This window comes from Ambystoma mexicanum, chromosome 13 (genome assembly GCF_040938575.1).
Source record: "Ambystoma mexicanum isolate Mex_15411 chromosome 13, UKY_AmexF1_1, whole genome shotgun sequence".
Lineage (NCBI taxonomy): Eukaryota > Metazoa > Chordata > Amphibia > Caudata > Ambystomatidae > Ambystoma > Ambystoma mexicanum.
In genome coordinates this window covers 693,983,020-694,055,108 of record NC_090938.1, presented here as the reverse complement: position 1 = coordinate 694,055,108, position 72,089 = coordinate 693,983,020, and positions in this window count along the sequence as shown.

Sequence of the window (72,089 nt, the reverse complement as noted above, 5' to 3'; positions counted from 1 at the left end):
ACCTTGTTTGCTGAATCAGCTCATCTCTTCTTCTAAGTAACTGTTAGTCAACTTTTACTTTTGTTTTCTGTAGCATCACCATTCTCTGCTAGGCTTCTTTCTATTGCTTTATACTCAATGTAAACCCTATTCCCATTTTATTTTATTCTAAAAAGTCTACATCATTATCAACCGTCATACGCATTTTTATCTCTGTAATTGGCACATAGCATTACAAAGTATTGTTTCCAAATGTAATCTCTTGTAATGCATGTTTTCAATACATGTTTGCTTTAGGTGCCATTTTTTATAAAGTCCATTTTTTTATTATTATCAAAGGAATGTGAAGTTTGGTTTAATCACTGTCATACTTTTTTAATAGTAATATTCATTTAACAGATCCTAAGGACAATCCAACAATGCCTTCTTGTATCGTTTTGGGGTTGCACTAATAACAGCCATGCTAAAAGTCAGAGTACAGTCCTGCATGTTTTTCCATAGGATTTAAATTTAATAAGAAAATGGCTTTTGAGCTGTGGATTTCCAGTGTCCGAAATTGAAACAGAGCCAAGGTTGTCTTGGATGATGTGAGGGGCAATCGATTCCGCGTCTGCAGCATGCACTTCTCAGAAGATAGGCACGTACAATCACAGTACACTGAAAAATGTCTTCCAGACTCTTAAGCAAATTACTTCCCAATGCAGTTCCAACTGAATTTCAGCACGCGCTGATCCGGGTGAGTAGTGGACGCAGAATTTTTTTAATGTATTTTACCATTTTCTAAATGGGCCTGTATAATGTGTCTCATAAATGATCACTCAATATATTGGAATAATCTGTGAACAGGTAACATAATGAATGGTTTTCAGTTTTTGGGGAATATTTCCATTGATCTTTTACTACACAAGTTTCATTCATTACACAATGTACTGTAGTTTGTACATTGTGAACTTTAGATTACTTTGTGTATCCCACCTTGAAAGATACTCAAATAGTTCAGTGCAATGGGAGCCTTTTCAAACACACACTTACAATGTGTCCTTTAAAAATAGGTAATAATAAAAAAATACCATGTCTGTCTTTACGTAGACCGTAGTTATGAAATTACAGATCATTACCATGGGGGAAACCACAGACACGTCCAACATCTCACAATTCACAGTCCCTAAAAAATGACATCCAAGAAACAGACAATGTTCCCTGTTTCTATAATACATGTGGACAAATCGGAAATATCACACACAGAAATAACCGAAGCATCCTCGCTACTGATTGACGATTGTGCTTGTGATGTGGACTTCACTCTTCCTAGTGTTGAGGACTTATCCACCACCATGGAATTGCAAACCACTATACTTCTGGACGATTGGCTATTAAAGGAACCAAAATACATTGTATTCGACTGCTGCCTGATTGAGATCATGAAAATGATTAAATGTGATCATAAATTGCATAGGGGGATTTGTGGGGAGCCATTAGTGAAGTTTACTTGTGTAGTCAAAGAAAACAACTTAAAGATCAAGGGTAGCGGTGTACACCACCATAACTGATTTTCATGGTCTGCTCAACCTATACTTGGCAAAGTGCCTGCTGGAAATGTACTTTGTTCATCTGCTTTGTTGTTTAGCGGATCAACGTACAGTACAATTTCAAGTTTTTCTATCTTTGTAGAACTTCAGTTCCTTTAAAAAAAAAAACAGTACTACAAATATCAGAAGGATTTCTTGTTCCCCGCTATTAGCCAGGCATGGACAGTCAAACAGATGTCAATGGACGATTCTCTCTTTGGCAAAAAGGCTCTGGGTTGCTGGTGATGGACAGTGTGACCGTTCAGGTTTCTCTGCTAAATACTTACCACTTCCAAGATATGAAAACCCAAAATATAGTGTGTTCAGTCATCATGCAAGTATCTGAATGTACATCATCTGTTGCCATGAAAAAATATAGTTTCATTAAATCCATTCAAATTCTGAAATCCTGAGCAATGCAAATAGACCTGATAGCCACTGACAGGCAAGTTTCAATAGCCAAGGCCATGCGAGAGCAGTTCCCAGACATTAAGCATCAATATGATGTATGGCACGTTGCAAAATCAATTAAAAATAAAATTACAGCTGCTTGAAAAAAAAGGCTACCGAAAAAAATTTAAATTGGTCACAGTCTATCAGCGCCTAGTAACATAAGGGATTCCCTTAATGCAGGGTACATAGGGAAATACAACATAATTACACAATTGTACCTGACATGTATTTTATCTTTGTCTTACTTGTTTCTATTCTTATATAAATAGTGCATTGAATGCTTGAAGCAAAAGATCTTGTGACTAATTTATAATAATGTATTGCTCTCCTCTGAAAAGCGCACAGAACTACCATAAATCACCAATGCAATTATAGAGCAAATACTTCAACCCAAAAACAGACAGACACAATAACTCACAGCCACGCACCCTTTAGAAGATAATCAGCTCTTTACAGCTATTTATTCAAAGATTACAGGTACATAGAAATAACTCATAAAACTAACATGGCCATAAGTAAAGAAAGCAAAAGAAATACATCACTGTGAGCGTAAGTTTTGTCCTCATCTCGTCCAGAAGCGGCTGGAAGACTCCGGGGGGACAGCCAGGAAGAGAGTGCTACAGCTCACAGGAAGGCCAGACGGAGCGTCCTTCTCTGGCTGAAGTCTCACCTGACCCCTCCAGGTTTCCGCCTAAATAGGCACTACAAAAAAAGGAGTTAATTCTCAAACCTTCTGGAAATTGCACCTGCGCAGTTGAGGGACAGCCGTCGGTTGTCAGCTGGGTCAATCGAGAGCTCCCCCCAAGGAATGCAGGGCCTCCCTGCTCTAAAAACATGCTCCACGGAGAACAGTAGCAAGTCATAACAACGTTAGCTTTTCCCAGCAGAAATGGCCTTGACTGCATACCAAGTTTGAAAAAAGCATTTTTGTCTCAGCACTGTAAATGTAACACTTCAGCAAAATGTGTGCAGCCTTTCACTGCGGAGTGAAGTAAATATCCAACATGGCTCCGAGCACTCCCAGAATGCATTGTGCTCCCGCGCCATTTTGAACTAAGCATAAATTGAGCAGAACATCTCCACCCTTCGGATATTTATCTTCCGTAGCCAGGTGGCACTGGAACTGGTCTCTGAAACCTACGAAATGTTAAAACTAAATTGGGAACACATTGAAGGCAACAACAACAAGCAATTATAATAGACAATATAATAAAAATGCAAGCAAAAATATAACGTAGTGTACCCCCAATATCAGGTATCCATGAAAATAACCAATGCCACCATTTTCCTTTTTGATTTTGAGATACTTGAGAAATGAGATCCCTCAAAACTCTAATATGACTTTCAATGGATCGTGAGTGGTCACCCAAATTGAAGCAACACATACCTTCAAAGGCATTACACCCTAAATTATGTTTCAGCAATAAGTAATCAACAGCAGCTCTGTTCTGCATAGTAGCTTTTCTAATAACTTGACTATCAAGGAGCAACTCTTCTAAAGCTTGCGAAGTATGATTAAGACTCTTAACTACTAAACACGCTAATTTCATCAAAGATTTGTAACCTCCAGCAGCTAAACCCCAAACACCTACTAATGAAAGGGTTCATGCTAAAACCTCAGCTTCTGATAGCAAATGTACATGTGAATCACAGTCAGGAGATAATCCCATAGATTCAAAGGTTGACCTTTTACCTCGAGTTATCGCTGAGTGTAAAGGAAACATCATTAGTCCTAATCGAGTCAAAGCACATGGACCTCCAGAAATGTTAGCTGGAATATAAGTATATGTAATGTTACCACATGAAAAGAGCCATCCTGTTGGAAGTTTCACATGATTCAAATGACTAGCAGTTATCACTGTATGATTGCAAGACAGTGTTATTTACACTGGTACATTTGCGTGACATTCGTGAACACAGTCTCCTCTCGAATGTGGTGTGGTTGTATTGATCAGTCAACTCTATTTGTCTACATTTACCAATTTCTTGTGCCTTGCACGTCATAATATAACATACATCACTTTGGGTTACATTGTACGTGATCACACGTGTCAAATTTCTCCACTTCTTGTCGGTTTCTTGGCAGAAGCGGCAATATTCGTAGACTGAAAAAGATTGTCTAATGTCTGAGTCTTGAACTAAAGAATCATTATGTGTGACGCCGAAAACATGCTTTAAAACCGGAACAGGCGTCGGCACTGCTACTAAACATGTAGTCAATAAAGCTTCAGCATTGGGTACATCAGATAAATAGAAATGTGATATGTTTAGCACTTGCTGTGCTAAGTAGACCCACATATTTTCTTCTTGAGTGATCATAGGAGAGTGTTTCCTCCGTCCTACAAAGGGCTCCTGTACAACGGGCATCAAGGTTGTTTTCACTTGCTCCTGATGTGTTTGTCGCAATTCACCGATCCATGTCTTCGGTCTGGCGGGCTTGTCGGCACTGGCATAGGGTTGCTTGGGGACAACATTATTCATCACCATCAGTATCCCCTAGATCACTGGCACAGATGTAACATTGTTCACTGGTGACAGAAGACTTTTTAATCCGTCCAAATGGAGTCCATTTAGTGCCACAGTCACACCAACCAGACCCAGGATCTACAAAGCAAACCCAGAAAAGAGATATCAGTGTTGCACATCACTCTCTTAGGTAACATTTGTCGGCGGGGACATATTGCCATTTCCTTCTACCAGGCTCCATGACTAAAACCACTTGATCTTTGCCTGATGCAATGACATCTGCTGGCACTGGTGGACCACTTGGCTGTTCCACCCACACCTTTGCACCCGGTATCATGCTGTCTGAAGAGCCAAAACCGCGATCCCCACGGGTAGTTAACACTGTAGGAGGCTCCCCTTTTTTAATCACAGACAACTTAATAGGAATGACTATCAATTGGGCCACTCAATCACCCTTGTGGATTGATAACAATTGATCCCCACTATTCATTAGGATGACTTTAATCTCTCCTTCAGCATCAATTACCCCTCCCAATACTTGAACTCCCTTCAATGCTAGGCCAGATCTAGGGGCAATCCATCCCATATGCTCTGGGGGAATCTGTACTCCAATCCCTGTTTCAATTACAACTATTCCTCTTGGATTTCTAATCTGATTTCTTCATTAGAATGCAAGTCTACCCCTGCTGACTCCGGGGTTGCTCGATAGGGAGCTAAAGAACCTGGTGTAATTTCCCAGTACAATAGTGTTTCTCTGACTGAATTGGGTTGAACCTGCAAAGTAGGAGTCATTAATCGCATCAAAGGAGTTTCATGTTCATACACAGGTCTATTGTTCAACACCTGCACTGCATCAAACACACGATCACGCCAGCCTGCTAGACTACCGCCTCCAGATTTGCGCAACTGTTCTTTCAGTAACCCATGCATTCGTTCAATTAGCCCTGCTGCAGCTGAGTGGTAGGGTATATGGCATATCCACTCAATGCTTTTTTCCTGACAAAATTCCTGGACTAATCTGCCTTTGAAATGTGACCCATTGTCATTTTGAATCTGTAAGGGCACTCCATAATGTAATATGATCTGGTCTAACAGTCTGATGGTGTTCAACTGGGTTGCACGTTTGCACGGCAAAACCATCAAATATCCTGAGTATGTATCTACAATAGTGCATGCATAGTGACAACCTCTGCTGATTGGCATAGGACCAATATAATCAATCTGCCAAATTTGACCTGGTAATTTTCCTCTTCTCAATGTGCCTCGAACAATTTGAGGTATAGGTCTATGCAATTGGTGTTGGCACACGGGACACTGCAAAATAATGGTTTTCACTAGTTCTAAAGGAAGACTGATGCCTCGAGCTTGTGCCCACCTGATAGTTGCCTTTTCTCCAAGGTGCCCACATTTCTGATGGGCCCATTTGGCCAAACCCTCCATATCGTCTCCCCGAGCCTCTGCATCCACTGAGGCAATCTTGGTGTGTTCATCTGCAACAGAATTAAACCAACGTTCTAATGAATCTGTGGCACAATGCGCGTCCACATGATATACAGTGACTTCACTTTGTAACAACATCTCTGCAATATCTTGCCACAGTTCTTTTCCCCACAACTCTTTTAAATGAATTTTCCATCCATTCTTTTGCCAAGTTGGCAACCACACTGCCAATCCATTTGCCACTGACCATGAATCTGTGTACACATAACATTGACCAGGGGTCTCTTGTTTCAATGCTTGGTAAACTGCGTAATGTTCTGCAAACTGACTGCCCTTTCCTTTCCCTGTCGTTGTCAACATCTTTTTGGTTTTGGGATTGTACGACACTGCTTTCCAGTACCGCTCAGTTCCCACGTATCGGGCTGAACCATCCGTGAACCAAGCATGCTCTGTTTGTTCCACGGTCAAATCGCTGTAAGGTACTCCCCATTTCACAGGAGACTCACGTTTTTCAGGCACTTCCGGTGGTATGTAATCTGAGGGCGGTATGTTGGCTACTTGTTCATGTAATCTTGCCACTCCACCCTTTCCTGATTTGGCTCTGTCTTGAATGTACCATTTCCATTTAATTATGCTGGCTTCTTGAGCATGTCCTATTCTATGAGTTTTAGGAGAGCTCAGTACCCATTGCATGATTGGTATTTCTGGCCTCATCAATACATCATGGCCCACCGTCATTTGCTCAGTATCAACAAGAGCCCAATAGCATGCCAGAAATTGTTTCTCAAACGGAGTATATGAGTTACCGGCATCGGGCAACTTACGACTCCTAAACCCTAATGGCACACGTTTCCTGTCTTGTTTCTGCCACACACTCCAGTTAGCATAATTGTCCTGCACAGACACATTTAATTCCACTTCACCTTCCTTTAAGGGCCATAAATCAAGCACCTGCTGCACGGTGTCTTTCGCCATCTCAAAGGCTCTGCTGCTCTTCCCCCCACTGAAACTCATATTTCTTTCGTGTCACCTTGTAGAGGGGGGCCAATATCTGCCCTAAATGAGGAATGTGTTGTCTCCAAAACCCAAACAGTCCTATAAACTGCTGAGCTTGCTTGTTGTTCGTTGGAGTGGTGAATTCAAGTATTTTCTGTCGAGCTTTTGCCACCATTTCTCGATGCTCATGATGCCACTGGATCCCTAGAAATATCACTGTTTCAGCTGGACCTTGAATTTTACTCTGATTAATCTCCCACCCTTCCTTTGTCAATCCTTCCATAAGGAGATCTAACTGACTTTGTACACTGTGCTCATCCTTGCCCTGAATCAAAATGTCATCAATGTAGTGAGAGATTTGTATGTCAGGTTTACACGGTATCTTGTCTAAGTGCTCTGCCACCAGCCGGTGACAGATAGTCGGACTGTGCATGTACCCCATGGGTAGTCTCGTGAAAGTGTACTGACATCCACCCCACGTAAATGCAAACTGTCCTTGACACTCATCAGCAATTGGCACGGAGAAAAATGCGTTGGCTAAATCAATCACTGCATACCAAGTCCCCTCGAACTTTTGGACATTTTCAATCAAAGTAATAGCATCTGGGACTGCGGGCACCAAGGGAGGAGTATGTTTATTCAATGCCCTGTAATCCACCGTCACCCTCCACGACCCATCCCCTTTTTTAATGGGCCAGAGCGGATTGTTCCATGATGTGGTAATAGGGCGTAATACACCCACCTCCACGTACTCTTTGATGGTGTCTGAAATTTCCTTGTGCCCCCCAGGAATGCGATATTGTTTCATTGCTACCCGCTTGGTTGCTATTGGCACTTGCACTGGGGGCATCTTCAATTTGCCTACAGTAATGGGTGTACAAATCAATGCACTCACCCCAAACTGGTACGTTTTACCACCATGTCCCAAGGTTAGCCCTTCTAAAATGTCGAAACCAGGAATCGGGACAATTAACACTTGGTATTTCTGCCTCTTTAAATTGCCTATTTTCATCTCTACTCGCGTTTGCACTGCAGGGGTCTCCTTTCCCCCTAAACCTGTGATTGTGAACTGTTTGCCTTTAAATCGTGTCAGATTACCATGAATCAAAGAGGCCTCCGCTCCGGTGTCTATCAATGCTCGCACCCCTTGTGTATTTCCTGGCCCCCAAAAAATCTTATCATCAACATGAGGCCGCCTATCCACTTTTATGCGGGCAGACGCTGCCGGAGCTTGGCCGAAGCCCTAGTCAAACTTCGAATGAGTGTGACTTGACTCTGCCTCTTGCATTGCACTCACCACCTTTCTCAAATCAGCGTATGTCGGTTGGTACGGGGAAGGTGTTCCCATAGACCCTTCATCTTGTTCTTCTGCAGGGGGAGCGGAAGGTGAAGCATCCCCCTTTGGTGTGGCGACTACTTGTTTCTTAACCTGTTTATAGCGCTCTTTTGCTGCAAGTCCTCGTTTTTTGTATAATTCATACATTACTCTGGTTTCAATGCCATCAATTTCTTCATGTGGCACACCATCTTTTAACAAAGCCAGAAGCATGTCTTTTCGGGACACTCGGGAGTCTCTGCTATCTTGCCGCCTGCCTTCAGTTCTTCTCTGACTATGCCCCTCTCTCTCCCGTGGCTGGTTATCGCTCTTGTCCCACTCTCCCAAATCTGCAAGTTGCCTAATGGCATCTGCTACCTCATCAGTAGCCTTGCCCGTCATGCCTACGAGCAAAGTCAAAATGATACTTTTGTATGCGGGTGGCGCAGTTCTAATCACCATGTTTCGAGTTGAAACTGAGAGCGGCACGGCTCCCTTGGGATCAGGAGCATCTATGTGAATCGCCTCTTTCATAGCATGCTCTCTGACTTTTTGAATTGCTTCTCTCAATGTATACCACTTCGTTTCTTCACTAGGCCAGTCTGTGGTAATGGGGTATTTACGGTTACATGCTTGGGCTATCAGGTGCAGCAAAGACACCTGCGTTGTCTTGACCATTTGCATCAGGGGACGGTCCTGCTCTTAAGACCTCCTGTACATTGGTGTCAATTGACAGGGGTAAAAAACGCGGTGAATCAGTAGAATCTACCAACAACCCTGCAGCACCCCCATCTAGCAGTCTCACCATCTATGTCAATAAAGCTTCTTCTGATTTTTGCCTCAAATGGGTAATAATTTCCCCAACCTCCTGTTGTGTGTAATCCTCCAACGTGGTTAAATCCACCATTCCACCACCAGGATTCTGCGGGTGCGGTCCGGCTCGCCGCCTTCTAACAGGCTTCGCCGCCACTGTTTTCTGTTTTACCTCTGGTTTGGGGTCAGACTCTTCTGCAGAACTACTTTCTAGACTGGTTGAATCAAAAATATCCCCATCCCATTTGTCTGGATCCCAGTCGGCGCCAGCGGTAGCGATTACAGTTGCCACCTTTCTTTTGTTGACCCCTCCCCCTCTTTTCCTATATTTGTAGCGAGCTACTCTAACTGCTGCCCTCTCGGCCACCACCTGATATGTGTCGGCCTTATCTTTAAACAGTTTCATTTGAATCTGCTGCATTAACACTGTTTGCCTTTCTGCAGCTAACTCTCTCTCTAATCTCAAAATCTCGTTTTTCATATCCATCTGCCTCTGATGTATTTTCCTACAAGCATGCAAAAGAACCCAACCTCGCCTACCTAATGCCGCACATTCTTCACCCCAATCTACTGAAACTTCTTGCAAGCATGCAATTACATCAGCCGGATCGGCATCCCCCAATCCTTGATCCCAAGTTTCCCTTAGCCCAGGTCCACAAGCCCATGCCTGAGCCAATTTATCATATGGGCTCTTAGCCCAGCCTGGAATGACAATATCAGAGCATTCACCGCCAGCGGTAACACTCTTTTTCCTGAACAAACTATTAATTACTGCAAAATGGTACAAAACCTCTTTATATCTATATTTTTTTTTCTGCAATCACTCCCACAAGCACACACACACCATCAAGAAAAAAAACTAGCTTAACACAGTTCAACACTCACTGCCAACTTACTTTCGCTTGCAAGATAACCGAAGCCTATCTACGTTCAAACAGATTATTTGGAACACTTCATCACAAATAACCCTGCTCACAGCGCCATAATGTATTGCTCTCCTCTGAAAAGCACACAGAACTACCATAAATCACCAATGCAATTATAGAGCAAATACTTCAACCCAAAAACAGACAGACACAATAACACACAGCCAAGGACCCTTTAGAAGATAATCAACTTTTTACGGCTATTTATTCAAAGATTACAGGTACATAGAAATAACTCATAAAACTAACATGGCCATAAGTAAAGAAAGCAAAAGAAATACATCACCGTGAGCGTAAGTTTTGTCCTCATCTCGTCCAGAAGCGGCTGGAAGACTCCGGGGGGACAGCCAGGAAGAGAGTGCTACAGCTCACAGGAAGACCGGACGGAGCGTCCTTCTCTGGCTGGAGTCTCACCTGACCCCTCCAGGTTGCTGCCTATATAGGCACTCCAAAAAAGGAGTTAATTCTCGAACCTTCTGGAAATTGCACCTGCGCAGTTGAGGGACAGCCGTCGGTTGCCAGCTGGGTCAATCGAGAGCTCCTCCCCCAAGGAATGCAGGGCCTCCCTGCTCTAAAAACATGCTCCAGGGAGAACATTAGCAAGTCATAACGTTAGCTTTTCCCAGCAGAAATGCCTTGACTGCATACCAAGTTAGAAAAAAGCATGTTTGTCTCAGCACTGTAAATCTAACACTTCAGCAAAATGTGTGCAGCCTTTCACTGCAGAGTGAAGTAAATATCCAACATGGCTCCGAGCAGAATGCATTGTGCTCCAGCGCCATTTTGAACTAAGCATAAATTGAGCAGAACAAATAGCCAAACATAATCAATTATTTTATTTTATTTATTTTTTATTGAACTTAGCTGAGTGAACGCAACTTTTTCAAAAAATTTAAGACAATTCAAATACATTTCCAAATTTGCAGCTTAACAAAGACATTTTTACAACGATAATTATAGAGCACCCAAGACAAGGACAATGGCAAGAAAAGAAAGTAAGATAAAATAGAATGGGATAAAGTAAAATGCAGTGTGTTACCATGAGATAAAACATAACATAGAAGTAATCCGAAACAAATTAAGCATATGGACGTGCACTACATAGAATTAAAATCATAATTGACAACCATTTCATATAAAAACATACACACTATACGAGAACCTGCAGATATTCAAAGGTGCTCTTAGTAGGGACTATCAAGATGGTAAAATTAAAAAATTAAATAGAGGTTATTCAAGCAATCCACAATGTTTGTGATGAGAATGTTAATTAATTAATTTACTTTTTCCTCTTTCTTTTGATGTCTGCATTTATTATTCATAGCAAGTTCACATATTATTCACATTTAATTAAAGCCACATATTGGTTTTTACTTTTTTTTCTTCTTTTAATAGACCTCTGGTATTTCATTGCTTTCACATCAGCAGAACTGCAAATGACATTACAAAATTCACATAACCACTTTTAAAACCTGAATACCACAGCCATATTTTTCTAAATCACCCTGTTATTGTTTTTGTTCACCCCCCCCCCCTTTTTGTCTTGCGGTACCATGAAACACCATTTTTTGTACAGGCGCTTTACAAATAACCAATGAATAAATACAATAAATTAAGTATAACCTCACTGGAAAGTAGGAATCATGATAAGTGGTTGCCGATTTCAATGGGAGAAAGGTTTATGTGCCATAGTGTTAGCCAACATTGAAATAATGAGCAAAGGAATATGTCTCGCCAATGTGCACTAATGACACGCGGCTGTGGCGTTTGCACATTTACATCTTACTGTGGAGGCCCACATGTGGAGAACAACCTATAGCGCCTGCATCAATGCAGGAATCAGTATGATTGCTGGAATAGATCTACACAGAAGCTAGCAAGCCTTTCAAAACTGCACTCTTCAAAGCATGATGGAATTCTAGTGATGTAAACATTTTTTTCTTTTTATTGTTGCTCATTGCACATGTTGCCCTTGGTGCAACAGTCCACCCAGCCTGGTGTGAAGTCGCCCCCCCCACCCGTTCCAGGTCCTTCCGTGCTGTCTTTATATATTAAGCACCATTTTTCATTCATCTATGTCCATGAATCTGTATTTCATGCTGTAACCATATAGGTCAAGTATGATTACTGAAATGAGTTTGTATGTTTTTAATCCGCACCGATGGTGGGTAGCGAATAGCTACTTAACTAACAGCAATATATACTTATCAGGTGTTGGGTACTAGGTGAATAGAGTACTGTTGAAATAGGTTGCATAGTCCAAACAGTGAAATTATTTAACCAATTGACAGAATTGCTGAAGTCGTATTGGGCTCAAGATGCAAAAGCCTGTTTTCCGGATGTGTATTCGAATTCTGTTTATTTCAGAAAAGAAGTGACCCACTTTGGCCAAAAAAACCTCCCCCACACTATTCATTTGGCTTTTTTTTGGGCATTACCCTATTGAAGTATATGGAATCCAAGCCTGTCTGCACCTCCTCTAGGCTAATCTTTGAAAGAATATGTAAATGTTGTAGGACCAGGTGCGTTGATACCGTTCAAATGGAAGTATATATTTTCATATGTGGGATACTTCAGTAATGCTGTTGTTTTTCACTGCACAGATTGACATTAATATTGTTCATATTTTTGGCATGTCTTCACAAAAACAAAACGCACTCCGGCATGCTGTGAAAGCTGGATGAAGTGTCCCATTGTTATTTATCCTTGAATCCACCAGCCTAAAAATTTGAAGGACAACATGTATCAAATATCCACAAAAAATTGATAAGATTCACTATATTGAAAGCTTACTTTGCAAAGTTAAGTTTCTATTACTTAGATCTGACTTTCAAAGTGGTTGGTCATCCATCACATAGGGAGAATGGACACCCAATACGCAATGTAATCAAAGTTTGCAATAATATTTATGCAAGTGAGGATGGAAAGTGTGCTGTATGCTACATTATTAACATTGCGACTGATGCATGTCCAATTTGACGCAAAGAAAAGACATTCTACATTTTAATTGTAACTTAAATTAATATGCAACATAAATATGTACTGTGTATATATTCAATTATAATGATGTTACTAAAATATATCTTTGAATTATCGAATTTACATAGTTATATTATACCAATGTGCGCCTGTCATTGGTACAGTCTACCGGTCCACAGCTTCTTCAACCGTAATTGGACAATAATCATCAACAACGCATCTGTGAAAACCATTATCTGGAATCCTTTCATAGTTGCAGTGATAAGGAGAAACATGGCAGACTTTAGGTTCTGAAAACATGCAGATGTGACAGTGTTGCAACGCCATGTGCATTGATCAAAACTCGGCGATGAAAGATAATAACTTTCTGTGCAGAATGCAAAGACTGAGATTAATCGATCAATGAATGGAATCCGCATTATAAGATCACTGTTCACAGTAAACAAAAGATGAGAACCATGCAATGTTCGCTAGCTATAACCTCTATTGGAAAATGTTACCCATGTTTTTGTGGACTTAATTAACTCTTTTCATCATTACGTCAAAATGAAAAGTACTTGCTGTACCCCCAACTATTTCTATTTTCTTCAACTGCTTTGATCATTTCTGTGAAAACAAAAGTTTTTTGTTTTTTGTGGATGTGTGTGCTTATTTTCCTGGTTCTGCGTTAGATAACGTTATGACGTTGCTGATGACAGGGTACATTTGGCTACGCTGCCCACTAACGTCTTTAAAATAGGTGGAGCTCATCGTGAGTATCTAGTGATGTCAGCGTTAGGGGCGGGTGATCTGAATTAGTTCTGCGAGGGTACTTGAACTTAGGCTGTTGGATCAACAGATAAGATTAGCACAAGATGGCAGTACCGACCCATTGTTTTCACATATGTTAAAGTGTGAAAACCTCGGTAAATTGCATTGGAAGTTTTTTTTTTAAACAATAGATATATGATCGTAAATACATGCACGATAGATTGGGCCAGTAACATTTCTGACTGAACTACCCCTTTAAGGTCCTGTAGATTTTTATGATCGGTTAAGACTCTAATTGGATGAAGTTCACCAAAGAATCATGGCACCATTCTGTGAGGGTTCCTTTAATGGCCAGTAACTCTTTATTAGCCATGGAATTGTATAGCTGGCCGGGACTCTCTAGCAGTCATTCCAATTATCAGCAGAGAACACTCATGCCCATCAATGACTCCGAGCCACAAGAACGGGAGACTCAGCCATAGGGCAAATTTACTGTCCTTTATTAGCTAAAAAGAAATTACAGGGATCACACTGGATATACAAGTATCTCTTGGAGTTCTAATCTTCTAAGCAGGTGTCACCCGGTTTTATCCCATTGTGACATCACAAATTCAAGTTACAACCCAAAAAACTATCAGCCTATTACATTGGTCAGTTTGGGTAAGCTATATATAGAGAATATACAGGTTAGTTCTACAATTGGATAGCCATATCTGGTTGCTTTTCCTATGACCACTTCTGCTAGCATTAGTCTACAATGTTGCAGGGACGCAGGAAGACCATCAGCCCTTGCAACAAATTATATCCCCATGTGAACGGTTAATCTGGATTGGGCAAACTTGTACCCTAGACGATTCTCAGACTGAGTGTACATTTTCAAGGCAATAACATGGAGGTGCAAAGCATTCCCTAATGTTGCCATTCTCTGATCACCTAAGCCTGTGAGAGTGCATTCAGTTAGTCGTCCAGATGCTACACTAGTAGCTTTTTCTCCCCTGGTCTGATGGGAACGGCTATCTCCGTCTACCTTGGTTAAATGGGCATTGTCCTGTTCAGCTGGGTCATGTGTGCTGAGATCCCAAACTCCTCCCTGTTCTCCGGTGATGTCCCTTGTGCCCCCGACCCCTCCCTGTTTCTCCATGATGTCCCTTGTTCCCCGCATGAAATCACTGCAACATATACTTGTGGAATTGCTCAACACATTTCTTTATGTACTATTAATACTTTTTGTCCTTTTGTTAGACACTATCATGTAGATTCTCTAATTGCACTTCTGATTAATCTCTCTAGGAGCGCGGAATTTCCATTGCTCGATTTTTAAAGCCCAATAAAAAAAGAATTGTTACAGAATAACAGCTTATTTCAAGCCTTAATGCAGTTTTTTTTGCATTTAGCAGGATGGTCAGTGCTTTATTTGCGGGGGTGTTTGCCAGGACGCAGTACTGGCACTTATTTTTGAGCTCCTGCACTTATTGTCTCAGATTGACTTCAATTATGAAGTGGTGATAGTCCGTGCATCCATCAACCACAATGAGCAGGTGCGAGCTATAGTGTAACCCCAAATATGTCGACACCTTTAGGTGGTGGCAGCAGTGATGGAGTGCTAGAAAATATTTGGGTCCTGGCACCTATTTTATTTATAAATTAAGCACTAAACAGGGTCCATGCAAATTTAAGCACCACACGCAGACGGCCTCTGCTACTAATTTCTGCGGTGGTGGGACCACAGTGGCCACATCCTGTCTGAAGCTATGGTCCTTCTGGTGTCCCCAAGAGGGGGTTGAGGCAGGGCTAGGCATGGGTCAGGGGGAGGAGGGTCATGCAGACATTGCTCTGGTTCTTAATGTCGAGCCCCGGCATGCAAATAATCTATTGGCTGTAGTCACTGTAATTAAATAAATCTTTTAAGGTATTTTTAGGCACCAACGATGACTTAGTATCGCGCATTATTTTAGAACATCTTTACTGCATGTGGGTTTGGAGAGTGAATTTGCCCATGTGCCCTTACAGGTTGCCCCAAGCATGGTCTCACCAGGGCATTGTCTGTTCTAAGGGTCCTTTTAGATGTTCTGGCTTCCCTGCGGGGGAACTGTGCCCCAGATGTAGTTCAATGAGTGTGACTGATATTGTTCCTTGCACATGATGTATAGGGAGCATATCGTGGGGCCTCGATGCATTGGATGATCTAGGGAGTCTCCCTGGCCAGCCCTGACACAGGCTGCCAACAGCTTGCTAGGTATGCAGCCCTTCACCAGCCAATTCAGTTATTCTCCAGGGCAGCCTGATTGGCTGCTCACCAAAAATGGAATGCTAATTTTGACTCGATGACCAGGAAAGCACAATCACAATCGGCCCAGATAGGTACAGTGAGCATGCATTTACCTGCGGTCAATTATTCAAGTGTGCTTTACAAATAGAACTTGATTCTAGAGAACAATAGTGCCACCAACAGGCCTTACCTCTGCGGTCTTGGGTCTTCTGGAGGTTGCGAGGAGTGGTCTGTCTCTTCCAGAAGCCACCCTGTCAATACTGATAACAGAAAAACTCAAAGGAAAAACGTTCGGCTTCAGAATGTTTGTAGAAATTCCAACAATGAGCAAACATAGGCAGGGATGCAGCAGAGGAATGCAACGAGAAGCAGGAGAACAAACTGAAAAGAATCAGAAACCACGAAACAGGAAGCAGGATGAGGGAATCAGGCAACAAGCAACAGGAGACACAGGGGCGGTAAGACTCACAAGTGGAATCACAGAGGGAACACAGTATGAACTGCAGACAAATGCAACAGAGCCAAGCATTGTGACTTGCAGTTCGCAGCCTTCCGGCTCCAGACATGGGGAATTGCTGGTGCTGTTCATCTTGATCCAGAAGCAGGTTGGTGGAAAGAAGCCCAGAACTTCCCTGCATATTATTCGCCAGGAGCCATCTTTAAAAGGAGCAGAGAAGTTTCCTCTTTATGTTGAATAAAGCTGAGTAGTGTGAGGTTGGCATGGTATCACAAGTAGACACTGACACAAGAGCTGCAAGTTTCAAAACCTGTATTGGTGGTTTAAAAGGGGTTAGAAAACTCCTATCTTGCCCTATAACTAAGATGGGAGTATTCTTGACCATCAAACAAAAAGAAAATACAGTCCTAGTCAGTCCTTAGTCAAAATAAAATGATCTATACTAATAAACCTAATGCCTGCCCTCTTTCTAATACAAATGCAAAAAGGAAAATCAGTGTTCAAAAGAAATGTCAGTATGGCTGAGTAAACTCCCTTCCCCACGTTCTGTAGCATGGGGTAAGGTGGCACACTTGGACCTTGCAACGCACTCTGGCTTCGGACACAAGGTTGCAGTTTGTTTCATGGACCATAGCCCACTTGGCCTTCCATGAAAAGTCACTAGTTTATCCGCTGGAGCGCTCAGCTTTCTCTCACTCAGGCCCACGTCACCCTTTAGCTTGTAATACGGTTCAACAAAAGTGTATTTCCTTCTGGTTACCACAATTCAGTACAGGTTTCCCTCCACCGGGCTCAAACGTTTCAATCACAATGTGTGTGTGGGGGGGAGGGTGGTCTCCCTTCCCCAAGCTTCAATCACACCTTCATAGGTTTCCCTCCATCTGGCTCAAGCCTCCTTTCACTTTCATTCTACTATCCAAGACTTTCAAAACTGCAAGGCTTTTGCTCTTACCTCGGCATGACTACTTTGACCTTCTTTCCTCAAATGTCACTTTTTCTCTCCTACACCAAGGCCTCTTGGTAAATGTAGTTTCGAGCACAGTACTTATTTCAAAGTTCAAAGATATCTCTCACATCCAGGTTTCCATCTGCCGGTATTAAACCTAACAGCTAAAAGACATCTCTCACATCCAGGTTTCCCTCTGCTGGGATCAAGCCTAACAGTACAAATCTTGCATCTGAGTTTCTTTCTCTTCCCATGCTTCTTTGTCATCAGACATTTCACCGAGACTTTTGATTGGGAAATCTTCTTTCTTTACAATGTGTTTTTTTCTCACGTCTTATCGGCACACACACAACTTAATTTATCAGATACTGTTACCATCAAGTTTCATTTATAACACAGACTGGACTTTCATTGATTTCATCAAATCACCGGCTGTGTTAATTCATTTTCGTCTTTCGCAACATTGATACTGTAGTCAAGGCTGATACCACAACTGCTGCTGCATCTCCCCAACTTTGCCGGTCATCTGGGAGGGTGGCTGGTATCCTTGAGACACAAAAGAGGTTTTTCTCTTGTCTCTAGCTGGGCTTCCTTGTGCAGCCTTCAAGGCCCTTCAAAGGTAATGATCTCTCGCCGGAGGAGGGGGGGGGGGTCAAGGTTCCTCGGTTCTGTCCCTCGGCCTGTCACTTTGCCCCGCCTAGTTTGCCGTCGCCCTGGAAGAACTGTTGCTTCTTGTGCCTCGCCTTGCTCAGAATGTGTCTCAGTGTTCCACCTTTTATCCATGTGGGGAGAGCTAATAGGTACCAGGTGTATGTAATTAGGATCAAGGGCCTGACCTGGCCTGATCTTATTAGTGGAACATGTGATTGCATGGGTGGTACTCCTTTCAGCCTCAGACCTCCTCTTCCTCGGCTCAGTGTTTGTGTAGGAAAGGTGGGGGGGGGGTCTGGGCAGTTGGAATATCCTATAAAATAGGATCGGACAGGGGTATTTGGAAAGGGGGATACCATGTCTCGCCATCGAGCGTTCCTCCCCCAGCCCCCGAGGCCCCCTCACACAGGTGATCCTGCTACATTTGTCTACCCCGAGGGTCTGGATCCAAAGGCGATGGCTGTGCCCTGGCAAACTAAGTAAGGGATCCCCGGGGTCTAGGCAGTGAAACACCCTCTGGTTTTGCACAGAGAGACATACACAATGTGTGCATTGGAAACATGGGCTCAATCTTCATCTATTCCAAAGTCTTCTTTAATTGAAGAAAAATAGTTCATTCATCATTGAAATCTCTTTTCCATTTAGCATTCCCCAGTATTTCATTGAATAATTAATGTATATGACATCATTCTAGAACTATACAGTAATGTCCCCTGATCCTGTACAAGGAATGTTGGGACTTTCCAGTATATCCAGGCTGTTGGTCAATCCAACACCAAAAATGTAGTGGATTTTTTTTTCACTTAACTTTTTATTATAGTCCTAACAACAGATAATGACTGTTTCCAATTCCATTAAATGTTTACATTTCTACAGTTAATGTAAATCACCACAAAAGTAATACTCTAATAGTGGATTACACATGAAAATAAAATCTCCCATTTACAATTGACCAAATACAAGACTTGCAAACTCCTCACTTTGCTCGCATTCCCTGTTTACAATTCTCACCTCCTCGCCTCACCTTCTATAAAAGGAAGAATAAGCGACTACAGATTGATGTCCTCCAATCACAGATGGAGTGGCCACACACCGCATATTCCCACATTAATAGTGGACTCCCAGGATAGTCATAATTTTAAGCAGCATGATGGAGCTAAGAAATGACAACTAGAAAAGAACAAGCAACCCTAGCCGGCAGGCAACACACGGATACATTTATAATGCTGATTGTGTTCTCATCCGCACATAAATTTGACTCCAATGAGCGGCGAGAGTTAGAGAGGTTACAGTTCAATATAGATACAAGTCTAACACAATCCCGATCAAGAGTCACCAAGTCCAACACATCCCCATTAGGAGCCTCTAAGTTTAACAAACTCCATCAAGAGGAGTCAAATCTGATAAATCCTCATCAAGAGGTACTAAGTATAACAAATCACCATTAGGTGCTGCTAATTACAACAACGCCCACACACCACACAAAAGAGGTACGGTTGAGGAATCTACATCAGAAACAGCCAAGTATAACAAACTGGCGACAAGGAGGTAAGGTGTGCAATACCAACCAGAGAGTGGGTCATGTCTAACAAATCCTCAAAAGGATGAGGGAAGACAAACAAATCCACAATATGTGGTTTTCTCTAATAACTCCCCATCAGCAGCATATAACTCTAACTAAACCCCACCAGGAGCAGCATGCAGATCTAACAACTCCACAAAAGACAGAGCAACTCTAACAAATCCAAAGCAGAAGGGGTCAATTCTATCAAATCTCCATCAGAAGCAATCAAATCCAACACATTCCCATCTTAAGCCTCCAACTCTAACAAACCACCATCACGAGGAGCCATGTTTAACAAAAACCCATCAAGACATGTAACCCTAACCACTCCCCACCATAAAGAAGCAACTCTAACAAATAACTGTAGAAAAGAGGTCAGTTCTAATGAATCTGGATCAGGAGCAGGGCTTTGAGTGGGCGCTATGCCCCTAGTTGGGGCATAGCTTTGGCAGTCTTCAGAAACTGTCCTTGAGCATGGGGGCTGCCAGGGCTCCCTCAGCCCCCCACAAGTAGCATTGGTCATGATTTTAGTTACAGGCTTGTGAGGGCAGTAGGGAGGGAGAAAATACAGTGCTCTGAAAGAAATAAGATGCAATCATTCTTTGCTTGGTTCCATGTTGGATGTGCGCTATACAAATACAATAATTCAGTCATTCTTTCAAGTGCAGAGAATCTGTCTGCCTGCCAGCCCAAGTAGGACAGCTAGCACCTGACTAACAAAGAATAAATCACTCCAAATATTTAAATCTGACTCGTAATTTAACATCACTTTACTGTTAGGTTGTTCTCATAAATGCCATAAGCAGAAAGGCCAGTGTGCATTATGTGCTCAGAAGGGTTGCAGGCTGCAATCACTGTCAAGATATTTCATATATAAAAATGTGAGGCTGTTCTTGTGTTCTGAAAAAGATCTTTGATTTTATGCAAAACAGCAAGGGCCTCATCAGGAGTTGGGCGGTATCCAGGCTGTAATACCGCTCAACTGTAATAGCGTTAGCGCCCACTGGTCTGGCGGTATTACTGCCAGATAACGGGTTGGGCATTAACGGTAAATCCCCATTCCCCATTTGGTCCATTGGATCCAAAGGGGCATTTCTTTTTTTTTTTAAATTTCAATTTTATTGGTTTTGCAGAAAAATGTTTTACAGTTTTTCATGTGAGCAAAAATGAAAGATTATAACATGTAACATTGAGAGAGCGACTTAGGAGTGCGACATACAACGTATTGGTTAGAAAAACATTATAAGAGCCGCCCTATCCCCCCTCCCGTTCAGTTCGTGCCCACGATGAGAGCAGAGACAGCTTTCTTGGTTCTTGTGACTTTACTTTACCAGATTTATATGGCAGGATTAGGCACGATTGTTCGAGAACTCTTGAGACCTTTTGACAATGGCACAGGCGGCAAATAGATTGTTGTGTTTGCATTACGGCATTATGCACATATTTTTCTCATGTGGCGTATTTTGCACGAAAGTCCACCCATTCCATTTCGGTGGAGGCACCTTTTCCGTGTAGAGCAGCGGTCAGAGCCTCCATTCTGAAGATGGTTCGCGCGACGTTCACCCATTTCTCCTTGGAGGGGAGGGATGGCCTCTTCCAGGTCGTTGCAAGGCAGGCTCTTGCGGCCATCAGGAGGCCCAAAGTCATCTTGGGAGCTTTTAGGATCGTGTCTTCTTCCTGCAAAAGGCTGAAGAGGACCAGTAGGGGGCATGTCTCCCTTTCTTCTTGGTCAAGGTCCTTGATCCAGCTGAGAACCTCGTCCCAATAAGCCTGGACTTTATTGCAGCCCCACCACATGTGCCAGTAGTTTGCTTCTTGACCACAGCCCCTCCAGCATTGCGGGTTTGCTCCTTGGTACATTTTCGCCAGTCTAAGCAGGTCGTACTGCCACCTGTAGAGGAGTTTGATTGCGTGGAGTTTATATTGGCATGATATTGATGCTTTGGCCGTCTGTCTACATATGCGCAGCCACATCACTTCCTGGAGAGGTCCACCTAAGTCGGCTTCCCATCTGTTCTTCAATTTGGTAGGAGCTAGGTTCGTCGTTATCAGAGCGTTATACATAGAGCTTATCAGGGCTCTAGAGCCCACAAAGGTGTCCAGTATTTTTTCAAAGGGTGTAAGGTCCCTCTGTAGTTGAACTTTCCATTTCTCCCGTGACATGACGCCCTTCAGCTTTAAATACTGGAAGATAGACAGCGGGCCTATGTTGAGTGCATCTTCAAGTTCTTGTATGGTTAAAAAGGTCTTGTTTCTCCATAAATGCCCAGCTCGTTCCAGGCCCGCTTCATACCAAGACTGGTAGCTTAATGGTTCAGATATGTCATCACGTATCCCTGGGACCCAGATGTGTCCCAGGGGGGAAGGCCAGGTCGTGATTCCTTTCATGGTGCTATCGGGTTTCCAAATTGCCCAAATGGTTCCAAGTATGGGATGGTTTCGGATGCTATTCCGTAGTTGGGGTTCGGGGACCCATATCCATTCTCCAACGGTGTACGGCCGAAGGTGGAAGTTGTCGAGGGCTATCCAGTGTAAATTTGTTTGCTGTCTCACGTGTGGGATTATTATACGCAATTGGGCTGCTTTGTAAATGCTTCCAGGTTGGGGAGACCCACTCCTGCGTCGTCTTTCTTGAGGTAAAGAAGGGATTTTGGGACTCTTGGTTTTTTGCCTTGCCATAGGAAAGCCATCATGGACTTCGTTATTTCAGAAAATAATTCTTTGGGTATCTTTGTGGGGAGCATCTGAAACAGGTACAACATTTTTGGAAGAATCACCATTTTGATGGCATTTAGGCGCCCCATCCATGAGATTGTAAGTTTGGCCTATTTTGCCATGTCGCTTCGCAGTGTCAGTAGGATGGGGGGGGGGGGAGTTGGCATTGTACAGGGTGTCAAGGTCACGTGTAACGTTTATGCCCAGATATCGCAGGGTGGTCAAGCTCACTTTCATTCCCAATGGGGTGAATCTCTTCACCTTGTTGTCTTTGTTTTTGTCGAGCGGGAGGAGGATTGATTTCCCAGTGTTGATCTTCAGGCCCGCCATCTGTCCGTATTCCTCAATGATGTTCAGGGCTGTCGGGATGGATTCAAGTGGATGAGTGAGATGTAGCAATATATCGTCAGCGTAGAGGCCAAGCTTGTATTCCCTGTCCCCCACCTTGATCCCCCGGACACCAGTGTCCGATCTCAGTCGCTGTGCAAGGGGTTTGAGCGACAGGACAAACAAGATGGCAGATAGCGGGCATCACTGTTTTGTTTCCCTTTCCAGGGGGAACCATCTGGAGTAGCCTCCGTTGACTAAGACTGATGTTCGCGGGGACGTGTGTAGTGCCTTTATGGCAAGGCGTAGCTTTGGGCCGAAGCCCACCTCGATGAGAACCTTTTCCAGGAAGTCCCAGTCCACCCTGTCGAAAGCTTTCTCAGCGTCCAAGGAAAGAAGGGTTGGGTCCCCCGGCATGTTCTGAGCCTCGTGAATCAGGTGGAGGGTTTTCCTCATGGTGTCGGCACCTTGTCTTCCTAATATGAAACCCACTTGGTCCGGGTTCACCAATCGCGGTAAGTGGACTTCTACAATGGGGCATTTTTGATGCTAATACAGCTGGTGGTAATACAGGGTGCTAAATAGGATTTTCACCACCAGAAAAAAGCTGGCAGTAAAACATCCCATTCACCCAACTGGTGATAGGGCCAGCCCTTAAATGCGGCGGTTATACCGTTACCGCCACATTTAAGGGCTACAGCCCAACTTGTGATGAGTTGGACGGTGTGGTATAAATACAGCAGTAATATCATTACGGCCACATTAACGCACCGCCCAACTATGAGTTTTGTGGAAAGTCGGAGGATTCACCTCCATCTATGAGCTGGAGATAAATCCACCACCTTTCTGCCAAATTTCGGTGGAATTACTGCTGGTGGAATTACCACTGCAGTAATTCTGCCGAAATCCCCCAAGGAGGCCTATGAACTCTGAATTAATGGAGACAAACACTGCGGTATTCTGGCAGATTTACCACTGGAATACCTCCCAACTCGTAATGAGCCCCATTGAGATGTATCTTTGGCCAGCAAAAGTCCATTTAAAGTGACACAGGGCCTAATCACAAGTTGGGCGGTAGGCCTTAAATGCGACGGTAACAGTATTACTGCCGCATTTAAAGGCTTTCTCTATCACGAGTTGGGTGCTAAATGGGCTGTTTTACCCCAAGCTTTTTTCTGGAGATGAAAATCCCATTTAGCGCCCTGTATTACCGCCCGCTGTATTAGCGTGCAGTGTTAGCGCAGAACATTTCCCATTGAATGGGCCCAATGGGGAAAGGGGATTTACCGTTAACGCCCAACAGCCGGACTGGTGGGCACTAATGCTATTACACGGTATTACAGCCGGGACACCGCCCAACTCGTAATGAGGCCCACAGTCTCTAGTTTGCCTGGTGCCTCCTTAGGGAATATGTGGATACTATTAGCCCTTCCTTGCAGAGGGTTAATAGATATTGAATATAGTGGAACAGACTGCCAGCAGAGGAGATGAACCCTAAATGAGCCCGTAAGAAGAGCTATTAAGCACACCAAGACTGTGCTATTCATTTACAGAATTAAGGAGAGTTACTCACTGACTGAATTGCTTATTTCAGAAAAGGATTTATTTATAGACAGCAGTTTATTTACAAATTAAACCAGAGGGAGTTTTATTTACAGTATGCAGACTGCATGCAAAAAAGACCACCGGAGGCCATTCTAGGTGGTGCAATGTACATCTTGGCTGGGTCTCATGGTGCGTTGTTTGTTTTGGGCCCCTGCCTAAGTCACCTGGCCCTCCTTTAGGCTATGCCCTCTTTTCAATTCTTCCCCGGGATTTCGAATCCCATCATCAGGCTAGTCAAGCATATCAAACCCAAAAAGGAGCATGGAGCATGCAAGTGCAATGACTCCCCACCAGAAAGAACAATTCTACAAATCCCCCATCTGAATGGGCTATTTTCTAACTAATCATCATAAGGAGGAGCCAACTCAAACAAACCCACACCAGGAGGAGTCTGATTTAACAAATGCTCATCAGATTCATGTAAGTCTGATAACTCCCCAACAGAAAGATGCAGTTCTTAAAAAGAAGACGCCAGTTCAAGCAACTCTCTACCAGGAGAAGCCACAACCAACCAATCCCTGTTATGAGCCACTAAGTCTAACAAGTCCCCATCAGGCAGAACCAAGTCCAACGAGGCTCCGTCAGGAGCCACTAAGTCTACCCAATTCCACCAGAAAAAAGCATGTATAACAAATCTGAACCAGGAAGAGTCAAGTCTAACAAATCCCAATCAGAAGAAGCCAGGTTTGACAAATCCTCCATTAGAGGACCCAAGTCTAACAAATCCCTACCAGGAAAGCCAAGTCATACAAATTCACGTCAGATGGATCCAAGTCTAAGAAATCCCCATCAGAAGCAGAATCCTTTCCAGAATGAGGTACATGTAAGAAATCTGCATCAGTAAAGATCCACAGGAGAAACATATTAAATATCACCAGTACAGAGCAAATAGGTGCAGGAGCCAGCACATCCATAGGATACCACATTCATGTGAACAATACTACTCATGATAAACAGCAAAAAAGAAGCATGCTTAAGGGAAAGAGTATTCTATAGACTCGAGGTTGTGGCATGAGACATGCAGGCAGGGCTCAGCAGCAAGATGTCACATATTGGACTGGAGAAGGGTAGGCTGAGTAGTAATATTACAAAATCATTCACATAGGCATGGTGGTGTGGATTGTGAGAAACCTGAAGGTATTCTCCCAAGTAGATCCTGGGAATCCCTTATTCGGGTGGCCTGGGAAGAACCAGCCCTTTCAGATCCCAACCCTAGGGGTAGGCGAGGGAGGATCACCTGGGTAGGGGAACCCAGGGTTATGCTCAGGGAAATGCCCCAGGGAAGACGTGGTATTATACCGAGGAAGAAGGTGAGGAGGACGAAGTCCCTGAAGCTTTTGTAGGCTGTTCCAGATCTACCCCCCTTCCTCCCAATGAATCTCCCTGTAGGAATGAAGTATCACAGCTGAAGGGTTTTGAAACAAATGAAAGTCCTTTATTCAAATACATTTCCAAGAAAAAAGCTTAGGCCAAAGCTTTGCAAACAAAATATAGTTATGGGTGTTTCTTCCCTTCAGGTGGAGCACTCTGACCGTCGTGGTTGATATGGAGCTGGTCTTTCAGCCCTTCGTCATTTAGTTTGCGTCCTGCTAAGCCCAGTGATATCCAGCATCGGGTCCTGCGGCAAACAGAAAACAAAGAACAGTGAGTCTCGGATCAGGGCTTTTTTGATATCTCCCCGCCTTTTCCCTTCCTTAATCAGCAACCGGGAGGTTTCCTGTTCTACCCTGGCTGGCTCTGCCCCGTTTTCCCGTCGGTGTGGTTCTGGGCCGCCATTGTCTCTGCCTCTCAGGCGCCGCTCCTCGGCTCTACCCCCTCAACTCATCAGGGCTCCCTGCTCCCCTCCGACCTTCGCGCCACCACAGGTCTGCCTGCGCACATTGTCTCTACATCACCCACAATCGTGATCGGAGACTGCCCTCAGATAAGCCCGGCGGGTATGGCCCCACCTTATGTCTCAGCTCCCGGGTCTCCGTGGCCGTCATACCGGGATGTCGTGTTGGAGTACTCCGTGAAGCATGGGTTCTTCCTGGGTCCTCAATGATCCGGTTAGCCTGGCTATGCTCCCTTATCCAAAGCCAACAAACCCTCCACCTATGGTAAGCCCTTTAGGAACCCAAATCCCAGTGCTGTGGGAAACAACATCTCCCAGGATCCCTGTTTTTCTGTTACATACCCGATACACCCAGTCATTCTTCTACCTGTCCCTCTGGTTATTATTTTTCAAACTAGATTTGACAAAACACCACTGTTCCCATAATTCCCCCTATTCAAGTCACAAATCCTGCAATGTTCACATTTCCGAGTCAACAAACCACCCCCTTCCTTATGACACCTAGTACCACATAGGATACTAAAATCTACCTCCCCCTTTTCCGACACAAATACTTTCTCACACTGTGGAAAACAACGGATTAACCCTAGAGCCGTTTTCCTGACATGTCTCGACACAAGGGTCAGGTAGAGTCAGGAAATTAAACATAATCACACACACCTGACGGCCCTTTCTCTTCCCCGTGGGGATAAAAGGTGGAGCACAAGAGCACACTACGAGCAAGGAAGATCGCACAACGAGAGAACTAACCGAGCATGGCAGGTCAAGAGGAGGAGAAAGGTGGCAACAACCGAAAGGTTGACAAGGAGAGAAGCGATCTTGCCCTTTCTGACACAGGCCAGCGAAACCTCTGTGGAAGGAATTGTAAGACCGCAAACAACAGCCGATGTGTGCTGCAGCAGATGCAAAAAGGCACACAGAGCCCTCCTTTGCTGATAACCAAGCCAGGGAGAGATGTTTGCTATTGTGGTACCGTCCTTGACTCCAGAGCCAAGAAAAGCCAAGCGATTAATCACAGCCGGTGAGTTTAGGGGAGAGCCGATAAGAAACCAAACTGTGATGAATAAAAACCAGCTGCAGAGGGGTCCGGCACCACGTTGTTGCTCATTCAAGAGACTCTGGTTGATCCCATGTTTGTTAGAACTACCGATACCAGAAGGCCCTAGCAATGGTGGATGAAAAAGGTCAAAGTGGTCATACAGGGGTCTAGCGAAATCGCCCTGTACTGTCGGAAGTCTTTGACCGGCAAACCAGTGAAACCCCAAGGGAAATGAATCCTGCATCATAAGAAAGTAGAAGGAAATGTAAAGTTGGCAAGAGTGAACTAAAGGGATGCTGATGGAAAGGGGTGAATCTTAAAGTCCCAAAGAACAGTCTCCCGACAGAGAGATGTCCACCGTGAACGGTTTAAAAAGACATTGATTTGTGAATGCTATAAGTGGAATTGATTTGAAAAGCCGCAGTGAACTCGACGGAAGGAAGCTGACATTCAAGAAGGGTCTGAGCCCGGAAGAGGGGGATCCAGGGGTGAAAATCCATCAACCAACGACACATGAATATAGCAGATGTAAAATTGTGAACACAGGCCATGAATAACCCGACTGAGGGAGGCTGATATTCAAGAGGGGTCTGAGCCCGGAAGAGGGGGACCCATGGGTGAAGAATCATCATTCTAAAGTGCAATCTGAAAGGAACTTTTGCTTGATTTTTTATAACATATCAGGCCCTCGGAAGCAAGAGAGTTAACCACCGAAAGGTCCTGATATTGCTAGGAGTTTTTTGTGGATCTGAGGCCCGGGAGAGGGGGATTCAGGGGTGAAAGGTTATCACCAAACTATCAAGCTGCCCCCTGCCCCCGTGAGTCCCAAATACCTGTGGTGCTGCGTGGTTTGTGATCCAGAATGCATGGTCCACTGGTGTCCCTCTAGTCCTATGGGTTCCGGTAAGGACGGTGTATGCCGGTTCTGGAAGATGTGTCGTAATGGCATCTAGTGTAGATGCAGGATGGTGATGTCACATGGGCATCTGTGTGTGAATGCAGGATGGTGAGGTCATATGGAACCTGGAGTGTTGGTGGAACAGGGTTCTAGGGGGTTCTACAGTGACAGATGGAGTTGCTGTGCTGGCTGGGGTGGATGTCAGAGTATTTCTATCATCTAACTTACCTGTGCTCACAGTCAGGAATAAACTTACCTATAACTACCTCCTGACTCCAGCGTGGTGTGTGAGCCTGAGAACTCCATTACTTCACTGGTGACGAGGATGTCTTGGCTGCTGGGAAGGGGCAGCAGGGGATGAAGTACTGCCTTCCAAGGGTGACATCCATCCAGTAAGGTGCCAGTTCCTTGTGGGCCAGAAGGAGATGGTCCGGAGTATCCTGCAGGCCAGGTGGTGCAGGAGCAGCAGCTGTCCGGGGTCAAGGCCCAGGCGGGGTGGCCTTGAGGGATTCACAGCGCCAGCAGAGATGGTGTTACACTCCAGGCGGAGCATTGTCTGAGCTGGCTGACTGTAGTCAAAAAGGTGCACTTTACTGTGCAGGAGCTGGCTGTGGTGGTGGTGCAGTGCCGAGCAGCCCAGGAACAGCTGCAGTTCACTATGGAGGAACAGCTGGGAGCCAGGAGGTGCATCGGTCGGTGCAGGAACCAGCTGCAGCAGTTGTACAGCGCCAGGCAGTGCAGGCACATGGCTGTGTGGCGCCAGCTATGGTTTGAAGCTCTGGGGGAGGGGAGCACCAGAGTGGTGGCAGTACCTAAAGCTCCAGGGGAAGTGAGCACCGGAGTTGTGGCGGTATCGACAAAACATTTGGAATTGGCGACAGAGGGTCCGGGGCCGATGCAGTGTTTCTGACCGATTTCCAGGGTGCAGTGGTTTCCATGCCCCTGCCGGAGCTGGTGGGGGGCGTTGAGGATTCACGTGACTCTGGGGGTGTTGCTGAGGCCGCGGGTGGAGACATAATGATGTCGGCTGCTGTGTTACCCACCGCACGCTGCCGACGTTCTAATCTGGTAACCTGCTACAGTTGCGAAGAGCTGGACGCAGGATGTGGTGCATTGTGTCATGGGTGCCTGGAGTTTCGGAGACAACGATCCAAAGACACTGTAGAGGAGTTTGGGATATGTGCCAAGGAGCTCATGAGGAGGAGGAAGACCATTCCAGGCACAGACGTCTGTCCTATATCTCGCCCTCCCGAGGAAGGTATTTCGTTAGTATCAGTGAGGTGCTAGAGGCATTGTTCTGAGGTCAGGAGTCAGAGGACAGGTCAGGTGGGTGTCTAAGCCCTTCCTTCAAAAATGACTACGGTAGACGTCACTAAAACTACGACATCCCATTGGTTCCACCAATTATAGGACCCTCAGATTATTTGCTCCATTGTGATTGGGTTGGCACCAACCCCATGCATACTCTTCCACTTCGCTTAGCAGCACGCAGAACGGTCAGCCAGGTGTGGGGTGCCCCCTAGTAACCTTTCTCCAATGAAGGTTACAATCAATCATCACTTCAGTAACTATGTCAATTATTTCACTGTGGTTGAGCTCAAAACTGCATCTTCTGTCTGGAAAACTTTTGATATCTCTGCCTGGGGGGATGCCAAGCGTAGGTGTGAACCCGTGCTTCTTCTCTCTCGGCTGGTCACGTGCTTCCAACACCGTGAATTTGTCTAGTTTCTCTCAATTTGTGTATTTGATTCTTTTTTAGCTTGCCACCTGCCTACACCTCCTTATCTTGACCTTTCAGAGACATGATATTCTGCTCTAAAGTTTCAATTATATGCAGCTACTGTTCGTTCCTTCTATTGATATGACCCTGGCTCTCCTGGCACGAGTTGCATCTGCCGAGTTTCGATTCAGCTGTCTCTTCTCGTTTTGTTAGAATATGAATCTCTGCACATTCGGCCTTTAGTAACCTGAGTTGATTCTGCTTTGTTTGCAAAGTGGAATATACTTATACTAACGTACTTCGTTTGAGATAGATTGATGTATAATGGCACTTGCCGCACTATCCTTCTACTTAGCATAGCAAGCTGTACTGTTTTCTTAGCTTTCTTGCGGTTCCAAGCATATGTACAGGTGTAAACTGATCGACAGTGTCCATTTTGCTTACAACTTCTCTTATATTTTTGATAGCATTCTCTCACTTTAAGTTCACAATCTCTTTTCTCATGGTGTTTTGTCTCTTTGTGTCATTCTCGGGTCGTCATTTCTTCTATCTGTGAGTCCGTCCGGGTCCTCGTGACGTCACCATTTGTCTTCCATTAAGACCTTTTTGGTTTCTTCTGGGACTGTACTTAGGCACTCTTCATTTCGTCTCATTTGCTGGTAGGGTTTTCGTAATGGATACCTTACTATCCATGGTTTTCTGGGTATCAGTACTTCAATAGGCATTGTTCTTCTGATAGGTACAGGGCAGAGCCCTACTGCGGCTCTCTACTGGTTTATTTGCTCATCATATGTCACATATTTTGGTGTGAATGCTCCTGGTACTTCAAAATGGGTGATTGGAGTGCAGGCTTTATTTGGGACCTCCTCTACAAGCTGAAATATGTTGTGTTCATGTTTGTGGCCTTCCTGTTTCAGGTGTAGGTGGACTCGTGGGTGCGGGGATGCACTGAGAGTTGGGGCCATTTTACTTTTGGTTCCATTGTTTTTCCTTTCCAGGGGCTATGTGTACTTATGGGTGAGGGGATGCACGGGTGTGTTGGGCCTATAGAGACTTGTGGGTGTGGGGATGCATGGGTCCTGTATTTGGATTTTTATTTTATTATAATCACTTTGGACATGAGGGTGCGGGTTAAACGCTGGGGCTCAACCGCTGTAACTCAGGTGCTGGAACTTGACATCGGGTTTTGGTTCCATGTTTTTGGGCGAAGCATATTACATGTAGTTGCATGTTTTCATGTTTTTGTGTTTTGTGTGTTGTTTGTAGGGGAATTTCCCCTCGTGGATTTTTCTAATTCCTCAGAATGGCCAGGTGGGTTCTGGGAGATTGATGTTGGCAGTGAGGTGCTCCTGGGTTCAGAGTGGCCGGGTGGGCTCTGAGAGTTTTGTGGTTGTGCAATGAGGTGTTGCAGGGTTTTTACAGTGAGGTGCTGCCAGGTTGGTGTTTTTAGTACCGAGTGAGTCAGCAGTGAGGTGCTGCCAGTTTGGTATTTTTGGAGTTTATGTGGTTATGCAGTTAGGCGCTGCTGTGTTCATGATGGTCAGGTGTATCCTTAGTGTTTTTGCAGTGAGGTGCTGCGGGGTACAGTATGGCAGGGTGGGTCTTTGATGTTTTACAGTGAGGTGCTGTGGGGTGTCCAGGATGGCCAGGTGGGTCCTAGGTGTTTGCAGTGGGGTGCTGCGCGGTTGCAGTGAGGTGCTGTCGGGTTGGTATTATTTTTGTGCTTTGCATAAAACTACTTCTCTTTTATCTTACCTATAACTTACCTCCTGTCTCCAGCGTGGTGTGCGAGCCTAAGAACTCATTACTTCACTTTGCAGTGTGGGTATCCACTCCCGTAGCCATGCTGGAATGTACAGCAAGCCTGAAACAGGGAGCAGTTCCCCAGCACCACAGTATTCAGACCTCCCCACAAATCGTGGTGCCGAGCAGTGTAAGCATTGTGAGTGGGAGGCCAAGTAGATCTTCAGAATGAGAATGAGTGAGAAAGGAAGGAAGGGGTTTATGGGGGTGAAGGGCAGGCCAGCAAGGCAGACCAACAGAAGGCAAGAATAAGAGGCAGAACAGCAAGGCAAGACAAGAAGCCTGGAGAGAGCAAGAAGGCGCAACAGCGTTTCACCTCAAAGAAAAGGTTGTGACGTATCGGGCTTGGTACGCTCTGTGTCTTCGTGCAGCAGTAAGGCCAATAGGGAAAGAAAGCTGAGTCATTGGCTGCCCAAAGCAACGGACCAAGCAGCACTCACTGTGCATGTGCGGAAAGCGGCCGCTGGCCCTGGGCGCATGTGCATCACGGGCAACATGGCAGCCCCCATATGCAGAATGCGACCCACTCGCTAGAGACACAGAGCGAAGTCCCGGAGCTGCCACTGAGCCCGCCAAGGTAAATAGACACAGTGAGCAGCTCTTGCAAGCGCCATGACAGACCACCCACCCAAAAGAACAGAAGGAGCACCAGGTTTCCAAGGACAGTGCAGGTAAAATCGGTGGACCAAATGGGGGGCATGAACAGCAGAAGCCAGTTCCCAAGAGTTGTCGCAGGCTGCGTAACCTTTCCAGGACACCAGTTGGTAGGGACGTCATCAGCGGAAGCGAGCATCACAGATGTCAGCAACCTCAAACTCAGGGGCCCCATTAACCAACAGAGGATCTGGTCTTGTGCGTGGACGGCGGTAGGTATTAGAACAAAAGGGCTTAAACAGGGACACGTGAATGACAGGATGGATCCTCCTGGCCGAAGGCAGCTGCAGAAGGAATGCCATTGAAGAGGCGTGCTGGGTAATGCGGGAAGGGCCAGCGTAACGAGGAGCAAGCTTGCACAGCACATTGCGCAGGGACAGATTTAGAGTAGAAAGCCACACTTGATCCCCACACAATATGCTGGTACAGTAGACTGGCGCTGATCGGCCGCCACCTTAGTAGCTGCTTGAGAGGCCTGGAAATGGGCTGAGGCTTGCAAGCGAATGTCCTGTAGACGAGAGACCGAGGCCGAACTGGTAGTGGGAAGGCAAGTGCCATCCATAAGAATCCATTAGTAAATGCCACCTGCAAAGCGTAATTTGCAGGCGGCATGTACTTTTCTACAAAGTGGAGAGTAAACATGAAGAGTAAAGGCAATTTTGCATGGTTTAACTCTTCAGTTACAATACGCTTTGTACACTTTTTAAATTGCATGAAGGGAACAGACCATTACTAAGTGCTAAAGTTGGTGGCCCCAGCGTGCAATTACCATTTTGTTATGCAACCTCCTTTGTTTGCTATAACGAGGGCTCCAGCATGGCCATACAAGGAAGCAGCATGTCTACATGTGACATTTTACCACCCCATTTGGCTCTGTTTGTAGAGGTCCATTAGTCCGCCCTTCTTCGGCACAGTGTCAAGAGTGATATTGAGTGTTAACTCTAGGGGAAAGCAGTCACCGTCAAACCTTCCTCCCACCTACATAGATTTACAATATTTTAGGAAAACAGTTTCAATAAGGAAGTCAATCATGATATTTGATTAAGTGCAAGAACATGTATGTTTTGTAGATATGTTGCCATCTTTTCTCCTGTTAACATGTTGTAAAAGAAAAGACAAGAGCGAGTGGATAAGTGCTCTGCTTCTTTTGTTGCCATATGAAGGTTCAAAGATTATTTTGGGAACATCCAAGTTCTCATCTGTTTCCCTATTTTCTGACTGTACTGCCAAATCTGATGAAACGATTGCATACAAGTTGCCACCCCTCCACCGCCTCCGCCGGGTGAATCAGTTTTTCCAAGATAGCAAAGCCTCATTTAATTTGAACATCTGTTTCAAATATGCTGTTTAGCAATTTGGGGAAATGTGCACATAAACAATCAGCAATTCATGTAGCCTGCTTACACTTGTTGGAAAAATATATGGTTTAACGGCTGTATGTAAAAATTGCAAATTAACAATTTTTGGAACACCCTGAAAATGATTCAATGTTCAATTTGTTTAGCCTGTTTGCTTTACCCCCAACCTCTCTTATTCATTTTGTTCACAACTTTACTTCCCGTGCCCTAACAACCATGCACGTGTGTGTTCACTCAGTATGAACATTCATAAAGATTGGGTTGTGAAATTGGGTTTGTTTTTCTGACTGCAAGGTCTGCCATGGAGATTTTAAGTCACATTTACACAGAACAATAACTAATACTTGAAATCAACCCTGCGCCCAACACCAATACAATGACATGAAATGAAAGTCATGAAGGGCATTTTTTGTGACTGTTCTAGCTTTCGACTTCCCCAGCTTCATTCCATGGTAGGATTAGTGCAACACACTCAGTATTGTCTAGAATTTGGGGCTTGAGATGCGTTCAACAATCTTGGAGGCCAATCACAGATTTACGTCTCACTATTGTACTCTGCAAACCCTACTAGCTGCTCCTCTCATTATCCTCCAATTATTTGCCATCAGACACCAGAAATAACTTCTAGGGTTTGAAGATTGGAATTCAGTTCTCCATGTATGAGTATTAATTCCATTCACTGGTGATGGCTCAGTGCCACCACTCACTATTCTGACAGCTCTCTCTCTCTATTTGGTTCCATGTGTTAATATCCCCGCAAGAATATTGCCATACAAAAATATCCCAATATTTATGCGTGTTATTAAGTCATGGAACCTGTGGGGGACACCCCTGCAACCCCCATAATATTTTTAATGGAACGGGGACACCTCCGCAATCCCAGGTCCCAATAACCCCATAAATTATCCCCACTAATAAATATCGCCTATGGCCTTACCCCACGACCATATATATGGCAATATTATTGGTGGGGATAATATTACCCGATACCCTCTATTCCACTCTGAGACCTGTGCATTGGGAAGGGTGTCTCTCCTCCTCTCTCCCGGCCTCTTTAGCCCCCTCTCTTTTACCTATAACTGGGTGGCCTACCAAATATTAAATCCAAAGTAACTGGTGCATGATCGGATAACACCCTCTGACCAATCACGCTGGTGAGGGGTTTGGGTATTAAGGTGGTGGACACCACAAACATATACATACTTGAGAAACCACTGAGCTGAAGAGTAATGGATATAATCCTTTTCCCCGTGATGGAAAAACCTCCAGGTTTCTATTAAAGAAAATTCTCGAAGAATGTTTGCAATCCCCTCGAAATGTCTCCTATCGGCCTGAGAAGGAGGTAGAGTTTCATTTAACATGGGATCAAAGACACAGTTAAAATCCATGCCTATTATTTCTCCCTTGGCAAATTGGCCCACAATTGTGAGATCAAATCATAAAAAATGGATTCCTGTCACTCATTTGGAGAATATATAGATATATAAACATACCATTTGACATCTTACTATCCCTTTGACCATTAGTAGCGTTCAATTAGGGTCCTGAAATAGTAACATTTTATAAAGGGGGAGCTCTCCTGGACAAGAAATAATATTCCTCTCTTTACGATACCACTAGTAGCACAATAATGTGTGGTAAATATTTAGCTTGAGTGTCTCTTTTCATTGACACAAAGTAAATGAGTCTTTTGTAAGAAATGCCACTGATGCGTCCATCGTATGCAGCCTCTCAAGGACCGGTTTTCTCTTAAGCGAGTTAAGGCATTTAACCTTCAAAGTCACCAGTTTAAAATCTGAATTATCAGCCATCATTAACGATATAATTAAACCATAGCCTGACCAGTCTCCACACCCCCATATCCGAAAACACATTAGGCAGACATAATAACAATGAGCAACTGAAATACATACAAATGCTAGAACTCTCTAAAGAATAAGCCAAGAAGCATCCAAGAAAATACAATCGCAGTATAACATAACAAATAATATCAGGGCATATATTTCATGTTTGCATCCCAAACCTCATAAGGAAAGAACTTCGGCCCAGACCACCATAGAATTATAAAGTCCCCACCCAGACCTGCATATGTAACCATTAAAGGTTTAAGCACGCCATGCCGTGGATTATGCAAGAAGTCCAGCATCTATCTCAAATGCTGTATTTTTACCCTTCAACATACGAATCAATGGAAATCATGAGCCCTACATGGTATATAATGTTCAATACTAAGAATATAGGCCTAATCGAGCCAAGAATCAGTGATTACAGGGGGGGGGGGCACTGTCGAGTAGCCACTAGATGGAGAATTGAGTCTCTCGTGCTCCGCTTGGGCCACTGACATCCTGCAGCTTAAATCCTGGTGGAATTGTGAAGCCCGCAGTCAGTTGGCAAGAAGCAGTGGCGGAACGCCTCTGCTACATCCGGCTCTTTTCTCGAAGTAAATCGGTGCCGGGAAGCCCTGGACCGAATCACGTTTTGTGAAGTGCCCGGGGTGGGCGCCATCTTGCTGGGACGGCCGGTGCACATGCCGGCGCAGGGTCTTCCTCTGGCCCCTGAGTCACAAGGTGGCAGAGTGGTGCTGATAATGAGGCAGGGGCCGGAGACAGAGCCCGATGTGGGAGGTCCCGAAGGGGATGGGTGGAGTATCGGCTGCTGGCTGGGACAAGGTGAGGGAAACGCCAGAGCCCGCACTATGGAGAAAGAGAGGCGGGCAGGGGAAGGGCCCGTCTGCATCACACTTCCACTCGAGCGTGCACTCCTTGCCCTCATAGTTGGCAGGACCTGCTGGGGGATAGAGGAGCTCCGGCGTGCCTCAGCCATGAGGTAACTTGCCCCTGGGAATGGCGCAGAGAGCTGCACAGGGCCCTGGGCTTGGTCTGCAGGTGCAGCATTGCAGGTGACTTGAGTGCACATTGGAACGGCACTCTCTGTATACTGGAATACTGGGGTCAGGCAACGGTTGCCTCTACTGTCTTTGTCCTTGAATCTGGGTGAAAGAGTTCACTAGCACTTCCCATTCGCCTCGATCTCCCTGCTTATGGCCCCCACTAGCCTCGGTGGGATTATACATATCTCTGCACGTCAGTCTGCACTGATCATTAGGAGGTAGAGCACTGCAACATGCCCTGATGGAATGTTCACATTTAACAAGTGTGCCTAAAAGGCAGGGCCATAGAGTCACCATTGTGTGCAAACCTGAAGAAACTTATGGGATCCTTCTCTGCGGATATAACCGGATCACACCATATCAGAGTCTAATTTGCATAAAGTGTCTGCTGCAAATACAGGATCGCTCCCCGTGACTGGTACATGTTGCGCCATGGTGAATGAGAAACCTTGGAAAGCAGTGCTTCAGAATAAAATGGATCAATATATGGTGAGCGGTCTTCCATCCACCAAAACACACTCCTGCTCCAGTGAGTACAGGGGCAAAAGAGCAAGTCCCCACATCTCGTTCACAGATATAATGAGCACCGATGATGAATCTAAAATAATGGATGGTCTTTCATCAAAAATGTCCTTCTTGCGTCACCATTTTTGCAAGCTGTTTTCGAGAGTGGAAGAAGCGGAACAGCCTATTTCAGACTATGAGGATGCTCTCAAGCGAATGGATAAGCAGTTATTGTCAGTTTCACAAAAACCTAACCCCCTGGAAAGCAGAGCAGAAGACAGTGAAAGAAGGTTGCAGCATAATAACCTCTGTATTCTTGGGCTGTCAGAGAGGGAGTAGGGGCCAAGTACGGAACCTTCTCTGGAACAATGGTTGGCGGACTTTATAGCACTGAAGAAGCTCTCCAAATTTGTCTCCATAGAAAGAGCCCACCAGATCCCAATAGGCCGACCCCTCGCCAGAGCACCCCCAAACATGATATTTGCATAACTTCTGAATTACAGAGATGCAGACTATCTGCTACAAATGGCGAGGGCCATGGGCCCGATCACCTACAATGGATGCCAGATTGGGTTTTTTCCAGACTACACCAGGGAAGTGCAGTAAGCTAGTTGTTTGCCTCTATAAAGATGAAGCTGATTTCTCTGGGTAATAAATATGCCCTCTTCTTCCCCACACAGCTCAAGGTGTACCATGGGGGGTGTGTCCATCATTTCAAAAATCCTAAAGATGCATGGGGCATCCAAAGACCTTCGAAGCACAGTCCTGCCAACTCTGGAGCCTCCCAAGTACTCTGTCTTTGGGACAAGTCTTTTACTGGGCGAATTCCTCTATGGGGCTGTAACTGTACTTTCACCCATCCCACTTCTCCTTTCCTCTGTTTCTCTTTCTTTCCTCCACGATGTCTACTTACCCCTCATGGTCCCCTCTTCCTTCTATTGCTACCTTAACAATTCCTCTTTAGAGCTTCCCTCTTTCTCTACCTTATTAGTCCCTTAACCATTTCTTTATGGTTCATTCACTTTATCTCCCCATGCAAGTTTTCTGATTAGGGTTCTCCCTGTTCATCTTACTGTTTCTTCTTTCGTTCCTCTTTTTATGGATTTCACCTCCTCCCCACCTCCTCCTTTGTCCATTGGCCATCTCTGCACCTCACTAAGCATTCCTTGCATTCCTGCGGATTCTCCACCTCCACCAGTTGTTATTGTCTCATCTTTCCTCTCTTGCATTCCACACCTGCACCCCATCTTGTCTCCACAACTTCTCACTACCTGCTGGGGTTTCATATTCCACTCCTCTCCTTTCCTCTCTGCCACTCTCTGGGCTGGCTGTCATGCTTTCTCTTCTCCTGCTGTCTACTCCCGCCTCGTCCCCCTTATTGCCACTGTACACTCTGTTGCTGGCCTTCTCACTGTCACTGCTGACTCCCACACCCGTCTCTTGAATTTGGCCCCTCTTATATGGCCCTTTTTTGATCAGTAGTATGAATAGAATCAGCTAGCTCGGATAGAAGGCAAGCCCTCCAATTTGAAAAAAATCTGTAGAGTCTACAGATCCTGCCCCTCTTTTGCATCCGCCTCTATGCTGATGCGTGGGTCTGTGGCCTTATCTGGGCAAGCTGCCAACTTTGTTTTACCACAGGCACGTTTCCTCACAGTAGCATCTGTTAGCGGTTTGTGCTCCTTATTGCTAGCTATGAACACAGATAAACACTCATGCTTCACGGACTCCTAATCATGTAGCACAAAAACCCCCACAGTTGCGAGCAGAGATCGTGCAGGATGTTCCACCTGGAACCAGTCCTCACATCAATACAGCACGGCCTACTGAAGTCTCCAGCAGGAACACACTGTGTAACTGCTGATTCATCAATAAACATACATTGTTTTCGTCATAAGGCAGCCCATGCTTCTTGAAAGTCTCCAGTGTTGCACAGTATGGGGAGCTGAGGCAGGTGCACATATTACCATATGAACATTCTCCTGACAATATTTTCTCTGGTTTTCTCTTGGTGACTCAAGAGGGGTATTCCTATTCCTCCAAGACAAAGTCTGCTAGGGAGGGTTTCACATTTCCACTTACGGCTTTGCCTGGGGGACATCAGACTAGTAGTGGGTGGTTTCAGATTCATCTTCCAGTAGCTTGATTCCCTACAGGGGGTGGGCACTGGTCTGGGGAGAACTTTGTAACATTAGATGACAGGCTAGAGATGACAGGCTAGAGATGGACTGAGGAGCCTAGGAGATCTGCCTTTTGCCTCCTTCAGGGCTCAGATCACAAAGCAGGGGGTTGTCACAGTCCCCATGGTCTCCACAATCCTATCCTTTTACCTACAACATGGGATTTTGTCACATGGTGTCTCCCTTGCTGCGTTTTCTAGGGAATGATGACTTAGAAAGGTCACATTTGCCTTTAACCTCCCCTTGTCATGGGCTACTTTGAAAGTATGTGGCTAACAGGTGAGGAACCATTTCATAATGCAAGGATTGTCGTCCTTGTTCTGTTTCAACCAAGTGAGAGGTTCATGGTCACAGATTAGTAAAAACTTCAGGTCAGACAGGTCAGGTAGTATTTAAGAGCTTTCACCACTGAATACTTACTTGAATCGTCACTCAAAGCTGAACTTACACATGTAAAGGAGGCATGGCATCACAAGCATGACACTGACACAAGATGTACAAGTTTTAAAACCTTTATTCAATTTTTTGGGGTTTGGAAAATCTCCTGGTTTGCCCTATAGATATGATGGTAGTAGTCTCTACCATCAAATAATAAAGAAAACACAGTCCTGATGGCCTATAGTAACAAAACCTAATGCCTGCCCTATCTCTTATAGAAAAGTGTGTAAAGGGGAATATATATGCAAGGAAAATCAGTGTTATAACAAAGAACAAAAGGCTGAGTTAGCTCTCCTGGACAGCACAGAGTAAGGTAACCCTGTAAACAGGATGACACACTCTGGCTTAGGTTCGCAAAACAAAGACAGTTCAAAACATGGATCGAGGCCCGCTTGGCCTTCCACGTTTCCAGCTTTCAAAAGTTCTTTCACAGTTCCTCTCGGTCGGGCTCGGACCTCTCAAAACAAAAAGTTCACATAGGCCTCCCTCGGCCAGGTTCGGATCTTTCAACACGAAAAGTACCTGAATCAACGTAGATCTTCCTCAGCCGGACTTGGACCTCGCAATCACAGCATTTGTGGGGGTTCCCTTCCTAAGTTTATTCACATTCGTTAGGTGTTCCCTTCCCCTAATTTACCACACTTCCGGTCTCCCTCAGTCAGGCTCGGACCTTTCATGGATGTCGAAGACTTTCAAATGTGCAAGGCTTTTACTATAGACCTGTGCAGGACCACTTCGACTTTCTCTTCACCTCTTACTCTTATGTTATTTGCCCCAGTGTTTCCTGGACTTGGTAGTTCAGTGCTATAAGCACAAAAGTTCAAATAAATCTTTCTCTCCAAGCATTCACCTTTTCACTTCCTCTTTTGCTGGGGTTAATCTTGACCAATACGCATTTCAGAGTTTGTTCACTTTGCCACTTTATAACAAAACATTTCACATTTGCTGAGACTTTCGAGTGGGCTACTTCCTGTCGCCGGACCACTGCTACTCTTTATTACTGGCTTCACAGTTATCAGCCACTTCAAAGTTCATCACTGGTTAGCTTTCTTTCGCGTCACATCAACATGTGTGCAACCTTCACTTGTGAGATACACTGTTGCAGCTTCAATCTTTCCTTGACACAACCCATCCTTCCATGTCTTTCACTAACTCACTGGTTGTGCGCATTCCTTTCTCGTCTCTGGGCTTTGATTCACAAGTCAAAGTTAATACCACAGGCTTGGCCTCGCCTCCCCAACTCTGTCATTCACCCAGGAGGGTTGCTGGCATCCTTGAAACACAGTGTAGGTTTCTTGTTGTCTGCGATTTGGCTTTCTCCACGCCAGGCAGCGACCTCTTGCAGGGAACTTCAGGGTTTCTCTACTCTTTGCCCTAGTTCCTCGATCGGTCATCCTGCTCCAGCGGGTTTGCTTTCGCCCCGGAAGATCTGCTCTTTCTCGTGTTCCACCTTGCTCAGAGTGTGTCTCTATGTTTCGCCTTTTATCCATGTGGGGAGAGCTAATGGGTATCGGATGCATGTAACTAAAGTCAAGTGCCTGACTTTGCCTGACCCGGTTATTGGGACATGTCCATTGAGATATGCAAGGGTTAGCCCCTTTACTCCCAGTCGCCCTCTTCCTCGGCCCGTTGTTTGTGTAGAAAGGGGGAGGAGAGTGAGAGGTTGGAGGATCCTATAAAATAGGATGGGGCATGAGTACAGGAAAGGGGGGATACCGCATCTCACCATCAGTTGCCTCACCCCCATTGCCGAAGACCACTCACCCAGGTGATCCTCCCGCACTGGTCCACCCCCAGGCTCTGGATCTAAAGGAGATGGCTGTGCACTGGCCACATGAGAGAGAGATCCCCCGGGGACTAGTAGATGAGACACCTTTTGGTTTCTCACACACCCCTAATGCGACTATGAACATTTGGTGAGTTGTCATTTCTACGACGTCACAAGTGGCACAGGGCCTGTCTTTGTTCTAGTGTGTTCTGTGGGGGCAGTGACCCCACCTGTGCTCTAGGGTCCAGAGTAGCCGCAGGCATGTCTCAAGTGCCCAAAACATCACGTGTTGAACTTTGTGATGCATTGCCAGGAGCTTCTGTGAAATATAAGCACACTCAATTCCCCTCCTCGGGAAGCAGCCCTGACCCTCGTTTTGGATTGTTTGCACTTTTATTGCATAAATAGATCTGTAAAAAGGTGATAAATGTTTGCCATAGTGGCGTCGCCAGGAATCAAATTTAGGAGGGGCACAGAGGGGGCCAAAGACAAAAGTAGGGGGGGGCACAGACAAAAGTAGGGGGAGAACATGGTCACTGCTCGTCTTAGGTAGGGGGGCACAAGGGTGGGCACAGGGTTTCACAGGGGGGGGGCGCTGCATAGTGGGAGCACACTTGAGAGCCTGGTTGAGCCACTGCTGCCCTTAGGGAAGTTGTATTGTACACAGCTGTGCCAGACATGTGGGTACATACCACATATGGAAATTAGAGGCAGTAGCTAGAGGCACCTCCTCCAGAGCCTCATCCCCCAAAAGGTCCAGAGTCGGCAAGAACAGACACCCACATAGAGGCCCGAAGCGGCAGGTGCATCTGCTGAGGGGCTGGGGAGCGTAGGGCCAGGTGAGTAACTGATGAAGCTGAGGTCCCACCCCCAACCCTAAACCTTTCTTTTCACTTGGAAAAGAGGGCTTCCGGTTGTCAGGGGAACGGGCTTTCTAGCCTTGCCTCAGGGGTAGGGCCCCAGTAAAGTTGAGCTGCAACAAAATAAGCAGTTTCAAGGGGGCCCTCCCCCCGAAAATAGATATCATGATGACATAATTGCACCATAAAATGCATCTCACATTATCACACCTGGTAACATGCATGAAATACACAGTGAAAGATTAAATGTTTGTTATGACTTTTTGCTGTATAGTATCGCCATGCCCCACATTGCCAGGACCACCCAGCCCGTTTCTCAATTAATCTTTGTCATCACACAGAGAGCTCCCCCCCCTTGCCCTCTAACTACATTTTTTGCAATTTCCTTAATTACCTTGGTAGTGTGGTGTGTTACTTTAAGAAACACATACAACAGAGTGATGTAAATCTGTCGCGTCGAATAAACGGGGCGTTCCCACTGTGCATCAGTGCATGTGCGGAGTCCAGATGATGGTGAGCCGCTTGTCTGGTGTTGACCGGGGGTGGGGGACTTGCCACATGGTAGGCCCTGCGGGGCACATACTACACTGGCAACGAGGGGGTCATCAGTGATCTTATGGACCCGACAGTCAGGCCAGGCGGCGTGAACACGAGCAGCTGCTCGAAGGGATAGCGTTCATCGACCACAAAGCTGACATGTGGGTCAGAATGAGGGACACACTCTTTTTCCTTTTTCCATCTGCTCACGGAGGTTGCGGCTCCCTATGGGAGTGCATGTGTGCCTCCCCGTTCAATTTTTGGAGCATCCACGGATGCAATACTTGAAACCATTTGGGGAAAAAAAATGCTGTGCTTTTTGTTTCTCTCTTTGATTCCTGCTGTTGTGCATGTCTTGGAAGCACGGAGGGGGAGGACATTTTTAATGGGTCTCTTCTCTGTATCCATGGGGGAGGGTGGCATTGGCAATGTGGCCTCCAGATAGCTCAGTGAGGGTGGCAAGTGTGTCAGCTGGGTTGCGGCCCCTACCAGGAAGTGGTGCCTGTTCGCCCATGTGCCTGTCTAGTTTGCGGCCCCTGTCAGAAAAGGGTGCCTGTGCACCTGACACTCAGTTCCATACAATGCAACCAACACGATGCAGGACAATCAGGATGGTGGGGCTGCAGCTGGTGGAGTCGCCCAGGCGGGAGTGTGTGTGCCACGCCAACAAAGTTTGCTTGCCCCAGTGCCAGAATTTGATGTCTCGGGGCATCATCCAGTCTGGGGCCAAGGTGGAACTCCTGGATTGACCGCCTGCAGATGTACTTCGGGGCAACAGGAGAGACGGACGATGAAAGTAAGGAAGCAACCCTCATCTATGCTGCTCGTCCTGCGGTTCATCAGATCTATAAGCCTTTGCAACCAGTCGATGTGACATACGCTGCCACTAAAGCTGCACTAAGGGAACACTTCATGCCCCTTGCAAACATGGATTATGAGAGGTTCATTACGACTAATGCCAAGCAGAAAGACGATGAGCCATTGAAAACATTTCACGGCCGGCTTAAGTGCCTCTCGGCCATGTGTGTGTGGGAGAATGATGAAGGTATGATCTGGAATCAATTGATCCAAGGGTATGCATCTGGCAAGTTGCACCGGCAGGTACTGAGGGAGCCTGGGTTGAAATTAGCACAGATTTGTGAACTGGGCAGATCGCATGAGGTGGCGGAAACATGTGCTTCCAAGATGGATGCTGCGATACACATGCTTAAGATCAATGAGTTATGCACAGTGGAGCGTGGCCAAGGAGCGAGAGGGTCCCAGAAAACCATGGCATCAACGCATGAGAGGGGCGCAAAAGCATTAGCATTGTGCCTCCAGTGCAGGTATGACCTCCCTCATCCATCGGAATGCCCGGCAAAGGAGAAGGTGTGTGGACGCTGTGGGTGCTCGGACCACTACGCACAGATGTGTCGCGCACCGCTCCTGATGGTCTTCAGAGGGGCCCAGTCAGGGTGGGGTCATTCAGACAACAGCGCCCTCAGAGTGTGCAATGACCAAGAAGGAGGTGGCAGAACTGGAGATTGAAGAAGAGGAGGATGAGGAGAACATATTCTTCATATCCAGAATGAGTGTGCTAAAGGCAAAGACAAGGAGACAATCAAAGTGTACAGTACGAGTTGGCAGCACAAAGATTCCCGTCTTGGTGGACACAGGGGCTTCCATCACCGTCATGGCCAAAGCACATTATCAGGCGATGGATGAGCCTCCAGTGCTGAAGCAACCGAGGGCATGCATATTCACGTTCTGAAGGTACCCGCCCATACTCCTTATGGGGGCGTTTGTATCTCAGGTGGAACATGGATCCAGAGCGATCAAAGCCACATTTTTCGTCTCAGACATTAGTAGCAACACCTTGTTGAGTTGTGCTACGGCTGAGGCACTGGGGATCATGACATTTGCCTACAGCGTGTATGTCGAGGATGTGCAGGCAGTGCTGGAGTGATTTGCAGGCATGTTTGTCGGAATTGTGCAGCTGGTGGGAGAGCCGATTAAGCTACATATAGATTAATCTATTCGCCCAGTTGCCCTGAAACACCAGAGGGTACCGTTTCACCTATGGGAGCTAGTGGACAAAGAGCTGGAGAGTCTGACTAGACTTGACATTATTGAGAAGGTGAAAGGGCCAACGCCCTGGGTGTCGCCCATTGTTATAGCAAGAAAACCTAAACAGCCTGAGTCGATCAGAATCTATGTAGACATGATAATGCAAAACAAGATAATTAAGAGAGGAAGGCATTTGACACCCACAATTGATGACATTATCGCTGAGTTGCAAGGTGCCAGGTTTTTCTCCAAGCTTGATCTGAAGGCCGGGTTCCAGCAGGTTGTTACACCCCCAGATCCCGGTATAGCACCACTTTCACGACTTACCAAGGAGTATACCGGTACAAACCCTTCTGTTTTGGGGTGTCCTCAGCTGCAGAGGTCTTCCAGAATATAATATGGGGCGCCCTGGCTGACTTGGAGGCCATCATAAACATTAACAATGACATTCTTGTGTTTGCAAAGTCAAAAGTGGAGCACATGCCGAGGCTGGTTAAGGCACTCGATCGGATACAGTCGCTGGGACTCACCCTACAAAGGGAGAAGTGTGAATTTCTCAGGACAAGCATCGAGTTCCTTGGTTTTGCCTTCAATGAAGGCAGGGTGTTGCCTGATCCAAGGAAGATGCAAGACATTATGAACAGCAGGACCCTGGAGACGGTGATGGAGGTGCACAGTTTCTTGGGGATGGTGACGTACTGCAGGAGGTTCATTAAGAATCAGGCCACAAGGTCGGAACCACTGGGGAGCCTGACGAGAAAAGACAACATCTGGCAGTAGGGCCCAATAGAGCAAGCCGCTTTTGATGATGTGAAGTCGGCCCTCACAGCAGAGGACACAATGGCGTTCTTTGATCCATCTCTTCCATCCGAGATAGTTGTGGATGCGAGCCTGATTGGTCTCGGGGCAGTACTTACACAGCTGGACGCCAAGGGTGAAGGGAGGCCGGTAGCATTTGCCAGCGATGCCCTCTCTGAAACAGAGCAAAGGTATTTGCAGATCAAGCGCGAGGCCTTGGTGGTGCTCTGGGGTTGTCGGCACTTCTGCCTGTATGTGCCGCGGAGACCTGTAACGGTAGTGATGGACCACAAGCCTTTGCTTCCGATTATGGTGGGGTCGTCCTTGAAGCCCCTGGCCAGGGTAGAGAGGTGGATATTGGCCCTCCTAGAATATGGAGTCTCTCTGGTGTACTGACAATGCAGCAGACTACTTGTTGAGACACCCACAGAAGAAGGGGATCAACGGGGAGCACACGGCCAAGGAATCGGAGGAAAACGTTCAGGAGGTCATTGAGTCTTCTACCCCAAACTCCATGCCCATCGAGGAATTGTCAAAGGTCTTTGAGGAAGATGAGTGTTTTGGCCTCCTACAGGGTGCACTGTGAAAAGCGGAGTGGAACACCATTCTGGAAATCTCAGAAAAAGAACCCAGGAGGCCTCCGTTACCCTGGAACAACTGTTGAGGCTGAGGGATAGCTGTCTCTCGCTGAATCAAGTCTACTGCTGAGAGGTGTCAGAATGGTGGTCCCGGCAAGCAAGATTCAGCAAGTGATCTTGCTGGCCCACCAGGGACATCAGGGGATGGCCAAAAATAAGGCCCACCTGAGGTTGAAGGTCTGGTTTCCGTATTTGGGAAAGAAGGTGGATGAGTTTGTAGCTAGATGCATTTGGTGCCAGACAGGAGCGAGTGGATAAGTGCTCTGCTGCTTTTGTTGCCATATGAAGGTTCAAAGATTATTTTGGGAACATCCAAGTTCTCATCTGTTTCCCTATTTTCTGACTGTACTGCCAAATCTGATGAAACGATTGCATACAAGTTGCCACCCCTCCACCGCCTCCGCCGGGTGAATCAGTTTTTCCAAGATACAAAGCCTCATTTAATTTGAACATCTGTTACAAATATGCTGTTTAGCAATTTGGGGAAATGTGCACAAAAACAATCAGCAATTCATGTAGCCTGCTTACGCTTGTTGGAAAAATATATGGTTTAACGGCTGTATGTAAAAATTGCAAATTAACCATTTTTGGAACACCCTGAAAATGATTCAATGTTCAATTTGTTTAGCCTATTTGCTTTACCCCCAACCTCTCTTATTCATTTTTTTCACAACTTTACTTCCCGTGCCCTAACAACCATGCACGTGTGTGTTCACTCAGTATGAACATTCATAAAGATTGGGTTGTGAAATTGGGTTTGTTTTTCTGCCTGCAAGGTCTGCCATGGGGATTTTAAGTCACATTTACACAGAACAATAGCTAATACTTGAAATCAACCCTGCACCCAACACCAATACAATGACATGAAATGAAAGTCATGAAGGGCATTATTTGTGACTGTTCTAGCTTTCGACTTCCCCAGCTTCATTCCATGGTAGGATTAGTGCAACACACTCAGTAGTGTCTAGAATTTGGGGCTAGAGATGCGTTCAACAATCTTGGAGGCCAATCACAGATTTACGTCTCACTGTTGTACTCTGCAAACCCTACTAGCTGCTCCTCTCATTATCCTCCAATTATTTGCCATCAGACCCCAGAAATAACTTCTAGGGTTTGAAGATGGAATTCAGTTCTCCATGTATGAGTATTAATTCCATTCACTGGTGATGGCTCAGTGCCACCACTCACTATTCTGACAGCTCTCACTCTCTATTTGGTTCCATGTGTTAATATCCCCGCAAGAATATTGCCATACAAAAATATCCCAATATTTATGCGTGATATTAAGTCATGGAACCTGTGGGGGACACCCCTGCAACCCCCATAATATTTTTAATGGAACGGGGACACCTCCGCAATCCCAGGTCCCAATAACCCCATAAATTATCCCCACTAATAAATATCGCCTATGGCCTTATCCCACGACCATATATATGGCAATATTATTGGTGGGGATAATATTACCCGATACCCTCTATTCTACTCTGAGACCTGTGCATTGGGAAGGGTGTCTCTCCTCCTCTCTGCCGGCCTCTTTAGCCCCCTCTCTTTTACCTATAACTGGGTGGCCTACCAAATATTAAATCCAAAGTAACTGGTGCATGATCGGATAACACCCTCTGACCAATCACGCTGGTGAGGGGTTTGGGTATTAAGGTGGTGGACACCACAAACATATACATACTTGAGAAACCACTGAGCTGAAGAGTAATGGATATAATCCTTTTCCCCGTGATGGAAAAACCTCCAGGTTTCTATTAAAGAAAATTCTCGAAGAATGTTTGCAATCCCCTCGAAATGTCTCCTATCGGCCTGAGAAGGAGGTAGAGTTTCATTTAACATGGGATCAAAGACACAGTTAAAATCCATGCCTATTATTTCTCCCTTGGCAAATTGGCCCACGATTGTGAGATCAAATCATAAAAAATGGATTCATGTCATTCATTTGGAGAATATATAGATATATAAACATACCATTTGACGTCTTACTATCCCTTTGACCATTAGTAGCGTTCAATTAGGGTCCTGAAATAGTAACATTTTATAAAGGGGGAGCTCTCCTGGACAAGAAATAATATTCCTCTCTTTACGATACCACTAGTAGCACAATAATGTGTGGTAAATATTTAGCTTGTGTCTCTTTTCATTGACACAAAGTAAATGAGTCTTTTGTAAGAAATGCCACTGATGCGTCCATCGTATGCAGCCTCTCAAGGACCGGTTTTCTCTTAAGCGAGTTAAGGCATTTAACCTTCAAAGTCACTAGTTTAAAATCTGAATTATCAGCCATCATTAACGATATAATTAAACCATAGCCTGACCAGTCTCCACACCCCCATATCCGAAAACACATTAGGCAGACATAATAACAATGAGCAACTGAAATACATACAAATGCTAGAACTCTCTAAAGAATAAGCCAAGAAGCATCCAAGAAAATACAATCGCAGTATAACATAACAAATAATATCAGGGCATATATTTCATGTTTGCATCCCAAACCTCATAAGGAAAGAACTTCGGCCCAGACCACCATAGAATTATAAAGTCCCCACCCAGACCTGCATATGTAACCATTAAAGGTTTAACCACGCCATGCCGTGGATTATGCAAGTAGTCCAGCATCTATCTCAAATGCTGTATTTTTACCCTTCAACATATGAATCAATGGAAATCATGAGCCCTACATGGTATATAATGTTCAATACTAAGAATATAGGCCTAATCGAGCCAAGAATCAGTGATTACAGGGGGGGGGGGCACTGTCGAGTAGCCACTAGATGGAGAATTGAGTCTCTCGTGCTCCGCTTGGGCTACTGACATCCTGCAGCTTAAATCCTGGTGGAATTGTGAAGCCCGCAGTCAGTTGGCAAGAAGCAGTGGCGGAACGCCTCTGCTACATCCGGCTCTTTCTCGAAGTAAATCAGTGCCGGGAAGCCCTGGACCGAATCACGTTTTGTGAAGTGCCCGGGGTGGGCGCCATCTTGCTGGGACGGCCGGTGCACATGCCGGCGCAGGGTGCTTCCTCTGGCCCCCGAGTCACAAGGTGGCAGAGTGGTGCTGATAATGAGGCAGGGGCCGGAGACAGAGCCCGATGTGGGAGGTCCCGAAGGGGATTGGTGGAGTATCGGCTGCTGGCTGGGACAAGGTGAGGGAAACGCCAGAGCTCACACTATGGAGAAAGAGAGACGGGCAGGGGAAGGGCCCATCTGCATCACACTTCCACTCCAGCGTGCACTCCTTGCACTCATAGTTGGCAGGACCTGCTGGGGGATAGAGGAGCTCCGGCGTGCCTCAGCCATGAGGTAACTCGCCCCTGGGAAAGGCGCAGAGAGCTGCCAGGGCCCTGGGCTTGGTCTGCAGGTGCAGCATTGCAGGTGACTTGAGTGCACATTGGAACAGTACTCTCTGTATACTGGAATACTGGGGACAGGCAACGGTTGCCTCTACTGTCTTTGGGCCTCATTACAACTCAGGCGGTAAGGGGTTTACGGCGCCGTAAACAGCGCCGACCCTTACCGCCTGAGTACGAGGTCCCTTAGCGCCATGGCGGATTTAACACCTGCTTTTAGCAGGTGTTAAAATCCATGGCGCTAAGGGACCATGGAGTTAATTACGCCACCGTAATTTACGGTGGCGTAATTAACGCCTTCCCCACTCCCATTATGCCCTATGGGGCAAAAATGGGAATGGGGAAGGGTAAATGGGGATTGGGGACATACCGCCCCGCCAAACTCGGAATGGGGCGGTAAGTCCGCCAACCACCATGGCGTGTGGTAAAGTCACGGCCCAGGCGGTAACTTACCGCCTGGGTCGTAATGAGGCCCTTTGTCCTTGAATCTGGGTGAAAGAGTTCACTAGCACTTCCCATTCGCCTCGATCTCCCTGCTTATGGCCCGCACTAGCCTAGGTGGGATTATACATACCCCTGCACGTCAGTCTGCACTGATCATTAGGAGGAAGAGGACTGCAACATGCTCTGATGGAATGTTCACCTTTAACAGGTGTGCCTAAAAGGCAGGGCCATAGAGTCACCATTGTGTGCAAACCTGAAGAAACTTATGGGATCCTTCTCTGCGGATACAACCGGATCACACCATATCAGAGTCTAATTTGCATAAAGTGTCTGCTGCAAATACAGGATCGCTCCCCGTGACTGGTACATGTTGCGCCATGGTGAATGAGAAACCTTGGAAAGCAGTGCTTCAGAATAAAATGGATCAATATATGGTGAGCGGTCTTCCATCCACCAAAACACACTCCTGCTCCAGTGAGTACAGGGGCAAAAGAGCAAGTCCCCACATCTCGCTCACAGATATAATGAGCACCAATGATGAATCTAAAATAACGGATGGCCTTTCATCAGAAATGTCCTTCTTGCGTCACCATTTTTGCAAGCTGTTTTCGAGAGTGGGAGAAGCGGAACAGCCTATTTCAGACTTTGAGGATGCTCTCAAGCGAATGGAGAAGCAGTTATTGTCAGTTTCACAAAAACCTAACCCCCTGGAAAGCAGAGCGGAAGACAGTGAAAGAAGGTTGCAGCATAATAGCCTCTGTATTCTTGGGCTGTCAGAGAGGGAGTAGGGGCCAAGTACGGAACCTTTTCTGGAACAATGGTTGGCGGACTTTATAGCACTGAAGAAGCTCTCCAAATGTGTCTCCATAGAAAGAGCCCACCAGATCCCAATAGGCCGACCCCTCGCCAGAGCACCCCCAAACATGATATTTGCACAACCTCTGAATTACAGAGATGCAGACTATCTGCTACAAATGGCGAGGGCCATGGGCCCGATCACCTACAATGGATGCCAGATTGGGTTTTTTCCAGACTACACCAGGGAAGTGCAGTAAGCTAGTTGTTTGCCTCTATAAAGATGAAGCTGATTTCTCTGGGTAATAAATATGCCCTCTTCTTCCCCACACAGCTCAAGGTGTACCATGGGGGGTGTGTCCATCATTTCAATAATCCTAAAGATGCATGGGGCATCCAAAGACCTTCGAAGCACAGTCCTGCCAACTCTGGAGCCTCCCAAGTACTCTGTCTTTGGGACAAGTCTTTTACTGGGCGAATTCCTCTATGGGGCTGTAACTGTACTTTCACCCATCCCACTTCTCCTTTCCTCTGTTTCTCTTTCTTTCCTCCACGATGTCTACTTACCCCTCATGGTCCCCTCTTCCTTCTATTGCTACCTTAACAATTCCTCTTTAGAGCTTCCCTCTTTCTCTACCTTATTAGTCCCTTAACCACTTCTTTATGGTTCATTCACTTTATCTCCCCATGCAAGTTTTCTGATTAGGGTTCTCCCTGTTCATCTTACTGTTTCTTCTTTCGTTCCTCTTTTTATGGATTGCACCTCCTCCCCACCTCCTCCTTTGTCCATTGGCCATCTCTGCACCTCACTAAGCATTCCTTGCATTCCTGCGGATTCTCCACCTCCACCAGTTGTTATTGTCTCCATCTTTACTCTCTTGCATTCCACACCTGCACCCCATCTTGACTCCACAACTTCTCACTACCTGCTGGGGTTTCATATTCCACTCCTCTCCTTTCCTCTCTGCCACTCTCTGGGCTGGCTGTCATGCTTTCTCTTCTCCTGCTGTCTACTCCCGCCTCTTCCCCCTCATTGCCACTGTACACTCTGTTGCTGGCCTTCTCACTGTCACTGCTGACTCCCACACCCGTCTCTTGAATTTGGCCCCTCTTATATGGCCCTTTTTTGATCAGTAGTATGAATAGAATCAGCTAGCTCGGATAGAAGGCAAGCCCTCCAATTTGAAAAAAATCTGTAGAGTCTACAGATCCTGCCCCTCTTTTGCATCCGCCTCTATGCTGATGCGTGGGTCTGTGGCCTTATCTGGGCAAGCTGCCATCTTTGTTTTACCACAGGCACGTTTCCTCACAGTAGCATCTGTTAGCGGTTTGTGCTCCTTATTGCTAGCTATGAGCACAGATAAACACTCATGCTTCACGGACTCCTAATCATGTAGCACAAAAACCCCCACAGTTGCGAGCAGAGATCGTGCAGGATGTTCCACCTGGAACCGGTCCTCACATCAATACAGCACGGCCTACTGAAGTCTCCAGCAGGAACACACTGTGTAACTGCTGATTCATCAATAAACATACATTGTTTTCGTCATAAGGCAGCCCATGCTTCTTGAAAGTCTCCAGTGTTGCACAGTATGGGGAGCTGGGGCAGGTGCCCATATTACCATATGAACATTCTCCTGACAATATTTTCTCTGGGTGACTCAAGAGGGGTATTCCTATTCCTCCAAGACAAAGTCTGCTAGGGAGGGTTTCACATTTCCACTTACGGCTTTGACTGGGGGACATCAGACTAGTAGTGGGTGGTGTCAGATTCATCTTCCAGTAGCTTGATTCCCTACAGGGGGTGGGCACTGGTCTGGGGAGAACTTTGTAACATTAGATGACAGGCTACAGATGACAGGCTAGAGATGGACTGGGGAGCCTAGGAGATCTGCCTTTTGCCTCCTTCAGGGCTCAGATTACAAAGCAGGGGGTTGTCACAGTCCCCATGGTCTCCACAGTCCTATCCTTTTACCTACAACATGGGATTTTGTCACATGGTGTCTCCCTTGCTGAGTTTTCTAGGGAATGATGACTTTGAAAGGCCACATTTGCCTTTAACCTCCCCTTGTCATAGGCTACTTTGAAAGTATGTGGCTAACAGGTGAGGAACCATTTCATAATGCAAGGATTGTCGTCCTTGTTCTGTTTCAACCAAGTGAGAGGTTCATGGTCACAGATTAGTAAAAACTTCAGGTCAGACAGGTCAGGTAGTATTTAAGAGCTTTCACCACTGAATACTTACTTGAATCGTCACTCGAAGCTGAACTTACACATGTAAAGGAGGCATGGCATCACAAGCATGACACTGACACAAGATGTACAAGTTTTAAAAACTTTATTCAATTTTTTGGGGTTTGGAAAATCTCCTGGTTTGCCCTATAGATATGATGGTAGTAGTCTCTACCATCAAATAATAAAGAAAACACAGTCCTGATGGCCTATAGTAACAAAACCTAATGCCTGCCCTATCTCTTATAGAAAAGTGTGTAAAGGGGAATATATATGCAAGGAAAATCAGTGTTATAACAAAGAATCAATGTGGCTGAGTTAGCTCTCCTGGACAGCACAGAGTAAGGTAACCCTGTAAACAGGATGACACACTCTGGCTTAGGTTCGCAAAACAAAGACAGTTCAAAACATGGATCGAGGCCCGCTTGGCCTTCCATGTTAAAGTCACGTATTCCAGCTTTCAAAAGTTCTTTCACAGTTCTCCTCGGTCAGGCCCGGACCTCTCAAAGCAAAAAGTTCACATAGGCCACCCTCGGCCAGGTTCGGATCTTTCAACACGAAAAGTACCTGAATCAACGTAGATCTTCCTCAGCCGGACTTGGACCTCGCAATCACAGCACTTGTGGGGGTTCCCTTCCTAAGTTTATTCACATTCGTTAGGTGTTCCCTTCCCCTAACTTACCACACTTCCGGTCTCCCTCAGTCAGGCTCGGACCTTTCATGGATGTCGAAGACTTTCAAATGTGCAAGGCTTTTACTATAGACCTGTGCAGGACCACTTCGACTTTCTCTTCACCTCTTACTCTTATGTTATTTGCCCCAGTGTTTCCTGGACTTGGTAGTTCAGTGCTATAAGCACAAAAGTTCAAATAAATCTTTCTCTCCAAGCATTCACCTTTTCACTTCCTCTTTTGCCGGGGTTAATCTTGAACAATACGCATTTCAGAGTTTGTTCACTTTGCCACTTTATAACAAAACATTTCACATTTGCTGAGACTTTCGAGTGGGCTACTTCCTGTCGCCGGACCACTGCTACTCTTTATTACTGGCTTCACAGTTATCAGCCACTTCAAAGTTCATCACTGGTTAGCTTTCTTTCGCGTCACATCAACATGTGTGCAACCTTCACTTGTGAGATACACTTTTGCAGCTTCAATCGTTCCTTGACACAACCCATCCTTCCATGTCTTTCACTAACTCACCGGTTGTGCGCATTCCTTTCTCGTCTCTGGGCTTTGATTCACAAGTCAAGGTTAATACCACAGGCTTGGCCTCGCCTCCCCAACTCTGTCATTCACCCAGGAGGGTTGCTGGCATCCTTGAAACACAGTGTAGGTTTCTTGTTGTCTGCGATTTGGCTTTCTCCATGCCAGGCAGCGACCTCTTGCAGGGAACTTCAGGGTTTCTCTACCCTTTGCCCTAGTTCCTCGATCGGTCATCCTGCTCCAGTGGGTTTGCCTTTGCCCCGGAAGATCTGCTCCTTCTCGTGTTCCACCTTGCTCAGAGTGTGTCTCTATGTTTCGCCTTTTATCCATGTGGGGAGAGCTAATGGGTATCGGATGCATGTAACTAAAGTCAAGTGCCTGACTTTGCCTGACCCGGTTAGTGGGACATGTCCATTGAGATATGCAAGGGTTAGCCCCTTTACTCCCAGTCGCCCTCTTCCTCGGCCCGGTGTTTGTGTAGAAAGGGGGAGGCTCTGGATCTAAAGGAGATGGCTGTGCACTCGCCACATGAGAGAGAGATCCCCCGGGGACTAGTAGATGAGACACCTTTTGGTTTCTCACACACCCCTAATGCGACTATGAACATTTGGTGAGTTGTCATTTCTACGACGTCACAAGTGGCACAGGGCCTGTCTTTGTTCTAGTGTGTTCTGTGGGGGCAGTGACCCCACCTGTGCTCTAGGGTCCAGAGTAGCCGCAGGCATGTCTCAAGTACCCAAAACATCACGTGTTGAACTTTGTGATGCATTGCCAGGAGCTTCTGTGAAATATAAGCACAATCAATTCCCCTCCTCGGGAAGCAGCCCTGACCCTCGTTTTGGATTGTTTGCACTTTTATTGCATAAATAGTTCTGTAAAAAGGTGATAAATGTTTGCCATAGTGGCGTCGCCAGGAATCAAATTTAGGAGGGGCACAGAGGGGGGCAAAGACAAAAGTAGGGGGGGCACAGACAAAAGTAGGGGGAGAACATGGTCACTGCTCGTCTTAGGTAGGGGGGCACAAGAGTGGGCACAGGGTTTCATAGGGGGGGGTGCTGCATAGTGGGAGCACACTTGAGAGCCTGGTTGAGCCACTGCTGCCCTTAGGGAACTTGTATTGTACACAGCTGTGCCAGACATGTGGGTACATACCACACATGGAAATTAGAGGCAGTAGCTAGAGACGCCTCCTCCAGAGCCCCATCCCCCAAAAGGTCCAGAGTCGGCAGGAACAGACACCCACATAGAGGCCCGAAGTGGCAGGTGCATCTGCTGAGGGGCTGGGGAGCGTAGGGCCAGGTGAGTAACTGATGAAGCTGAGGTCCCACCCCCAACCCTAAACCTTTCTTTTCACTTGGCAAAGAGGGCTTCCTGTTGTCAGGGGAACGGGCTTTCTAGCCTTGCCTCAGGGGTAGGGCCCCAGTAAAGTTGAGCTGCAACAAAATAAGCAGGTTCAAGGGGGCCCTCCCCCCGAAAATAGATATCATGATGACATAATTGCACCATAAAATGCATCTCACATTATCACACCTGGTAACATGCATGAAATATACAGTGAAAGATTAAATGTTTGTTATGACTTTTTGCTGTATAGTATCGCCATGCCCCACATTGTCAGGACCACCCAGCCCGTTTCTCAATTAATCTTTGTCATCACACAGAGAGCTCCCCCCCCTTGCCCTCTAACTACATTTTTTGCAATTTCCTTAATTACCTTGGTAGTGTGGTGTGTTACTTTAAGAAACACATACAACAGAGTGATGTAAATCTGTCGCGTCGAATAAACGGGGCGTTCCCACTGTGCATCAGTGCATGTGCGGAGTCCAGATGGTGAGCCGCTTGTCTGGTGTTGACCGGGGGTGGGGGACTTGCCACATGGTAGGCCCTGCGGGGCACGTACTACACTGGCAACGAGGGGGTCATCAGTGATCTTATGGACCCGACAGTCAGGCCAGGCGGCGTGAACACGAGCAGCTGCTCGAAGGGATAGTGTTCATCGACCACAAAGCTGACATGTGCGTCAGAATGAGGGACACACTCTTTTTCCTTTTTCCATCTGCTCACGGAGGTTGCGGCTCCCTATGGGAGTGCATGTGTGCCTCCCCGTTCACTTTTTGGAGCATCCACGGATGCAATACTTGAAACCATTTGGGGAAAAAAAATGCTGTGCTTTTTGTTTCTCTCTTTGATGCCTGCTGTTGTGCATGTCTTGGAAGCAAGGAGGGGGAGGACATTTTTAATGGGTCTCTTCTCTGTATCCATGGGGGAGGGTGGCATCGGCAATGTGGCCTCCAGATAGCTCAGTGAGGGTGGCAAGTGTGTCAGCTGGGTTGCGGCCCCTACCAGGAAGGGGTGCCTGTTCGCCCATGTGCCTGTCTAGTTTGCGGCCCCTGTCAGAAAAGGGTGCCTGTGCACCTGACACTCAGTTCCATACAATGCAACCAACACGATGCAGGACAATCAGGATGGTGGGGCTGCAGCTGGTGGAGTCGCCCAGGCGGGAGTGCGTGTGCCACGCCAACAAGGTTTGCTTGCCCCAGTGCCAGAGTTTTATGTCTCGGGGCATCATCCAGTCTGGGGCCAAGGTGGAACTCCTGGATTGACCGCCTGCAGATGTACTTCGGGGCAACAGGAGAGACGGACGATGAAAGTAAGGAAGCAACCCTCATCTATGCTGCTCGTCCTGCGGTTCATCAGATCTATAAGCCTTTGCAACCAGTCGATGTGACATACGCTGCCACTAAAGCTGCACTAAGGGAACACTTCATGCCCCTTGCAAACATGGATTATGAGAGGTTCATTACGACTAATGCCAAGCAGAAAGACGATGAGCCATTCGAAACATTTCACGGCCGGCATCGGTGCCTCTCGGCCATGTGTGTGTGGGAGAATGATGAAGGTATGATCTGGAATCAATTGATCCAAGGGTATGCATCTGGCAAGTTGCACCGGCAGGTACTGAGGGAGCCTGGGTTGAAATTAGCACAGATTTGTGAACTGGGCAGATCGCATGAGGTGGCGGAAACATGTGCTTCCAAGATGGATGCTGCGATACACATGCTTAAGATCAATGAGTTATGCACAGTGGAGCGTGGCCAAGGAGCGAGAGGGTCCCAGAAAACCATGGCATCAACGCATGAGAGGGGCGCAAAAGCATTAGCATTGTGCCTCCAGTGCAGGTATGACCTCCCTCATCCATCGGAATGCCCGGCAAAGGAGAAGGTGTGTGGACGCTGTGGGTGCTCGGACCACTACGCACAGATGTGTCGCGCACCGCTCCTGGTGGTCTTCAGAGGGCCCAAGTCAGGGTGGGGTCATTCAGACAACAGCGCCCTCAGAGTGTGCAATGACCAAGAAGGAGGTGGCAGAACTGGAGATTGAAGAAGAGGAGGATGAGGAGAACATATTCTTCATATCCAGAATGAGTGTGCTAAAGGCAAAGACAAGGAGACAATCAAAGTGTACAGTACGAGTTGGCAGCACAAAGATTCCCGTCTTGGTGGACACAGGGGCTTCCATCACCGTCATGGCCAAAGCACATTATCAGGCGATGGATGAGCCTCCAGTGCTGAAGCAACCGAGGGCATGCATATTCACGTTCTGAAGGTACCCGCCCATACTCCTTATGGGGGCGTTTGTATCTCAGGTGGAACATGGATCCAGAGCGATCAAAGCCACGTTTTTCGTCTCAGACATTAGTAGCAACACCTTGTTGAGTTGTGCTACGGCTGAGGCACTGGGGATCATGACATTTGCCTACAGCGTGTATGTCGAGGATGTGCAGGCAGTGCTGGAGTGATTTGCAGGCATGTTTGTCGGAATTGTGCAGCTGGTGGGAGAGCCGATTAAGCTACATATAGATTAATCTATTCGTCCAGTTGCCCTGAAACACCAGAGGGTACCGTTTCACCTACGGGAGCTAGTGGACAAAGAGCTGGAGAGTCTGACTAGACTTGACATTATTGAGAAGGTGAAAGGGCCAACGCCCCGGGTGTCGCCCATTGTTATAGCAAGAAAACCTAAACAGCCTGAGTCGATCAGAATCTATGTAGACATGATACTGCAAAACAAGATAATTAAGAGAGGAAGGCATTTGACACCCACAATTGATGACATTATCGCTGAGTTCCAAGGTGCCAGGTTTTTCTGAAAGCTTGATCAGAAGGCCGGGTTCCAGCAGGTTGTTACACCCCCAGATCCCGGTATAGCACCACTTTCACGACTTACCAAGGAGTATACCGGTACAAACCCTTCTGTTTTGGGGTGTCCTCAGCTGCAGAGGTCTTCCAGAATATAATACGGGGCGCCCTGGCTGACTTGGAGGCCATCATAAACATTAACAATGACATTCTTGTGTTTGCAAAGTCAAAAGTGGAGCACATGCCGAGGCTGGTTAAGGCACTCGATCGGATACAGTCGCTGGGACTCACCCTACAAAGGGAGAAGTGTGAATTTCTCAGGACAAGCATCGAGTTCCTTGGTTTTGCCTTCAATGAAGGCAGGGTGTTGCCTGATCCAAGGAAGATGCAAGACATTATGAACGGCATGACCCTGGAGACGGTGATGGAGGTGCACAGTTTCTTGGGGATGGTGACGTACTGCAGGAGGTTCATTAGGATTCAGGCCACAAGGTCGGAACCACTGAGGAGCCTGACGAGAAAAGACAACATCTGGCAGTAGGGCCCAATAGAGCAAGCCGCTTTTGATGATGTGAAGTCGGCCCTCACAGCAGAGGACACAATGGCGTTCTTTGATCCATCTCTTCCATCCAAGATAGTTGTGGATGCGAGCCTGATTGGTCTCGGGGCAGTACTTACACAGCTGGACGCCAAGGGTGAAGTGAGGCCGGTAGCATTTGCCAGCGATGCCCTCTCTGAAACAGAGCAAAGGTATTCGCAGATCAAGCGCGAGGCCTTGGTGGTGCTCTGGGGTTGTCGGCACTTCTGCCTGTATGTGCCGGGGAGACCTGTAACGGTAGTGATGGACCACAAGCCTTTGCTTCCGATTATGGCGGGGCCGTCCTTGAAGCCCCTGGCCAGGGTAGAGAGTTGGATATTGACCCTCCTAGAATATGGAGTCTCTCTGGTGTACTGACAATGCAGCAGACTACTTGTCGAGACACCCACAGAAGAAGGGGATCAACGGGGAGCACTCGGCCAAGGAATCGGAGGAATACGTTCAGGAGGTCATTGAGTCCTCTACCCCAAACTCCATGCCCATCGAGGAATTGTCAAAGGCCTTTGAGGAAGATGAGTGTTTTGGCCTCCTACAGGGTGCACTGTGAAAAGCGGAGTGGAACACCATTCTGGAAGGTCTCAGAAAAAGAACCCAGGAGGCCTCCGTTACCCTGGAACAACTGTTGAGGCTGAGGGATAGCTGTCGCTCGCTGAATCAAGTCTACTGCTGAGAGGTGTCAGAATGGTGGTCCCGTCAAGCAAGATTCAGCAAGTGATCTCGCTGGCCCACCAGGGACATCAGGGGATGGCCAAAAATAGGGCCCACCTGAGGTTGAAGGTCTGGTTTCCGTATTTGGGAAAGAAGGTGGATGAGTTTGTAGCTAGATGCATTTGGTGCCAGGCAGCAGCCCCGGCACAACATGAGCCATCCATTGAGTCCATGCTCCGAAGCACACAGCCGTGGGAGACGGTGTATGTGGATTTTTCTTTCGACAGGAAGAAAAACACACTTTCTAGTACTCATTGACTAATGACACAGTACCCCAGAGTGGAGTTCCTGGAGTCCATAGCATTTGGCAACATGGTAGCGGCCCTGGAGAAGGTGTTTGCCACGCATAGACTGCCACAGGTGGTGTGCTCTGACAACAGGCCACCGTTTCAAGGTGAGAGTTTCAGCCAGCTCATGAGTGAGTACAGGATCCACCATCGCAAGATAACCCCATGTGGCCTAGGGCAAAAGGGGAAGTGGAGCAGTTCATGAAGACCCTCAATAAGGTGTTCCGCATAGCCAGTGGCCAAGGACACTGTCTCAAGCAAACCCTATAGCAGTTCTTGAGGGAGCATCGGGAGACTCCCCATTGTTCCACCGGGGTTGCGCCGGCAGAGGCTATGTTCAGAAGGTGTCAGAGAGGGCTGCTGCCGGACACAGGGGACCGAGAACCGGCAGAAATTGACAATGACATGGTGGCTATGGAGAGGAGAGCCAGGAATGAAGGGGAGAACATCCGACGAGGACTAAAACCTCACCAGCTGGCGCCGGAAGATGAAGTGATAGTGAGAAAATGCACTCACAAGGGAAGTTGTCACTTCCATACAAACCCAACCCCATGGGCATAGTGGCTGTGAAAGGGTCAATGGTAACAGCATCCAATGGCAGTGCCACAGTCATAAGGAACAACAGTTTCTTCAGAAGGATCATGGAGAACAGTCACCAAGTGGGCCACGTGGAAGAAGGTGTGAAGAAGAGCCCGTCGAAGGTGGAGGGGTGACCAATCTCATGCCCCCTGTAACAGGTGGATGCAGGTGAGGAGAGGCTGAGCTGGGGTGATGGCCGGCGATATGTGCAACGAAGTGGGTGGGGGTAACCTGCTCACCTAAAAAGTATGTGCTGGACACATGAAGTTGATTTGTGAAAATGCATTTATTCAGGTTAGCCCTAAGATTCCCTATTTTGTTTCATGCACTCACTCCATCTTGCAAATTCTATTTGGAGCTGAAGGGAATCACTGCACAAGAGTGCTGAGTTTGCTGTTGCAAAGAAATGAGCTCATTGTTATTGCAGGCTTCGATCTTGGACAAGAGCGATCAAATGTTTTCATCTGCAGCTCTTTAAATTGCTTGGGTCTCACAAATATAAATACTCATAATGAGAATAGTTTATGACACAGGAGATGTTCTGTTCGGTTTGTACCAGGAAAGGGTTACCCTAAACAAACTGTAAAAACATGCCGCTAAACAGTAACTTTCAGTCATGAAAACAAAAGATAATGTTGGTGTTGGTAGGAATGTTTTCCTTTCAGTACGAACAGTCTGCTGTCTTGTAAGGTCGGAAAGTTAGAATGTACAAGCATGAAATCAATCACAGAAATGTATGTTTTCACAGAAAACCCTATACGTAGCAAGGAGCTGTACTTGCAGCAGAACTCATGTAAACTGGCGTGCATAAAAGGATCCTTCTGCAAGTTGCTCACTTCTGCACAACTATGGCTGGGTAGAACCTGAGTCCGCTTGAAGCGAATAAACTTTGTTGTTTTTAACTCATCTCCATGTCTGTTTGGCTCTTATGTTGTTTGCAGCACAGTTACCATATGTTGGTTTTACAATTAGCACCTGGGACGTGGGCCCTCTCGAGGATGATCCATCGTATTTTCGAGGACAGATTGACTGTGTTGGGACCGCCGAGTACCAGGGATCCCTGCCAAATCTGAGACAACGTTTCTTGCAGCTGCTACTAGTGCTCCACATCGACCCCTCTCTACCCAGCTATCATCTCGGCGAGGGTTTCGGACCGTAGCTGTGCGACTACGTTTCGCCCTTTTTGAGACCACCAGCCACGGATTTCATTTGATGGGTGATGATTGTCTTGATTGAAATCAGGCGAGTTTGTTGTAAAAAAATATTTTTCAAAATATTTCCCAGGTGAGAGATACCTTTTTGTGCAAAATGCCTGTGTTCAGTAAAATGCGCACTTGTTGGGCAATGTTGTGCTGTTGCAGAAATCAACCCACTGGGTTAGAATATGGACAGCTTGCCCCACCTGACGGTCCTCCCTCACATGAGATGTACATTACATTTGGGTTAGGAGTAATTGTTTTTAATAGTCTTTGGCATCCCTAGACCAGACATGTACTGTAATTGCAATGGCCTGATTTTGGGTCATTTGAACTAGCAAGGATACAGCATCTGGAGTCAGTTTTATTACCGAAAAAGACTAGGCCAGCTGCTTTTGATGCGGTTAGGGATTGGCACAAAGAGGCAACCCAGCGCATCAAATGTAGACAGAAGCACGCTCACAAACATAAGACCCAAACAGAAAAGGCTTTAGTGCATGACCAAAAGCAACAGGAAGACTGTGATAGGGTGACAGATAGAGCAATACAGTTAGACATATGCAAAATGTACCTATCCCAAGAGCTGCACACAGCTGATAAATTATTGGTGCACTATTGAGTGAAAGGCGAGAACATCGACTGCACCACCTCCCTATATACCAACGGTGCCTCAACCAGTGCTGCATGTACCCGACACTGACTCTGGGCCTGCTACACCTCCCACACTGGAGCTTCTTAGGGCTACGTAACCTAGCTCCCCTACCACTTCCAAATCTGATACCCTCTATTGCAATATTCACCCCCACTTAGTGATCAGAGAGCTGGGCTTCATAGCACACTGACAGAGAATATAAAGGCAATGTTAGAAGTAATAGCAGAACACTATATACTGGAAGGGACTGAATTATCTGTCTCACATATGTTTACTGGCTAACATACCCCTGAACGAAAATATTTGTTAAAAAACATGGGAAAAACACTTGTCCAAGAATGGTGCAAACTCACTGATACCACAGTACCTCGAGAATTGCAACATTTAAATTATTCAGCATGCACCATCAATACACTAGAAGACGCACATAAGCACCTATCTGAGCTGTTCTTACATAAAGAAGAAATACATGAACTACAGATAGCAAAGCTAGATGCTTTAGGAATATCTTGTCCTTTAATAAACAACGCATTAATTCAAAAAAACACTGTCCCCAAACACGGTGAAGATAGTGCAGAGAAATGCATCATCCTTAGAGACGCTCTTAGATGGATTTCTAATTCATCCCTTTTCCCTATCGAGATCCATGACACATTTAAGCAATAGTACCCACCCACTCAGAAGCAGGTATTACAAATAATGGCGGAATGCCTACAAGACGAATACATTAAAAGGAAATTGTGTTGTACAGCAGATATTATGAAAATATATAAGCGCACCATCACAGATGACACTGCACTCATTTCCCTGTCTCTCGGCTTAGCTTTACTGCTCAACAATAGGATTGGTAAGGCCACCGCTCAGATGCCCATGAGAGAGGTGCCTCTGACACTTGTCCCACAAATAGAGGAGCCAGCCAATGGTGACATGCCTGCTAGAACAGTTGCCGCACACTATAATGAACAATTTGTATATGTCTCCTTTTCCAGACAAGAAGTTTGTCTTGGCTTCTTCAGTTTTTACCTTAAAAGATATAGATTTGTTATTTCCCGTCATTTTACCTTCCGATTTATGGAAGCAAATCAGGAACATAGATGATAACGGGGCATTGGGGAGGGAACATGGCCAGAACATAGAGAGCAAAGCAGGTGAGAAACCACCAGAGAAAATATTAGCATTACCTAACGCCATCCTTGCTAAACTTAAGACTTTAGTACTAGAGAAAAGGATTATATGGGACAAATAAATAGCCTGCGTAAGGGATCTCTAAGGGGGAAAGAGAGTATTTCAATAGATTTGAGCAGGTATTTGCTGACTACAGTGGACAAGATTTGAGCACTGAATCAAGAAAGAGATTGTTTGTCGACAAGTTTGTACGTGCTCTCTTGCCCGAAATTCAGTCTCAAATCAAGGCTTCAGAGAGTGCCTGGCAAACAAAGACACCTTCTGAAATACTGCTGACCAATGCAGTATTATGAGAACAAAGTTAGCACAGAGAAGGAAAGGATAGAAAAGAATAGTAGATCTGAAGACTAAGGTGTTGTTACAACAGGAATCTAGGGGACCGCGAGGATATGCCACAAATAGGGGACAGGTTATGGGATAGTGAATGAGAACCAGTGTGCCGACTGCAAGCAGGAAGGCCACTGGAGGGCGCAATGCCCAATACTCCAGCATAAAGGAAACAATATGTACATAAGACGAGAAAAAGGACGTTGTAATGGTAAGCAGGGACCGAATAAAAGCCAGTTTTCCCAGCCTCCACAGTTCAGCAATAATACAGTAAATACAGACACACAACACCCGACTAAGCCCGCCAACTTTTTCCATACCACTCCATCATATCATTATTTTTCCGAGGACTACACATCTGACGACATATTCTTTAGCTAGGACAGGGGCTGGAACCAGCCCCTACCTCTGTCAATCAAAAAGGACTATACGTTACAATGAAAGTTGGGGATAGGCCACACACATTCCTATTTGATACTGGTGCACAGAAGTGCTCCATTGATCACCTATCGGTTCCAGATATTCTTCTGTCAGGGCAACAAAATGTTTCTGTAGGGTTCGCTGGCACACCTGTAATAAGTCCAGTCTCCAAACTGGTTCCTATTTCTATGGGACCATTCACTGATGCATGTCCTTTTCTACTGACAACTAACTGTGGTGAAAACTTGTAGGGTTGTGAATTTACTGAAGAAATGATATACTGTTATTTACTGCTCGTCCAATGGTGTATATTTGACTATTTTTGCTGCAGCACACTTCTACATCTCAGTTGTTAGCACTCCCACTACCCAGTGAATTGCAAAGTGTACCCACTCATTTATGGGCCATTAGCGATAATGGTGTGGGAATGTTTGATGTTGAACCAGTACACCACAAGTTAAAGCAAAATGCCACATTACCGCGCATACCACAATACAAGGTTTCAGTGAACGGAGAAGCCGCACTGAAAGTACTAATTTCAGATCTTGTACATCTAGGTGTCATTGAACGAATCACAGGTAGCACTTGTAACAGTTCAATGCTTCCTGTGTACAAAAAGGGAGACACTGCCTTTCCATTTTGTAATTGATTTACGGGCCATCAATAAAATTGTTTGTCCACAATTTGCCATTGTACCTGACATCACAACCATTTTGACTATGATTCCTGCCCAGGCCACTCATTTTTCTGTGGTAGATTTAACGAACGCATTTTTTAGCATACCGATTCATGCTGACAGTAAGTACTTATTCGCCTTTACTCTGGGAGGGTTATCAGCGAAGGTATGGTTTTGGATCACTCCTCAACTGTCATGGTGCCTCACCCAGTATATGTACTATTGAACAGAACCAAACAGTGCATCTCACATCTGCTCACCTCATTAGATACAAGCTCATTTTGTTTGCACCTCACATCAAAATTAAACGATGTAACACGTTAAACCCAGCTGAACTGTTACCTCCCATGGAGGAGAGTAGCATTCCTGATACCAATCATGATTGCATTTTTATCACTGAAAATGAAACAAAAGGAAGAATCGATTTGACTGACATCTCTGCCATCCTCAGATGGAGAAATATTTTGTGATGGTTCTTGCTTTAAACTTCCGGATGGCACTTCTACTGCTGCCTATGCAATCACCACACTTGATACAGTGGTAGAAAGTAGGAGGATTCCTTACAACTCCACCCAAGCACCAGAAATAATTGCCCTGACTCAAGCTTGTGAGGTATCTCAAAGGTTTAAAGTAAATATTTATACGGGCAGCTAGTACGCCTTTGGTGTAGCTCACAATTTTGTGAAACTATGGGTCGAAAGAGGATTTCTGACATTCCATGGCACCAGGATTCAGGATTGTCCCTTGATAGTGCAGCTTCTATCAGCACTAGCTTACCTGTACAGCTAGCAATAATGAAATGCGCATCCCACCAGAATATCACTGACAGTATTGGGAAAGAATGCTTTCGCAGACCAAATTTCCAAACAAACAGACACAGACTTACAGTCTGGAATGTACGTATTAGGTCCTGCTAGATGGGTTGCCAATAGTGGGATGATGGAAGAGGACATTAGCACTGTAAAAGATTCAGGCCGATGCCACAGCCGAAGAAATCAAAGAGCGGGATCGGGACCAGTCCGCGTAGATGAGGAAGGTTGTTGACCATGACAAACAGAGATGGATGTTACCTAATTCATATGTACAAGCTATATCGACCATAGGCCATAGGCCAGCCCACATAAGCGCAAAAGGTATTTGTAAACACCTAGACCAGGTATGGAGGAACTCCAACATATCCAAAATAGAGGACCGACTGGTCAAGAATTGCATGATCTGTTTACAGCATAACATTGGGAAAGGAACACCAGTACCTAAGGGCAGGTTTGGTCCACCTTCCATGCCCTTTGAAGTAATACACTTTTTTTTTTTATTTCGCTTTTATCAAATCAATGATTTTGCAAAAAGAAGAAAAGAAAGAAAAAATTGGAGGAAGAAAAAGAAAAAGTTGGAAGAAGAAAAATTAAAAGTTTATAGAGAGTTCCCTTTTACAGTTCGGTGTTGACGTTCAGGTCAGGTTGTTTATCAAGAACCTAATCAATCGAGTTCTTTAGATCTAAGGGAACATGCCTCTAAAGCTGCTTTTAAGATTTTTGCGGTTGCAATAGACCATGTCGTTCTGGAACCGCTCAGAAGTCGATTCCACCAGACGTCTTCTTCATTCAAGAGGTTTGAGTTTATCAGAGGACTCAGGTATGCTCTTCTCCATTTTTCAGTTTTGGGGCAATGCATCAGAAGATGTTTTATCGATTCCGGCTCTGAGTCGGTTTCACAGAGGCAGCAAAATTTGGTTTGTGATTGCCCTCTAATGGCCCTGATTTCATTTGTTGGAAGCAAATTTAAGCGACTTCTCAGGAAGATAGATCTTAGACCCTTGTCCGGGAATCTTTTCAGGACTTACGAGGTAGAGTGTAGTTTTTTGGAGTGAAAATTCAGGTGGGCGAGCAGTTTGTTATTGCCTGCCAATGTGAGAGTCTCTATCCAATCCAGCAGCGCCATTTTCCGTTTAACTTTCATGGGATTTTGCATCAAGTCGTCTTCAGAACATCCACTGATGACCAGGTGAGTGCGCTGTTTGTTCGCCCAAGAGGAGAGAAGTTTGCTCTTACCCTCCATCATTTCCTCATTGCTTATCTTGTAAACAGGTGGATAGTCTTGCATTATTATTTTCCTGAAAAGGGCTATTTCGCCTGCCTCGATGACCGCTTTCAGGGAAAGAGTTCCCAGTTCTCTTCTGATAATCGAGATTGGAGTCGAATTTGGGAGCAGAAGAACCTTCCGCCAGAAATAGGCTTCCAATTTTGGCCAGATAGCAGAGGGGATCGCAGGCATTGCCTCACAGCCGTAAGTCAAACTCGGGACTACTTTGCTCTTGTAAAGTTTTATGGCTGGTAGGAGCGAAAATCGTCCATATTTTCGGTCAATTATTTTAGCCTGAATGGTCAATTTGTGGATTTTGTCCCATAGATAGTTTTGCATCGCGATTTCCGATTTTGAATTGTCCATCATCGTCCCCGGGTATTTAAAGGACTTCACCACTTCAATTGTTGAGTTTTCAATTCTCCATCTGAAGTTTTTTGTGTTCTTTTCCTGCAGCTTCGCGAGGGTCAGGATTTTGGTTTTCTCTTTGTTTATCTCGAGGTTCTTACTTGAGATGTATTTTGCTAGGTTGTCAAGCGTCCTCTGAAGACCAATTGGAGTCTGGTCGACGAGGATGATGTCGTCAGCGTATAACAACCTAGTTACAGGAGTCTTACCAACTTTCGGAGGGAATGATCTTAACTCGCTGGAATTGTCTTTTAGGTCTCCAAGGAAGGAGATGAACAGGGCCGGAGCCAATGGGCAGCCCTGCTTTACCCCTCTAAGCATCTGGATTTCTTCAGACAAGTTTCCTGCTTGGTCCAATTTGATCCTGATCGAAGTCTTGTCATGGAAAGCCTTGATTGGATCAAGGATTTTGTTTGGACAGTTCCATTTTTCTAACTTGGACCACAGCAAAGTTCTGTCTATTTGGTCAAAAGCTTGACTCAGATCGATAAATGCCAGATGTACTTTCCCGGGCTTGGATGAAAATACAGCCTTTATGACACTTAACAGCATAATGTTGGCGGTAGTCCCCGAGTTCTTCATGAACCCTGTTTGAAAAGGGTCTCGACACGGAGCTCATTTGGCCCAGGATTGGAAACTTTTTAGGAGAAATGACCCGTAGATTTTTCCAATGGTGTCCAAAAGGGCAATGGGACGATAATTACCAGGCTCGGTTTTGTCTCCTTTTTTATAGATAGGTGCAATCACTGCTGTGCGCCAGGAGTTCGGAATGGATCTTGTGGTGCTGCAATTCTTGAATACTTGTCCGATGAAGTTAGCCCACTCCACCGGGTGGTTCTTTAAATCTATGTTTGGGATTCCGTCGGGGCCCGGTGCCCTAGAAGATTTAAGGCGCTTGATGGCCGAAACTATGTTTTCCTCGTTTGAGAAGTCTTCCCAGGTGGAAAATATTGAGTCCTGCACTGCAACCGGTGCTTGATTCCTTGGAAGTTGGAAAATCGTGGAAAAGTGTGATTTCCATGCTTCTTCTGAGACATTGTTTGATCCTTTTTCACTTACTCCCTCTTCTGTGTTCTTTATTAGCTGCCAGAAAGCACCAGAGTTCTTAGAGGCCAACTTTCGGACCATTTCTTCAGAATCACGCTGGTACAGAAGGATTCTTTGTTGTCTGAGCCAGGATTTATATGACTTGTGTTCCTTTAGGTAGAGGTCTCTTAGACACGGTGACTTAGAAATAGCCGCCTGCTTTTCAGCTTTCGCAAAGTATGCCGTTTCAGGGCCAACTCAGTGTCGTAGATGTGTAAAGGTTTTTGAGTTGCTTTATGATTAAGTTTCCTTGGTATTAGGTACGGAACCAAAAGAGGCTGGTAGTCAGTGGGGTTTAATTTCTCCCTGTTTCCCCGAGAGCAATGCGTCGAGTAGTTTTTGGTCAGTTCCTTGATTCTCTCTGATGTACGCCTGAGACGGTTTCCTTGGTTGGTAGATTCGGTTTTTTCCATCATTTGGGTTCTTTTTCTAACTGTTGTCGGCCAAGAGATTTTCAGAATGTTATGGTCGCTTGCTTCCGTCCTTACAACCTCAAATGATGTAATTCGATTTAACATCTCCTCTGATACAAATATGTAATCAATCGTTCCTTCTTGCGAACCTCTTTCCCAAGTTGGAATGGGAACAGCCTGGGGGAGAGAGTGGGCGATGTTAAAAATGTTTCTAGAATCCATGAGCGATTGCCATTGTTTTCCCCGTGACTCAGTCTGGGTTACTTGGCGCAGCTCAAGACCTCTTGGTTGACCTGTAGGGCATTTAGCATTAAGGTCGCCACTTAAAATTATAAGTGGATTTTCCTGGGTGGTCATGATCCCATCAATCTCTTTTTCAATAGTCGCTAAGAAAATTTTATCTGAAATGACTTGAGGATTCCAGTAAGTAGTGATTATCGTAATCGGAGAGGAAATCAACGATCGACTGTTTTCAGCTAGTCGGTCCCACTTTAGTTGTACTAAGTGAGATTGAGTTGCAGCAATCTTCTTCTGGATCGAAAGCCCCGAGCCCGATCGGACTGCTACTAGAAGGCCTGCTTATGGACGGCCCAGGCAGCCTTTTTTTGCTGGAGAAGTAGCAACTGAGAAGCCATCTATTGTTGGGGAATCAAGTAGCCATGTTTCTTGAAGGGTAATAATGTCAAAGTCCCCTAGGTTAACTTGTCCAGGTTTTGTGAGATGGGCGAAACCTCTTGTATTCCAAGAGATCATTTTAAGTGAGTGGCCTTGGCAATCTGGGTCCTTTGTTGGTGTATTTTTACTTGGTCCATCTTTTGAATCTGTCCCCCGCCTAGCGGATGGAATTTGTTGCTATTGATTTTGGTGTTTCGAGGATGTTTTCGGAAGCCACGCCAAAAGCTGTCTGATCGGTGCAAATGTTGACGAGTTCTACATCATAGGTCTCGTGGACTTCCGGTTTCTATCAGAAGATTTTTGGTCCGTCTTAGGTTCGATATAGGACTGTCCCCTACCTCTAGCCGGGGGTCTCCCTTCCCGGCTTCCTCTTGATCTTTGCGAGTTTCTTTCGGCAAGTTCCCCATTTGGAGGGGGATGCTTTTTGCTCTTTCCAATAGACTCTAATAATTGGGCCGAGTCCTGCCTTGGGAGCGGCGACGTGGTCAGCTTATTCGACTCCGTTCTTGACCTGTAATGGATGTTCCCAGGCGGGTATGCAGTTTTCATTTCTTGCGGTGTCTCCTCGTTTAGGGAGCGTTTCACCTCTGTAATGAAGTAGCCCTTTTTTAGGAGGTCAGCTTTGCCTTTTTTAGACCAGCTACCTTTTGCTTCTTCGCTTACGTACAAGTACGCCTTTGCTTTTTGATCCTTGTGGTATGGTTCAACAAGTACCAGGTCCTCTGTTGTCAGATCTCTTAGGTCTCTTGTGTGTTTTAGGATTTTCAGTACTGTCCCCCTGTTTAGAGTTGTCTTCTCAAAGTTTGCTGGAATCTGTTCTAGCTTTAAAATTGTCTTAGCTGCAAGCCTTGAGTTTAAGGCTGTTTTTTTAATCGAGCTTCTGTCCCCAGAATGTTTCTTTTTTTCCGTCAGTTCAATACGATCGTTAAATCCTTTGTGCAAATTAGGTTCGGCTCTCCGGGTTTTGATGGTATCAGTATAGGATTCCGGTTCAGCATGGTTTCTTTTGTGCGACGTTGGTTTCTCCCTCAAGGAATACGGGCCACGAGGATGTCTCTCGTCAACGGCAAGCCGGGCCCTTTTGTTGTCAGTGTCGTGCTTATGTTTTTTTGGTGGTGAATTTTTTATACAGTCATTGATTGGTTGCAGTCTTTCGTGATGGTGGTTTTCAATGTGGTTTTGACAGCCGCTCTCTGGTGACGAGTGGAGAGTGATATTCATTAGAGCTTCGTCTCTCAGGAAGTCTTCAACAGTAATCGGCGAATGTGACAGCGGAGACTGAGAGGGACTTCTAACGTAATGGCAGACCTGTATCGGGGACTGAGGGGTGGCACAGAGTTTTATTTCATTCACTGGCAGGTCTTTGGTTTTCTGTCGGGGGGTCAAACCTTTTTGCAGTGGTTTGCTAGCTGAGGGTTTCAGAACAGGAGCTATCACCACTTCTTGTGGGTTGTTTTTTTTTTTGATTTCCATTTGAATTAGTAAGCTGAGGTGGTTTAACTGTTGTTTGCACTTTACCCGGACTCACCCCAGGTCGCGGATGTGATTGTTTGGGAGCTACAGTTGGCTCTTTTAGGCAAGGTTTAGCCGGGCCCTTTTTGACTCCTTCAAATAGAAATTTTCTGAGAGTTTCGGTGTTTTATTTTCCTTTTTGGTTTGTTCTGAACTCTTTCCCAAAGTCAAAGCAGATTTTGCTTGGAACCTTTTTTTCCAGTTTGTTGGGTTTTCGACCCCGATTCTCTTCCTTTTTCTGCCATTGGGTCGGTCTGTGATGCAGAATCTCTTGTATCTTTAATTAAGATTGAGTGAGCAGATTGAATCGACTGTTCAGGTTTTTTTTGTGAAGGGACACCAATGATTTTGTCATATGTAACACTGTCAACTTTTTCCTTTGCGGTTATATACCCTTCAAGGTATGTCATTTTCGTGTGAGTCATTGCGATCAGGGTGGTTTGATCCTTTAATGTGTCGTTTATGGCTTCATATAATTTACCAAAAGGAGCGAGTGCGATCGTCAAAGCTGACATCAGTGTGGTCAGGTCTTGTTTTTTCGACAGTGTTTTCCTTCGAAGTGGAATATTATGGCTGCAGGGTGAAGAAGGAGGCTGTAATTTAGCCTTAGGAGAGTGGAGACCTGTGTCCGGAGCTGCTGAAGTTGGTTCCTGTTGGTGTTGATTTTTGGCTAGAGAATCGAAATCCCGGGTCTCAATACTTTGAGGGGCAGGTTGAGAGCTTAGTGGACCCTTTGGGCTATTCTTCTGGGGAACTTCAACTAGCGAGGTGGGTGGACTCGTTGGAGGAAGGTTGAACGGAGCAGATTTTAGACTGCCCGATGTTGCAAGCAAGTTGGCTCTTGGGCTTTCCAGGAGAGGAAAAACTTCACAGGTGTTGTCGTTTTCAACAGAAAGCGGTAAAGGATCTTTCGGTGCATAAGGAAACTTGCATGCTT